The 63197-nt window shown below is 33.6% G+C and overlaps 2 protein-coding genes across 2 annotated transcripts; one reads left to right on the top strand and one right to left on the bottom strand.

Moving 5' to 3' along the window:
* Positions 1-24795: 24795 nt before the first annotated feature.
* Positions 24796-32677, bottom strand: LOC143048924 (uncharacterized). The gene is made up of 14 exons (XM_076222784.1): positions 32642-32677; positions 31624-31765; positions 31190-31381; positions 29693-29944; positions 28847-28936; positions 28200-28448; positions 27311-27346; positions 27102-27218; positions 26950-26985; positions 26632-26691; positions 26445-26501; positions 25983-26072; positions 25205-25385; positions 24796-24887 (listed from the first exon to the last, which is right to left on the bottom strand). The coding sequence occupies exons 1-14, from the start codon at positions 32675-32677 to the stop codon at positions 24839-24841; spliced, it is 1587 nt and encodes a 528-aa protein (XP_076078899.1). The 3' UTR covers positions 24796-24838.
* Positions 32678-40899: 8222 nt separating this feature from the next.
* Positions 40900-55779, top strand: LOC143048925 (uncharacterized). Its single transcript, XM_076222785.1, has 16 exons — positions 40900-41083; positions 41280-41319; positions 42150-42182; positions 42644-42679; positions 43027-43050; positions 44407-44430; positions 45268-45309; positions 46723-46752; positions 46984-47028; positions 47791-47838; positions 48176-48202; positions 48641-48664; positions 50838-50885; positions 52232-52255; positions 55143-55317; positions 55573-55779. Exons 1-16 carry the CDS (start codon positions 41048-41050, stop codon positions 55595-55597), a joined length of 681 nt encoding a protein of 226 aa, XP_076078900.1. The 5' UTR covers positions 40900-41047; the 3' UTR covers positions 55598-55779.
* Positions 55780-63197: the final 7418 nt, after the last annotated feature.

Consider the following 63197-nt stretch of genomic DNA (forward strand, 5'->3'; position numbering starts at 1 on the left):
TTGTCATGCAACTAGAAGAACGATTTGTAATGACCAGTTTTGGCCCCATATTCGTAAATAGTTGGGACAGTCATCCAAAACCAATCCCAACCTTCCTTTTGTGCTATTGAACATTTTGTTACAATTTAATAGAAATCAATACAATTAAATTGAAGTTAATGTCCGGGACGACGACGATGATGACGTCACAGAGATATGCGACCGCAATTATCTTTTGGTCGTATAAAAACTCAAACACATTAAACGAAAGAAAACAGATGTCGTATGCTTGACTTGGTACCGGCGTTTCCATGTGTAGACAACGGTGGATTCAGCCTTGTTGTACAGGTAACTAAACCTCTCACTCGTACGGCAATCAAACAGACACATTCATGCTTAGTGAACTGAAAATTCGTGGCGGAACAAAGCCGCTGATGGGCGCTTCAGAATTTGTCTGATAAAAGTGAATGACCAGAACAAAAGTGGTTATTCATTTAAAGTTATAGTGAAATGCTGCATGGATAACAGAAACTTGGCGTCAGTAGAACTTCGACATCTTGATTTTTCTTTATCTTTTAGGGCAAACCAGTAATTCATAGTTGAATAATTAAAATAAACTAGATTAGAAATGATACGTTTTAAAATTTATAGCATTCCAATTATTTGTGTCCTAGAAATCAAAGTCCTACTGAAACTGACTTTCCATGTCCTTGACATAATACAAACAAACACAATTTACTATGGTAAGGCGTAAAATAAATACCTTCTTTTTGCTGTCCTATTATCAGTTGATACACCTCTTCCATCTAAAGAAAAAAATCCGATAATGTTTATTGAATTACCTATAAAATGACACATGTATAGACAAACTTTTGAAAAGGGGTGCTAAAGAAACGACTGTTAACAATTATTTAGTTTAATGTATTTTAATGGGAATGATTTATACTGTTTTTTTCAAAGTAAAATAAGACCTGCCTATCATAACAGTATCAATGAAACCTTATCACATAGAGTAATTAATATTATAAACGGTGTTATCTTCCTTCGCTTATTGCATATCACCCTGATCAGTTACTCCGAAATTCTCATACCACTGATTTGAAACATGAGGAGAACTTATCAGCGACGTCGCTATGCCTTAAGAGAGGATATCAGTGACGTCACAATATGTGAGGTGAAATTGTCAAGCTTTACTTTCGTTGAGCGTAAATACTGCTGGGAGGGAATGATACCCTACAAATCGTGTGGTGACCAGATGATCGCATTTTCTACCTTAAATACCAGCCACTCAACAAATCATGAACTTATTAGCTCATTCACTACACGCATCTGCTTTTAAAGTTCACATTGGGGTTCATGTTATATATTTCACGATGTCAATGTGTAGAAAACATGGTAATCTATACTTTAATAGTATATATTGCAACTAACCTTGTATCCTATCATATGCACATACGAAGCCTTCCCTGGTTCTATGGTAACAAAGAAAGAAAAAAATAAATTTATAATTCTTATAAATATTATACGTTAATTATGTCAATTTATATAAAGTAAATCATCGTATATGTTTAAGTAAAGTGCGTCATTCACTTGTATCAACGATTTTAGCAAATTATTTGTCCATTATGCAAAAGTGTACCCACTGAATTAATGTTGAGCAGCTTAGTCTCATGCAACCTACTCAAATGGAAAACCTTTCACACAATTATTAATTTATTAAATAACAGTGTGAAATTATGTGGCTGAATAGGAAAATTAATCAAATGAATGGACAAGGATTAAAACAAAAACACTTGAGTAGACGAATTGGTACATATGTATTAACATTGATTTAAGAGTAACGTTTTAATCCAATGCAAACTGAAGTGATTTGTTTAGAGAAATACATACCCCACAATTTAGTTGCCTCTTCAATCAGGTCCTGCACCTCTTCTACCTACAAAAAATTATTAATCTTTGTTGTCAGATGATCAATGATTGGGAATAGTTAAGATGAATAAAGTGTTTACTTAATTTCATCTTACAGCAAATAAAACTAGCAGTATCCAATTTTCTTGAAAGATCCTAGCTTAAATTACTGCTTTTGCTTTAACATTCTAGTTCATATTGTCATAAGGACACACTTATTTCTGCAGTATCACATGATATATGCTGAGGGGATTAGGGAATGAAATATTGTCAATTGCCCAACAAATAACCGGATTTGGTAGTGGTGCCACCTGCCATTTTCATTTATATTTATGTTATAAAAAAGAAGATGTGGTACGATTGTTAATGAGACAACTGACCACAAGAGACCAAAACAGAAGGTTTTAAATTTTGCATATGCGTTCAGTGCCTTATGTCATCGAATCACTTTAACGAAACATTTCAATATTTGAAGCCGGTACAACTTTATCCTGTGCAAAAAGTGTGTTTGAAAGATAAAATGGCAAGCCATTGCTAATATAAAAATCTTAGATACATTTGATAGCCTTCCATTTGAAATTACTTTTGAAAATTAAGAAAATAATTGCTGTGTTCTGATACATTACCTTATAATATATGATATCCATTCGTTGACCAAACTTGTAGATTCTACATAAAAAAAACAACATATAGTATTATTTCAGAATATTATCAAATTGACTGCGTGATTATGTCAAATTATAATTTGGTTGGTGTCTCAGATTTTCATGAGTATTCTGTTATTTTGTTTATTTTTTTTTTGCAATTTCGACCTAATCCAAATGCTCCGCAGGGCGCATCTTTTACGACCACATAGGTCAAACCGTGAACAGTTAGGGCAAGTATGGACACAACATTCAAGCTTGATACAGCTCTCAATTTGGATTTCGATTAAATAGTTGACACAGCAATGGTTTTTGACACAGAACAAAGGTGGTCTAATGAACATTTTTTTTTCGCTTTTAAGCAATACACTATGCTGTTTACTAGTATTCCCGTTAAAAGAGTTTGCAACAAAAACTACCGGATACTAATTTTAATATATCATAAAATATTAAAATATGAAATGGCATACAGTCACGGTTAAAATTAATTTAAATTAAAAGTAACTTCTAACATGTCTAAATATAAATTTTACATCTAATCATCTCAAGACAATCATCATTTCTTAATACATTATTTTAGTGTAATGGAGTTAATCAAACATATTTATATCAGTATTCTTGACATGGAATTGGCTTACCTCCGTTACACTGCTTTTAAATTATCTAAATCGTCCCGAAGATGCGGAAGCATCAATCGTTGTCCCGAAGATGCGGATTATATCAACTTTTCGGGACGACAATTTTAGTCGGGACGACAATTATCTACCGGATTCTAAATATGTGATCTCAAGTAATGGAACAAAAATTGATGTGTTAGAAGTGTTTGCCGTACCTGATCACTTTTAATTGACTGTGTTCCCCTCAATATTTATGAACGAAAGGATTTATACAAACTATTGTTAAGACGACAATTGATCTTTGTACAACAAAAATTAAAAGTAGTTAATAAATAAGACACGCAATGTCAACTGTCCCTCTAGTGTTAGAAGAAAACATTAAATTCACTTTGTTTACCCCAATATTAATGGACGAAAGTAAATATAAAAACAGACCTTCTCACAGTGTATGCAAAGCCTCTTCCTGATATTTTTTTGAAATGTCCCTTTATATATGTGACAATTATCGTGCGGAAGCATCAATCGTCGTCCCGAAGATGCGGAAGCATCAATCGTCGTCCCGAAGATGCGGAAGCATCAATCTTCGTCCCGAAGATGCGGAAGCATCAATCGTCGTCCCGAAGATGCGGATTAGATCAATTTTTCGGGACGACAATTTTAGTCGGGACGACAATTATCTACCGGATTCTAAATATGTGATCTCAAGTAATGGAACAAAAAGTGATGTGTTAGAAGTGTTTGCCGTACCTGATCACTTTTAATTGACTGTGTTGCCCTCAATATTTATGAACGAAAGGATTTATACAAACTATTGTTAAGACGACAATTGATCTTTGTACAATAAAAATTAAAAGTAGTTAATAAATAAGACACGCAATGTCAACTGTCCCTCTAGTGACAGAAAACATTAAATTCACTTTGTTAACCCCAATATTAATGGACGAAAGTAAATATAAAAACAGACCTTCTCACAGTGTATGCAAAGCCTCTTCCTGATATTTTTTTGAAATGTTCCTTTATATATGTGACAATTTTTCGGGACGACAATTTCAGTCGGGACGACAATGTCCTCCCAGTTGCTAAATATGTGATCTCAAGTAAAGGAACAAAAACTGATGTGTTGGAAGTGTTTGCCAAATCTTAACACTTTTAATTGACTGCGTTACCCCCAATATTAATGGACGATAGGATTTATACAATCAATCGTTTAAGACGACAATTGATCTATGTACAATACAAATACAAAGAGGTTTATAAATATGACACGCAATGTCAATTGTCCCTCTCGTTGTGGAAGAAAACATTAAATTGACTTTGTTACCCCCAATATTAATGGACGAAAGAAAATATAAAAACTGACCTTCTCAGAGTGTATGAACAGCCTCTTCTTGATATTTTTTTTGAAATGTCCCTTTATATATGTGACAATTATCGTGCGGAAGCATCAATCGTCGTCCCGAAGATGCGGAAGCATCAATCGTCGTCCCGAAGATGCGGATTAGATCAATTTTTCGGGACGACAATTTTAGTCGGGACGACAATTTTCTACCGGATTCTAAATATTTGATCTCAAGTAATGGAACAAAAATTGATGTGTTAGAAGTGTTTGCCGTACCTGATCACTTTTAATTGACTGTGTTCCCCTCAATATTTATGAACGAAAGGATTTATACAAACTATTGTTAAGACGACAATTGATCTTTGTACAATAAAAAATAAAAGTAGTTAATAAATAAGACACGCAATGTCAACTGTCCCTCTAGTGTTAGAAGAAAACATTAAATTCACTTTGTTAACCCCAATATTAATGGACGAAAGTAAATATAAAAACAGACCTTCTCACAGTGTATGCAAAGCCTCTTCCTGATATTTTTTTGAAATGTCCCTTTATATATGTGACAATTATCGTGCGGAAGCATCAATCGTCGTCCCGAAGATGCGGAAGCATCAATCGTCGTCCCGAAGATGCAGAAGCATCAATCGTCGTCCCGAAGATGCGGAAGCATCAATCGTCGTCCCGAAGATGCGGAAGCATCAATCGTCGTCCCGAAGATGCGGAAGCATCAATCGTCGTCCCGAAGATGCGGATTAGATCAATTTTTCGGGACGACAATTTTAGTCGGGACGACAATTATTTATCGGATTCTAAATATGTGATCTCAAGTAATGGAACAAAAATTGATGTGTTAGAAGTGTTTGCCGTACCTGATCACTTTTAATTGACTGTGTTCCCCTCAATATTTATGAACGAAAGGATTTATACAAACTATTGGTAAGACGACAATTGATCTTTGTACAATAAAAAATAAAAGTAGTTAATAAATAAGACACGCAATGTCAACTGTCCCTCTAGTGTTAGAAGAAAACATTAAATTCAATTTGTTAACCCCAATATTAATGGACGAAAGTAAATATAAAAACAGACCTTCTCACAGTGTATGCGAAGCCTCTTCCTGATATTTTTTTGAAATGTCCCTTTATATATGTGACAATTATCGTGCGGAAGCATCAATCGTCGTCCCGAAGATGCGGAAGCATCAATCGTCGTCCCGAAGATGCGGAAGCATCAATCGTCGTCCCGAAGATGCAGAAGCATCAATCGTCGTCCCGAAGATGCGGAAGCATCAATCGTCGTCCCGAAGATGCGGAAGCATCAATCGTCGTCTCGAAGATGCGGATTAGATCAATTTTTCGGGACGACAATTTTAGTCGGGACGACAATTATTTATCGGATTCTAAATATGTGATCTCAAGTAATGGAACAAAAATTGATGTGTTCGAAGTGTTTGCCGTACCTGATCACTTTTAATTGACTGTGTTCCCCTCAATATTTATGAACGAAAGGATTTATACAAACTATTGTTAAGACGACAATTGATCTTTGTACAATAAAAATTAAAAGTAGTTAATAAATAAGACACGCAATGTCAACTGTCCCTCTAGTGACAGAAAACATTAAATTCACTTTGTTAACCCCAATATTAATGGACGAAAGTAAATATAAAAACAGACCTTCTCACAGTGTATGCAAAGCCTCTTCCTGATATTTTTTTGAAATGTTCCTTTATATATGTGACAATTTTTCGGGACGACAATTTCAGTCTGGACGACAGTGTCCTTCCAGTTGCTAAATATGTGATCTCAAGTAATGGAACAAAAACTGATGTGTTGGAAGTGTTTGCCAAACCTTAACTCTTTTAATTGACTGCCTTACCTCCCATATAAATGAACGAAAGGAATTATACAATCAATCGTTTAAGACGACAATTGGTCTATGTACAATACAAATAAAAAGTGGTTTATAAATAAGACACGCAATGTTAATTGTCCCTCTCGATGTGAAAGAAAACATTAAATTGACCTTGTTACCCCCAATATTAATGGACGAAAGAAAATATAAAAACTGACCTTCTCACAGTGTATGAACAACCTCTTCTTGATATTTTTTTTGAAATGTCCCTTTATATATATTTGACAATTATCGTGCGGAAGCATCAATCGTCGTCCCGAAGATGCGGAAGCATCAATCGTCGTCCCGAAGATGCGGATTAGATCAATTTTTCGGGACGACAATTTTAGTCGGGACGACAATTATCTACCGGATTCAAAATATGTGATCTCAAGTAATGGAACAAAAATTGATGTGTTAGAAGTGTTTGCCGTACCTGATCACTTTTAATTGACTGTGTTCCGCTCAATATTTATGAACGAAAGGATTTATACAAACTATTGTTAAGACGACAATTGATCTTTGTACAATAAAAATTAAAGTAGTTAATAAATAAGACACGCAATGTCAACTGTCCCTCTAGTGTTAGAAGAAAACATTAAATTCACTTTGTTAACCCCAATATTAATGGACGAAAGTAAATATAAAAACAGACCTTCTCAGAGTGTATGCAAAGCCTCTTCCTGATATTTTTTTGAAATGTCCCTTTATATATGTGACAATTATCGTGCGGAAGCATCAATCGTCGTCCCGAAGATGCGGAAGCATCAATCGTCGTCCCGAAGATCAAATTTTTCGGGACGACAATTTGAGTCTGGACGACAGTGTCCTTCCAGTTGCTAAATATGTGATCTCAAGTAATGGAACAAAAACTGATGTGTTGGAAGTGTTTGCCAAACCTTAACTCTTTTAATTGACTCGTTACCCCCAATATTAATGGACGATAGGATTTATACAATCAATCGTCTAAGACGACGATTGATCTATGTACAATACAAATAAAAAATAGTTAATAAATAAGACATGCAATGTCAACTGTCCTTCTAGTGTGGGAAGAAAACATTAAATTGACTTTGTTAACCCCAATATTAGTGGAAGAAAGTAAATATGAAAACAGACCTTCTCACAGTGTATGAAAAGCCTCTTCCTGATATTTTTTTGAAATGTTCCTTTATATATGTGACAACTTTTCGGGACGACAATTTCAGTCGGGACGACAATGTCCTCCCAGTTGCTAAATATGTGATCTCAAGTAATGGAACAAAAACTGATGTGTTGGAAGTGTTTGCCAAATCTTAACACTTTTAATTGACTGCGTTACCCCCAATATTAATGGACGATAGGATTTATACAATCAATCGTTTAAGACGACAATTGATCTATGTACAATACAAATACAAAGAGGTTTATAAATAAGACACGCAATGTCAATTGTCCCTCTCGTTGTGGAAGAAAACATTAAATTGACTTTGTTACCCCAAATATTAATGGTCGAAAGAAAATATAAAAACTGACCTTCTCACAGTGTATGAACAGCCTCTTCTTGATATTTTTTTGAAATGTCCCTTTATATATGTGACAATTATCGTGCGGAAGCATCAATCGTCGTCCCGAAGATGCGGAAGCATCAACCGTCGTCCCGAAGATGCGGATTAGATCAATTTTTCGGGACGACAATTTTAGTCGGGACGACAATTATCTACCGGATTCTAAATATGTGATCTCAAGTAATGGAACAAAAATTGATGTGTTAGAAGTGTTTGCCGTACCTGATCACTTTTAATTGACTGTGTTCCCCTCAATATTTATGAACGAAAGGATTTATACAAACTATTGTTAAGACGACAATTGATCTTTGTACAATAAAAATTAAAAGTAGTTAATAAATAAGACACGCAATGTCAACTGTCCCTCTAGTGTTAGAAGAAAACATTAAATTCACATTGTTAACCCCAATATTAATGGACGAAAGTAAATATAAAAACAGACCTTCTCACAGTGTATGCAAAGCCTCTTCCTGATATTTTTTTGAAATGTCCCTTTATATATGTGACAATTATCGTGCGGCAGCATCAATCGTCGTCCCGAAGATGCGGAAGCATCAATCGTCGTCCCGAAGATGCGGAAGCATCAATCGTCGTCCCGAAGATGCGGAAGCATCAATCGTCGTCCCGAAGATGCGGATTAGATCAATTTTTCGGGACGACAATTTTAGTCGGGACGACAATTATTTATCGGATTCTAAATATGTGATCTCAAGTAATGGAACAAAAATTGATGTGTTAGAAGTGTTTGCCGTACCTGATCACTTTTAATTGACTGTGTTCCCCTCAATATTTATGAACGAAAGGATTTATACAAACTATTGTTAAGACGACAATTGATCTTTGTACAATAAAAATTAAAAGTAGTTAATAAATAAGACACGCAATGTCAACTGTCCCTCTAGTGACAGAAAACATTAAATTCACTTTGTTAACCCCAATATTAATGGACGAAAGTAAATATAAAAACAGACCTTCTCACAGTGTATGCAAAGCCTCTTCCTGATATTTTTTTGAAATGTTCCTTTATATATGTGACAATTTGTCGGGACGACAATTTCAGTCTGGACGACAGTGTCCTTCCAGTTGCTAAATATGTGATCTCAAGTAATGGAACAAAAACTGATGTGTTGGAAGTGTTTGCCAAACCTTAACTCTTTTAATTGACTGCGTTACCCCCAATATTAATGGACGATAGGATTTATACAATCAATCGTTTAAGACGACGATTGATCTATGTACAATACAAATAAAAAATAGTTAATAAATAAGACATGCAATGTCAACTGTCCTTCTAGTGTGGGAAGAAAACATTAAATTGACTTTGTTAACCCCAATATTAGTGGAAGAAAGTAAATATGAAAACAGACCTTCTCACAGTGTATGAAAAGCCTCTTCCTGATATTTTTTTGAAATGTTCCTTTATATATGTGACAATTTTTCGGGACGACAATTTCAGTCTGGACGACAGTGTCCTTCCAGTTGCTAAATATGTGATCTCAAGTAATGGAACAAAAACTGATGTGTTGGAAGTGTTTGCCAAACCTTAACTCTTTTAATTGACTGCCTTACCTCCCATATTAATGAACGAAAGGAATTATACAATCAATCGTTTAAGACGACAATTGGTCTATGTACAATACAAATAAAAAGTGGTTTATAAATAAGACACGCAATGTTAATTGTCCCTCTCGATGTGAAAGAAAACATTAAATTGACCTTGTTACCCCCAATATTAATGGACGAAAGAAAATATAAAAACTGACCTTCTCACAATGTATGAACAACCTCTTCTTGATATTTTTTTTGAAATGTCCCTTTATATATATTTGACAATTATCGTGCGGAAGCATCAATCGTCGTCCCGAAGATGCGGAAGCATCAATCGTCGTCCCGAAGATGCGGATTAGATCAATTTTTCGGGACGACAATTTTAGTCGGGACGACAATTATCTACCGGATTCTAAATATGTGATCTCAAGTAATGGAACAAAAATTGATGTGTTAGAAGTGTTTGCCGTACCTGATCACTTTTAATTGACTGTGTTCCGCTCAATATTTATGAACGAAAGGATTTATACAAACTATTGTTAAGACGACAATTGATCTTTGTACAATAAAAATTAAAAGTAGTTAATAAATAAGACACGCAATGTCAACTGTCCCTCTAGTGTTAGAAGAAAACATTAAATTCACTTTGTTAACCCCAATATTAATGGACGAAAGTAAATATAAAAACAGACCTTCTCAGAGTGTATGCAAAGCCTCTTCCTGATATTTTTTTGAAATGTCCCTTTATATATGTGACAATTATCGTGCGGAAGCATCAATCGTCGTCCCGAAGATGCGGAAGCATCAATCGTCGTCCCGAAGATCAAATTTTTCGGGACGACAATTTTAGTCTGGACGACAGTGTCCTTCCAGTTGCTAAATATGTGATCTCAAGTAATGGAACAAAAACTGATGTGTTGGAAGTGTTTGCCAAACCTTAACTCTTTTAATTGACTGCGTTACCCCCAATATTAATGGACGATAGGATTTATACAATCAATCGTTTAAGACGACGATTGATCTATGTACAATACAAATAAAAAATAGTTAATAAATAAGACATGCAATGTCAACTGTCCTTCTAGTGTGGGAAGAAAACATTAAATTGACTTTGTTAACCCCAATATTAGTGGAAGAAAGTAAATATGAAAACAGACCTTCTCACAGTGTATGAAAAGCCTCTTCCTGATATTTTTTTGAAATGTTCCTTTATATATGTGACAACTTTTCGGGACGACAATTTCAGTCGGGACGACAATGTCCTCCCAGTTGCTAAATATGTGATCTCAAGTAATGGAACAAAAACTGATGTGTTGGAAGTGTTTGCCAAATCTTAACACTTTTAATTGACTGCGTTACCCCCAATATTAATGGACGATAGGATTTATACAATCAATCGTTTAAGACGACAATTGATCTATGTACAATACAAATACAAAGAGGTTTATAAATAAGACACGCAATGTCAATTGTCCCTCTCGTTGTGGAAGAAAACATCAAATTGACTTTGTTACCCAAAATATTAATGGTCGAAAGAAAATATAAAAACTGACCTTCTCACAGTGTATGAACAGCCTCTTCTTGATATTTTTTTGAAATGTCCCTTTATATATGTGACAATTATCGTGCGGAAGCATCAATCGTCGTCCCGAAGATGCGGAAGCATCAACCGTCGTCCCGAAGATGCGGATTAGATCAATTTTTCGGGACGACAATTTTAGTCGGGACGACAATTATCTACCGGATTCTAAATATGTGATCTCAAGTAATGGAACAAAAATTGATGTGTTAGAAGTGTTTGCCGTACCTGATCACTTTTAATTGACTGTGTTCCCCTCAATATTTATGAACGAAAGGATTTATACAAACTATTGTTAAGACGACAATTGATCTTTGTACAATAAAAATTAAAAGTAGTTAATAAATAAGACACGCAATGTCAACTGTCCCTCTAGTGTTAGAAGAAAACATTAAATTCACATTGTTAACCCCAATATTAATGGACGAAAGTAAATATAAAAACAGACCTTCTCACAGTGTATGCAAAGCCTCTTCCTGATATTTTTTTGAAATGTACCTTTATATATGTGACAATTATCGTGCGGCAGCATCAATCGTCGTCCCGAAGATGCGGAAGCATCAATCGTCGTCCCGAAGATGCGGAAGCATCAATCGTCGTCCCGAAGATGCGGAAGCATCAATCGTCGTCCCGAAGATGCAGAAGCATCAATCGTCGTCCCGAAGATGCGGAAGCATCAATCGTCGTCCCGAAGATGCGGAAGTATCAATCGTCGTCCCGAAGATGCGGAAGCATCAATCGTCGTCCCGAAGATGCGGAAGCATCAATCGTCGTCCCGAAGATGCGGATTAGATCAATTTTTCGGGACGACAATTTTAGTCGGGACGACAATTATTTATCGGATTCTAAATATGTGATCTCAAGTAATGGAACAAAAATTGATGTGTTAGAAGTGTTTGCCGTACCTGATCACTTTTAATTGACTGTGTTCCCCTCAATATTTATGAACGAAAGGATTTATACAAACTATTGTTAAGACGACAATTGATCTTTGTACAATAAAAATTAAAAGTAGTTAATAAATAAGACACGCAATGTCAACTGTCCCTCTAGTGACAGAAAACATTAAATTCACTTTGTTAACCCCAATATTAATGGACGAAAGTAAATATAAAAACAGACCTTCTCACAGTGTATGCAAAGCCTCTTCCTGATATTTTTTTGAAATGTTCCTTTATATATGTGACAATTTTTCGGGACGACAATTTCAGTCTGGACGACAGTGTCCTTCCAGTTGCTAAATATGTGATCTCAAGTAATGGAACAAAAACTGATGTGTTGGAAGTGTTTGCCAAACCTTAACTCTTTTAATTGACTGCCTTACCTCCCATATTAATGAACGAAAGGAATTATACAATCAATCGTTTAAGATGACAATTGGTCTATGTACAATACAAATAAAAAGTGGTTTATAAATAAGACACGCAATGTTAATTGTCCCTCTCGATGTGAAAGAAAACATTAAATTGACCTTGTTACCCCCAATATTAATGGACGAAAGAAAATATAAAAACTGACCTTCTCACAGTGTATGAACAACCTCTTCTTGATATTTTTTTTGAAATGTCCCTTTATATATATTTGACAATTATCGTGCGGAAGCATCAACCGTCCTCCCGAAGATGCAGATTGATCAACTTTTCGGGACGACAATTTTAGTCGGGACGACAATTATCTTCCAGATTCTAAATATGTGATCTCAAGTAACGGATCAAAAATTGATGTGTTGGAAGAGTTTGCCATACCTTATCACTTTTAATTAACTGTGTTCCCCTCAATATTTGTGGACGAAAGTATTTATACAAACAATCGTTAAGACGACAATTGTTCTATGTACAATAAAAATAAAAAATAGTTAATAAGCAAGACATGCAATGTCAACTGTCCCTCTAGTGTTAGAAGAAAACATTAAATTCACTTTGTTAACCCCAATATTAATGGACAAAAGTAAATATAAAAACAGACCTTCTCACAGTGTATGAAAAGCCTCTTTTTGACATTTTTTTTGAAATGTTCCTTTATATATGTGACAATTTTTCGGGACGACAATTTCAGTCGGGACGACAATGTCCTCCCAGTTGCTAAATATGTGATCTCAAGTAATGGAACAAAAACTGATGTGTTGGAAGTGTTTGCCAAACCTTAAAACTTTTAATTGACTGCGTTACCCCCAATATTAATGGACGATAGGATTTATACAATCAATCGTTTAAGACGACAATTGATCTATGTACAATACAAATACAAAGAGGTTTATAAATAAGACACGCAATGTCAATTGTCCCTCTCGTTGTGGAAGAAAACATTAAATTGACTTTGTTACCCCCAATATTAATGGACGAAAGAAAATATAAAAACTGACCTTCTCACAGTGTATGGACAGCCTCTTCTTGATATTTTTTTGAAATGTCCCTTTATATATGTGACAATTATCGTGCGGAAGCATCAATCGTCGTCCCGAAGATGCGGAAGCATCAATCGTCGTCCCGAAGATGCGGAAGCATCAATCGTCGTCCCGAAGATGCGGATTAGATCAACTTTTCGGGACGACAATTTTAGTCGGGACGACAATTATCTACCGGATTCTAAATATGTGATCTCAAGTAATGGAACAAAAATTGATGTGTTAGAAGTGTTTGCCGTACAGTACTTGCAACCTTAGGCGTTACTATTTCAGCGATCAATCAGCGGTCATCGATCAGTCACCGATCAGTCAAGTTCGCGTCAAACTCACGTCAGCAATCCGTCAGACTTATAGTTAAAGTAATTGACTGATCGGACTGATCGGACGGATAGTACCGATCGACCTTGATGACGGATTGAACTTTAATACGTCACATGATAAACTAATACAAATTACGGAATCTTAGTTTCGTTTAATTTAATTAAAATGGCGACTCGTGAAAATCGAACGTTCAATGATACATTTTGTTTATTAATTATTTAGCAAAGTTTTGTGAATTGAAATGAAAAGAATTGTACAGATAAAACCTAAATTAAAATATTATCATTAAAGAATGGTCTTTTTCGTTTTATTTAGGTTATATATTTGTTCAAACCCGGCGAGTGTCTACATCGCGAAATTGATTTTATTATTTTCCAAACATACTCGGGAAAAACAAAATGAAAGGATCAGTTATTGAAAAATGTAGTCTATTTTTTTCAATATTTTAATTTTTTTTATCCTTATCATCATAAAATTCTTTAAAAAAAAACTTATCATAATCATGGACTTTCTATATAATCTCGACACAATCGAAGCCTTTAAAATAACAAATTACATAAATAAATGCTGTTTTTTTAACAAGAAATATGAATAATTTTAAACATTGCAAACAGCATTACATTATATTTTTCTGATAGTCTTTTTTTTACCTTAATAAAAAAATAACTACTCCTAAACAATAAAAAGTACAAAAATCTAATGGTGGTAAACATAAATATATTCTTTAAAAAGAAAGAAATAATTTTAAGCAGATTTATTCTTGAATAATTCACATTTTCTACAAAATACTTACGAAAATCATTTATAATAACTGATTGCAATTGAAATTACAATATTTTCCAATATGAGAAGAAATATTTGCATTTTTGGCAACGCGTACAAAAAAATAATATCTTTTTCCTTAAAGTAAACATAATTTATGAAGAACAACCAATCCTGATGAACAAAAAGTAATGAAATCATATGGCGGTTAATAATTTATATTATAATAAAGCAAGAACTGCATTCTTATTCCACAAAAATAAAAGTTTAAGTATTTTAATTCTCATTATATCTCAATTCTGATTAGAAGACTTGTCTCAAGATGGTAAAATAACTGATTTTAAATAAAATAGTATCATTTTTGATAAAAAGAAGAATAATTTTGGTTATTTTAAACAATGCGAAGAAAATTTTAGTATGATTTTTCTGATATTCTTTTAATTTTATGAAAAAAACTATTCTAAACTATAAAAAGTACAAAAATTTAATGGTTTTCAATAATTTTCAGTAAAATGAAGAAATATTTGCATTTAAGGCAACACGTACAAAGATTTAATATCATTTTCCTTAAAGTAATCATATTTTATGAAGAACAGCCAATCTTGATGTACAAAAAGTACTGAAATCAAATGACGGTTAATAATTTGTATCAAAATAAATCAATAACTGCATTCTTATTCCACAAAAATAAAAGTTTAAGTATTTTTATTCTCATTATATCTCTATTCTGATTCGAAGACTTGTCTCAAGATGGTAAAAATAACTGATTTCAAATAAAATAGTATCATTTTTGATAAAAAGAAGAATAATTTTGTTTATTCTAAACAATGCGAACAAAATTTTAGTATGATTTTTCTGATATTCTTTTAATTTTATGAAAAAAAAAAACTATTCTAAACTATAAAAAGTACAAAAATTTCATGGCGGTCAATAATTTTCAGTAAAATGAAGAAATATTTGCATTTTAGGCAATGTGTACAAAAATTTAGTATCTTTTTCCTTAAAGTAAGCATATTTTATGAAGAACAGCCAATCTTGATGTCAAAGAGTACTCAAATCATATGACAGTTAATGATTTCTATCAAAATAAATCATTGACTGCATTCTTATTCCACAAAAATAAAAGTTTAAGTATTTTAATTCTCATATCTCAATTCTGATTAGATGACTTGTCTCAACAAGGTAAAAATAACTGATTTCAAATAAAATAGTATCATTTTTGATAAAAAGAATAATAATTTTGGTAATTCTAAACAATTCGAACAAAATTTTAATATTATTTCTTTGACATTCTATTAATTTCATGAAAAAACAACCTATTCGAAACTATAAAAAGTTCAAAAATCCAATGGCGGTCAATAATAACCATTTTCGTAGGAATAAGTTCATGTTAACAGAGTCCTATAATACAATTATGTATTATATGTCTCTGATGTTAACAGTATTTAATACAAAACTAGTAATCAACACAAACAATTTAACGCTCTAAGCATCTTATTCTGTTATACTATTTTCACTTTTTTATTGCAACTAATTTTATTACAAATTAACGTGTAAATTAAGGTGTCTTCGTAGAGGTCCGCGTTCATCGTTTGTAAACACTGTCGAGTTCAGTTTACATAAGAATTTTAAATATATACGTATCCGTCCGATCCGTGCATAAATTTAATTTACTGATCGATCGGTGACAGTTGTCAGGGTAACTCTCACATAGGTTATTTGACTTATCTGACGGATCCTATGGGTCACCAATCACCGATCACTCATCGATCAGTCAAACATCCGTCACCGATCATTCACCGATCATTCACCGATCAGTCAAGTTCACGTCAAACAGAAACGCCTAAGGTTGCAAGTACTGTACCTGATCACTTTTAATTGACTGTGTTCCCCTCAATATTTATGAACGAAAAGATTTATACAAACTATCGTTAAGACGACAATTGATCTATGTACAATAAAAATAAAAAGTAGTTACCCAGTCAGCAGACTAACAGTGGGCCAACGTTGGCAAATGGTCGGCCCGTTGGTCGACCGTTGGTGTTGGCTTCACAACATTGGCCCAACGTTGGCAAATTGTCGGTCCGTTGGTCGCAAGTTTATGTTGGCTGCATAACATTGGCCCAACGTTGGCAAATTGTCGGTCCGTTGGTCGCAAGTTTATGTTGGCTGCACAACATTGGCCCAACGTTGGCAAATTGTCGGTACATTGGTCGCACGTTGGTGTCGGCTGCACAACATTGGCCCAACGTTGGTCTGTTGTTGTAAATTCATATTATTATCTCATGTTGGTTAAAAATAATCGGGCAAATGTTTGCATTATGTTAGTAGCAACATAGGGCCGATATGAAATTTTGTTAATAGAATTGATAATATAATATTTTACGCTTTATTTCTCTTGGGAGGCGGATAATTTCGATTGCAGCAGGCTTTATGAAAAGTTAATGTTATACCGAAAGTGTTTATCAACTGAAATTACATTTACAACTCTATGTTGGGCCAATGCTGGCCCAACGTTGCGTGATTATATATTATACTCTATATATAAGTCAGATAAAATTTATACTGGAATATCATTACTGTAATAAAAAAAATGTATATCGTAAACATAGATTGCCTGGTTAAAAATTAAAATTTATTGCAATCATTATTTATAATAACTTTATTCATTAAACTTTGTGAAACATAATAATAGCAATTATATGCAGAGTGATATTTGACACAGCCAGTCTGTTAATCAAGCCCATTCTGATAGAAGGTTGACCATATGTTCGACAAATTTCAAAGATAGTTGCTATGGTAATTAAGTTTATAGGAAATCTGAATGTAATGGGATGGTCACTTTTGTGATTATTTCCTGTTGTGTATTTGTAAGAGAGCAGCGATACGAAGAAAACAAAAAGAGAAAATCATGTCATCTGAGATTCAAAGAGAAAGATAGTAACATGTAAGTTGTAACTTTAAAAAATCTGATATATATATACGATTCAGAATGACAAATACAATATGATTTTTTAATCTGAGGGATGTTGTTAAAAATCAAAACATATATTAATTTTTATCATTTATAATGCTGATCTTGAAGTTTATACGTTTCGGGCGAAATATTTTCTAGATTTTAAATCATTTCAATCCTATTAATTATCATGAAATATTTGCCATTGAACATTAGTATCTTCAAACAAATGGTAAAATATATAAATCTATAACCACAACATGTATGATCATTACTGAAGTTAATGGAATAAAATTGTCTTAAGATGTACCTTATTCCGTAATTTTTTCAAAAATGTGGTATAATGATTTCTACTTCATTAAAATATAAATGAATTTGTTAGTTTTATTGTATTTCTAAATCGCATGCAAACAGATACGATATATTTGTGAAACCTAATCATCAGTGGCGGATCCAGGGGGGGGGGGTTCCGGGGGTGCGCACCCCCCCTTTATTTTTGCCGATCAATGCATTTGTATCGGGACATATGTTTTGCACCCCCCTGCACCCCCCCCCCCCCCCTTTGCCCTGGTTTAGCACCCCCCTTTCGAAAATTCCTGCATCCGCCCCTGATCATATACACACTTGAATGTGTAACAGTGTTTTTATATATCAAATATATAACTGTTCATTAATACACATCTAAATTATTCTTTATATATCATGTATATTACGAATATATAAAGCATGATACCGAATTCTGAAATAATAGTAATAAGGGTTTGTTATACCCACAAATCCGTCTAATACTAATGAATTTCTGACCATTAGACAAATAACCAATATAAAACAAAATGGTTATTTAAGATTTTATTTTGTATTAAATAGTGTTTAAACTATTTAGAATATACATTAATTCATATTACATATCTAGAAGGGAGATTACGCACGCATGCATTAGGCAAATACGCAATTCAAGTTTACTTATAACTTTATTACAGAGTCGGTTAGAAAAAAAACATAGCTGTAAAGAGTCTTCGGATAAGGAAATAGATGATGCAGCTAAAGATTGGCGGCGCTTAAGCCTTGACAGAGAAGGTGGCAAGAAACAGAGAAGAGAAAAAAAGAATAACAATTATAAATAATAATGACACTGTTGAAGTTCAAATTGAGGAGGACACTAATAGTGGTGACGACCAATGATATTAAATTTAAAATAAATATAGTTTCATCTTCTGAATTATTTAATTTTCATTCTGGATCTGGAACCAATACAACTAAAATTACATCTCCGAAAAAACTATTTGTTTGATCGCCTAACCATAAGCCATACGTCATTTGTTCTGTTAAAGAAATAAATAAAATTGATATGAAAAAAGAAGATGTGGTATGATTGCTAATGAGACAACTCTTTACAAGACACCAAATGACACAGAGTTTATCTGTTCGATCCATCAAACATTGCCAAAGAAAATATCTTAGCGTCACACAATAAATAAAATTAAAGAGGCAAAGTTCATGAAAAAAACAAGGACAGTAACAACAATGGGTAATACAAAAATACAGAATTGCTACATTAAACTTTGGCAGTTTGGAATACAAAAAAAGATCAAATGCGCTCCGGGGTATTTATCATATACAGCTCCTCATGCAGCATCCATTGTAATTTGGTTGAAACAATAGACCAACGTATTGCCAACATAAAAATGAGAAATACCTACCTTGGACCAACATAGTGCCAACATAAGAAAAGATATTTCTACGTTGGTCCAACGTTGTGCCAACATGGATTTCGTTTTTCATACAATGGGCCAACGTTGGCTCTATGTATTGCATATAACCGTACAACGTTGGGCCAACATGAAGCCATCATGTTGGGCCAACGTAGGCCCACTTTGCACTTATACGTTGGGCCAACGTTAAAATACAACGATGGCCCAATGCAATGATATACGTTGTGCCAATGTTGGGCCAACATACTCATGTTGTCTGGGTAATAAATAAGACACGCAATGTCAACTGACCCTCTAGTGTTAGAAGAAAACATTAAATTAACTTTGTTAACCCCAATATTAATGGACGAAAGTAAATATAAAAACAGACCTTCTCACAGTGTATGCAAAGCCTCTTCCTGATATTTTTTTGAAATGTTCCTTAATATATGTGACAATTTTTCGGGACGACAATTTCAGTCGGGACGACAGTGTCCTTCCAGTTGCTAAATATGTGATCTCAAGTAATGGAACAAAAACTGATGTGTTGGAAGTGTTTGCCAAACCTTAACACTTTTAATTGACTGCGTTACCCCCAATATTAATGGACGATAGGATTTATACAATCAATCGTTTAAGACGACGATTGATCTATGTACAATACAAATAAAAAATAGTTAATAAATAAGACATGCAATGTCAACTGTCCTTCTAGTGTGGGAAGAAAACATTAAATTGACTTTGTTAACCCCAATATTAATGGAAGAAAGTAAATATGTAAACAGACCTTCTCACAGTGTATGAAAAGCCTCTTCTTGACATTTGTTTTGAAATGTTCCTTTATATATGTGACAACTTTTCGGGACGACAATTTCAGTCGGAACGACAATGTCCTCCCAGTTGCTAAATATGTGATCTCAAGTAATGGAACAAAAACTGATGTGTTGGAAGTGTTTGCCAAACCTTAACACTTTTCATTGACTGCCTTACCTCCCATATTAATGGACGAAAGGAATTATACAATCAATCGTTTAAGACGACAATTGGTCTATGTACAATACAAAAAGTGGTTTATAAATAAGGCACGCAATGTTAATTGTCCCTCTCGATGTGAAAGAAAACATTAAATTGACCTTGTTACCCCCAATATTAATGGACGAAAAAAAATATAAAAACTGACCTTCTCACAGTGTATGAAAAGCCTCTTCTTGATATTTTTTTGAAATGTTCCTTTATATATGTGACAATTTTTGTGCGAAAACATCAATCGCCGTCCCGAAGATGTGGATCGATCAACTTTTCGGGTCGACAATTTTGGTCGGGATGACAGTGTCCTCCCAGTTTTTAAATATGTAATCTACAGTAATGGAACAAAAACTGATGTGTTGGAAGTGTTTGCCAAACCTCAACACTTTTAATTGACTGCGTTACCTGCAATATTAATGGACAAAATGATTTATACAATCAATTTTTTTAAAAGACAATTGGTCTATGTACAATACAAATAAAAAGTAGTTTTTAAAAAAAGACACGCAATGTCAATTGTCCCTTTCGTGGTGGAAGAAAACATTAAATGGACTTTGTTACCCCCAATATAAATGGACGAAAGAAAATAGAAAAACTGACCTCCTCACAGTGTATAAAAGTGCCTTTGACTTCGATGTTCAAACAGGTGTAGAAAGGATTCGACAATAGATAATTTCTTAAAGTTAACTGTTCTGATAAACTGAAAAAGCGTCCTAAGGGACGGAAACGTTTTGGTATCACTGAAGTGTACGGCCGCACTTTCCGACCTCACTGAAGAAACGTTTGTGTGAGAGTGAACCCTTAATCTTGAATGGTTTTACACTAGTAATTTTGGGGCCCTTTATAGCTTGTTGGTCGGTGTGAGCCAAGGCTCCGTGTTGAAGGCCGTACTTTAACCTATAATGGTTAATTTTTAAATTGTTATTTGTATGGAGAGTTGTCTCATTGGCACTCACACCACATCTTCCTATATCTATAAACACCAACTCAAAAACTACACAAGATAAAGACATGCAGTCTTCATCATAGTCATGCTCGTCCAAACATACTGTCTCTGTTAGGCCGTTCTTTTTAAATTTCTATCCGATCGTAGCACAGGATCATGGTGAGATTTTGGCTTCTAAAAGAGTGAAGCCTAACCACGACATTAACCACAACATCGAAACTACAAAAGATAAAGACTTAAGGTCCTCATCATAGGTTTGCTCGTCAAGTATTACTGCCCCAAATAGGGCCGATTTTTTTTATTTCAAGACGACTGAATCATAGTATTATACTGAGATGATGAAAAGATCGATTTGAAAAGTACCCAAAACCCTAACCTTACCCCCACCCCTTCCAAACTGTGATTTGTGAGAAATTCGTGAAAAAAACTTAATACGAAAATCCAATCGGTTACCCCTCTAGACTAACCCGTTCCAAGATAAAGTAAGGCCTTCAAAATAACGGTCGTAACGAATTTGGGGTTTTGGTTAGGATTAAGGTTTGAGTTTGGGTTAAGGTTCGGTTTAATGTTAGGGTTTGGGTTAGGTCTATAGACAAAGTTGGGGTAAAGACATAGATGGACGGATATATTATGGTTGTAATATGGCTGGTGTATGAATATTTAGGGGTTAGGGTAGACTTAGGGTTAGGCAGAACTTTTTTTTCCCCAAAAAATTGAAAAGTACAGTGTGCCTTTGACTTCAATGTTCAAACAAGTGTAGAAAGAATTCGAATAGAGATAGTTTCTTACAGTTAACTGTTCCGCAAAGCTGAAAGGGGGATCTAGAGGACGAAACCTTAATGATATCACTGAGGTATACAGCCGCAATTTCCGACCTCAATGAAGAAGCGTTTGTGTGAGAGTGAAGCCTAACCCCGACATTAACTCCAAATCCGAAACTACAAAAGATAAAGTAATGCGGTCTTCACTATAGGCTTGCTCGTCCAATAATACTGCACCTATGAGACCGATTTTTTAATTTTATTTTGATCGGAGCAAAGGATCATGTTGAGCTTAGGAAAAGATTGACTTTGAAAACAGTGAAGCATAACCCCGACATTACCCCCAACTCCGAAAAAAAAAAAAAAAAAAGACTTAAGGTCCTCACCATTGGCTTGCTCGTCAAAAAGTACTGTTCCTAAAGGGGTCGATTTTGAAGCCGATCGAAGCATAGGATCATACTGAGATTTTGAAAAGATCGATTTTAAAAGAACCAAAAACCCTAACCTGACCCCACCCCTCCCAAACTATTATTTGTGAGAAGTTCGTGAAAAATCTTAATACGAAAATCTAATCGGTTACCCGCCTAGACTAACCCGTTCCAAGATAAAGTAAGGTCTTCAAAATAAATATTTTAACGAATTTGGGGTTTGGGTTAGGGTTAACGTTTGGGTTTGGGTTGGGTTAGGGTTAAGGTTAGTGTTTGGCTAAGGTTTATAGACAAATGTCGGGTCTAGACATAGATTGAATGATATATTATGGTTGTGGTATGGCTGGTGTATGAATATATAGAGGTTAGGGTTAGGGTTAGGCAGAACCTATTTTCCCCCACAAAATTGCTAAGTACAGTATGTCTTTGACTTCAATGTTCAAACATGCGTAGAATAGATTCGAATAGAACTAGTTTATTACAGTTAACTGTTCCAAAAAGCTAAAAAGGCGATATAGAGGACGGGACCTTATCGGTACCACTGAAGTGTACAGCTGCACTTTCCGAAAAGGATTATGCAGGGGTTGATTATTTGATTTTAAATCTGATCATTTCTACGTTTTGAATATATTGATTTTCACACTGGTCACACTGTTAATGTTTTATTGATATGAGTACTGTCTGTTTACATTATTGTGTAATAGAAGGTTTTCAGGTAGAGCAAAATAGAAAAAAAGGTTTAGAATTTATTTTAATGCATGTATCTTACAATCTTCAAACTGAGTTGAAACCGCAGATGCATTGATCTTCTAATTGACTTGTTTGCGCAGATGAATTGTATGTTACAAAATGTGATGTTTGTGCAGATGCATTGTATCTTTTAATCTTTAAAATGAGTTGGGTCCGCAGTTTCGCGACGACTAATGCTTTACACCCCACACGATCACTTTTTTCCGACTAGACTATTACAAACTGCTGTATTATGTTACTATATATGTTGTTAAAGTTTGTTATTGAATTGTCGGTTTGTTTGTTATGAAGATTAGTACTCGTATAATACTTTGTTAATACTGTATTGTTTTTTATCAGCCCGACATGTTTTGTTTATATTGGTCTGGATATTTTTATCAAAATCCAAGCAATAGATATAGGAAGATGTGGTATGAGAGCCAATGAGACAACTCTCCATTTAAATAACAATTTATAAAAGTAAACATTATATGTCAATGTACGGCCTTCACCACGTGGGTCACACCGAACAACAAGCTATAAAGGGCCCCAAAATTACAAGTGTAAAACCATTCAAACGGGAAAACCAACGGTGTAATTTATATAAAAAACGAGAAACGAGAAACACGTATAAATTGAATAAACAAACACCAACTACTGTACATCAGATTCCTGACTTCTGTCATAGAAATTCCTAATTTAACACTAGATACATATGGGGTGAATATCAACAATAAAACTATACAGTTAGAGCTAGATAAAATTTCCTGTAAAAAGCCTGTATATATCTACTGTATATATCCCTTGACAAAGAACTTACGGTTTCAAAATATTAAACCTTTACCTTTTTACCTTTTTGAGTGTTTATCATATTTGAGTGTTTAATAATTTGCTGTTAGTTGTGGTTATACATGCACCATTATTCGTATATTTGTGAATTATTGTTATGTTTTGAAAAAAAAAATAGAAATATGTCGAAGTGCATTTTTATATTAAGAAAAAGAAAGAAAAGTGTCTGTATCGAAAAAGAAAATAGTAGAATGTATAATTTATATATTCATGTCTTTTTTTGTAATGCAATATCTCTTGAGGAAGACCTTAACGGGTCGAAATATTAGGCTGTATTTATATATTTACGTTATAGTAAACACCGCCTCCTTTCTTTCTGTGATAGTAACGCATAGGCAAAAGAAGAAGCTGTGAATTGACAGGTGGATGAAGGATGATTTTACGTCAGAAAATGCAAGAGAAAGAGTGTCAAATGTCATACATTGAAGAAGGAAGGTCCGCAGTATAAAAACGATAAAAGGGACAGCGATATTGAAAACTGACCGTGCAAAACCTTCCTGGGTAGTCAAGGTTCGTTAAAAAAAACCTTGTTGGATATTAAATTGAAAGTAACTCTTACAGAACAGAAACTCATTCAGGTGTTTTTAAGAGAATGTGTGGTTCGTTCGTCAATGTATTGCATCATGTAGTAATCTACTCTTGGCAGATAAGGTAAAGTATATTTTAATGTGTTCTTGACCCGGAATTAATTGAGAACCAAAAAACCTAGTATATTTACATATAGGTTATTTATTCAAAGATATATATTGAACTATATTTTGTCATCATCTGTTTTAAGGTAACACACATTGCCCTATTTATCATTGTACAACACCAACAGTGCGGCATTGCAAAAAAAATAGTTTGTACTACAATATACTTTAACAAAACTGTTTTATTTTCACTATGGTCTTGCCAGAGAGTAAAATCTTCGCTCAACATTTTGGACTTATCACACTTCTCCTCTCTTTCTTTTCCTTTGCCCTGAAAATATATATAACTTGTGACAATTGTAGTACACAATAACACATTGCATAACATTTATCAATAATGTAGTCAAAAAAAGCAAAATAGTTTTGACAAATATATTCTACATTTTGGTATGAAACATACTGTTTCAAGTGACTTTATCTTTCAGTTGTTTTACGGAAAAGTGTTACACATGTAGTACACAATAACAATTCCATAACATGTATCAATAGCGTATTTAATTGAATTACATTTAAAAAATATAAAAAAATACAATTGAAGCAAATGTTTACTCTGACACATATACTTCTACATTTTTGCATAAAACATACTTTTTTAAGTTTTTGACTTTATCTTTCAGTTGCTGTACTGAAAATTCGTCCTCCATCCATATGTAAAAGTGCTCACCAGCCATTTTTAAGTTTTGCATTACAAAATTGGCTGACGACCAGGTTGGATTGGAATTGTTATTGTACTTTATAATGTATTTTGATTGTTCATCTGTGAAATGTCCTGAAATTAAATTGAAATGGGAGTCAAGATCATGTATGATATCAACTGTACGCAAGTCAAATTAATATATACAGAAATCACTTCCGCGACATAAAGTACCTACGCCTTATTTTCAGCCTAGTTTTTGTATTGTATTGTATTTGTATTGGCGTTTGCTCTGCTTTCAATATAAATCTATTTGAATTCACACGTCCTGATTATAACCGAAAACTTTTTGTAGATAAATTTGTTTGGTCAATGAGTACACGTAGTAGTGTCAACTCCTGTCTAATGAATAAGTACAGGTTATGACCCGTGTATATAACAAATCTCAAATACACAGTTAAGTGGACGCACACAATTAGGTGAGCGCCTGACATATTAGGTAACTGGTAATAGGTATTTTTGGTATTAGTGAAGTATAGCAAATTGTATTATCGAGACAACATAAGCGCCTTAGATGGTATTATTTGTAATCAACTCCGTTATTCTATATTAGTAATATATAAAGTTGATTTCTTTGATTCGTCTTTTTTTTACGTCATGCTCGCTATCAAATTAAAATTTGTCATTTTAGCAGTACAGATGGCTGTTTTTTTTCGTACGTAATATACATACCTTTAGGTTTAAGTTCTGACTTCGATGAACTGGGTTGAGATGGTGTTCTGCTTTGGGTAAACCATTTCTCGCCTTTAACAATCATAGTGTCTGGCAAAAAATAATGATAATTCTTTTACTTAGATTTCTTCTTACCTTGTATTGCACTATCGTAAAAATCCGCTAACGATTGTGATCATTGTGCGACATTTCCATTCATATTGGATCGTGTTTACAAACTTATATTTTTCATTGTTCATTTTTCATTTTGTGAGATGGTTCTGTATGGCAATTTCAAAGTACAGTGCAATTATTTTTAAATGTCTTCAATTAAACATGTTTTGCCACGACAAAATCATGTGTTATATGTTTAATCAAATGTTTTGTAATTCTAAAGTCATCATTTCATTAATTTCCCTTAAGTAAACTTGAATGTCTTTGGTAATATTAAAAAATTAACGGGGAAAATATGAGATTACAAACCTTCCTTTACAGATTTTTTCTTTTCTGTTTTACAAAGGTTATGTTTGGTCTGCTGAACTACAAAAATAGAAAAAAAATTGTTAAAAATTTCAATTTTAAAAACACCATAAGATATTGACAGAATGAATAAATAATAAATGAGTTGCTTACAGAATTTGTACAAAATGCTCTTGTTTGTTTAACTTACCAATGGGTTTGGATGTGTCAGACGGTTCCTTTTCTTGCAATTTCTGTAATTTGTGTGACTCTGTAAAGAAAAATTTGAAAATAGTTATCGGAAATCGTCATTTGCAAATGCAAAGATCAACTATCTGTTTTACTCAATTTATTGCAGTAGAATCTCTTAAATCAATAAATCATGAAATTGTATGCAGTACCTTTTATCCACACGATTGCACTTTATCATTTCATAATGCACGTTTCGGTTTTCTTAACTTTTACATTCTGACCATATAATCGTGTATATATTGTTTGAAAATTTATTAGCTTTTAAAAATATACGTACTTTGCAGTTCTTCAATCACCTGTGTCAAGCTTTTTCCTGAAAAAAAAAATCAGAAAATGTTGGGGTTTTTTTCTACGTTGCTACCTACCCATCACATACAATACAAAACACAAGTCATGCACGTAAAGAGTAGATTAAAAATGTATCCTTACTTTTCGGCTTCCCTTGGGCTGGAAGTATTGGCTCTGGTGGACTGTTCTGTTTTGAAGAAAAGGTATGCTTTGTAGAAGGTGTCACATTTATTGGTTCCACACACAGCATTTCAATCACTGTTGAAAGTAAAGTTTAATAGTTGAATGACATATATAACTTGAAGGTAAAGGTAAAAAGTATAATAAGGAATTACATTTAATATACACACCTTTCTCTCGAACCTGCTCTTCAAAACATACTCTGTCTGTAAAAAAAAACGAATATTGACAAACTTATGAATTCTATTCGGTCGTATATGTAACAACGTATTTGATTTTAACGAAAGAAATCTATGTATAACTGAAAAATTATTACACTAGGGTTTTCGATATAACAAACTAGTCAAAACTTTCATCATCGGATATAGCCACATTTATTCTCAAACTAGTTGTTAGCGTGGTTACGGTTTGTGTTTTTCACATATGTTTTAGGATGGTATTCTAGTAAACCCCTAAATGGGAGATGTTTTTGATTGTCATATGTTGAAGACATAACCCTAACCCGAACCCTAACTCTTATTTTTCAATCATTTTAACTGAGATCTGAAGCGGGCGTATTAGTAACTGCTAGTGTTCCTTTGTTAATTAATGTATTATTTTGCTTAGTTTCTTCTTTTACCTATTCTGACATTTGACTCGAACTTCTTTTTAACTGAGTTTTTACTGTGCGTATTGCTATTTGGATTGGCTAGAGGTTGAGGAAGAGGGTTAAAATCTCTCAAAACACGTTTACTCCGCTGCATATTTATGCATGTTTCAAGTCAGGAGCCTCTGTTTTTTGATAGTCTTGGATATTTTCTTAAAAATTTGTTAATCTTTATGTTTCGGAGTTTTATGTGATGCCCTTTTTCAATGAACTAGGACACATTTTCGTTTAATTGGCAAGCTTGTTGCCCAGTGCTGTATTTTCTCGCTTTCGAGACGTCCCATAGTTGGCCTTAGGCTATTATCTGCTCTGTGATCCAGGTTGTTGACTTTATGATACATACGCCGTTTGCTTGGACATTAAGATAGAGTTGAGCAACGAAAGGTAGATAAATATAAAACTATCTATTTCACCTGCTATATCTGTCTTTTTCTGTTCTTTTGTCATTTCTACTTCATCGTTATCAATCTTATCATCCTTAGCTTCCTCTTCATGACCATCCATATGATCACTGCTATCTACGTCATCATCATCATCCCCACTGTGTTTGTGTTTAGTGTTTCCTTGGTAATGCATGTATTGACTATCTTCATCCTCACTTGAGATTGTGTCATCCCTCGGTGTGCTATCTGTTTGCACGCTACTCTCACTTTTAGTATGTGCTGTTTGAAAACATCAGCAATATTATCAAACATGAAAACAGCTTCGATATCAACAACATAAGCAATTATTAAATTATATTATTTATTTCTATAACAACAGTGAATTTCTGAGAAATAGCCTGTTGAGTTGAAGATTCTCTATACAACTGTATATTGACATTTTTTTATTACAGGTCTTTTCCCAGCCGAACGTTCAGAAATTAATTTAATATATAGAAAACATAAGGACCTTGAATGGCATTATTTTTAATAAACGCCATTGTCCTATATTAGTAATATATAAAGTTGATGTTCGTGATTCGTCTTTTTTACGTCATGCCCGCTATCAAATTGAAACTTGTTATTTTAGTAGTATAGATGGCTGTGGCATATGTTTTTTTTTTATGTAACATACATACCCTTAGGTGTAAGCTTTGACCTCGATGAACTGGGTTGAGATGGTGTTCTGTTTTGGGTAAACCATTTTTCGCCTTTAACAATCATAGTGTCTGATCAAAAATAATGATGATTCATTTACAGATTTTTTCTTACCTTGTATTGCACTTACGTAAACATCTGCTCACGATTGTGATCCTTGTGCGACATTTCCATTCATATTGGAACGTGTTTACAAACTTATTTGTTTTATTGTTAATTTTTGGTTGTATTTTTAAAATCTTTAAGTAAGGAATAAATAAATAACGGCTAGTTAGATTAAAAACAACAATCTTGTACAGTTTTTCTTTTATTCTGTCTTGAAATTGTTCTGTATGGCAATTCGAAAGCCTTTTTTAACAGAACAATTATTTTTTAAATGTCTTAAATTAAACATGTTTTGCCATGATTCCTTCAACAAAATCAAGTGTTATATGTTTAATCAAATGTTTTGTAATTCTTAAGTCATCATTACCTTAATTTCCCTTTAGTAAACTTGAAAGTCTTTATAAACAGTAAGTATCGGTAGTTGACGGATAAAATATAAAATTACAAACCTTAATTTGCTGATTTGTTGTATATGTTTCGGAGTTGAATGTGACGCCCTCTTTCACTGAACTAGGACTTATGTTTGTTTAAAGGGCTAGGTTGCCTCTCAGTGCTGTATTTTCTCACTTTGGGAAAGTCAATAGTTTGCCTTGGGCTGTTTTTACTCTTTGGTCGGGTTGTTGAATCATGGATGCATACGCCCTTTTCATTCTCAATTTGCTTAGAAATAACGATAGAGTTTAGCAATGAAAGATAGAAAACTAAAATACAATCTATTTTACCTGCTCCACCTGTCTGTTTCTGTTCTTTTTCTGTTTCTACATCATCGTTATCAATAATATCATCCTTAGCTTCCTCATCATGAAAATCCATATGATCACTGCTATCTTCGTCATCATCATCATCATCCTCCCTATGTTCGTGCTTAGTGTTTCCTTGGTAATGCATGTATTGACTATCTTCATCCTCATCTGATGTTGTTTCATCCCTCTGTGTGCTGTCTTTTTGTCCGCTGCTTTCACTTTTAGTATTTGCTGTTTGAAAACATCAGCAATATTATCAAACATGAAAACAGCTTCGATATCAACAACATAAGCAATTAATAAATTATATTATTTATTTCTATAACAACAGTGAATATCTGAGAAATAGCCTGGTGAGTTGAAGATTCTCTATACAACTGTATATTGTCATTTTTTTATTACAGGTCTTTTCCCAGCCGAACGTTAAGAAATTAATTTATTGTATAGAAAACATAAGGACCTTGGATGACATTATTTTTAATAAACTCCATTGTCCTATATTAGTAATATATAAAGTTGATGTTTGTGATTCGTCTTTTTTACGTCATGCCCGCTATCAAATTGAAACTTGTTATTTTAGTAGTATAGATGGCTGTGGCATATGTTTTTTCTATGTAACATACATACCTTTAGGTGTAAGCTTTGACTTCGATGAACTGGGTTGAGATGGTGTTCTGCTTTGGGTAAACCATTTTTCACCTTTAACAATCATATTGTCTGACCAAAAATAAATGATGATTCATTTATAGATGTTTTCTTATCTTGTATTGCACTAACGTAAAAATCTGCTCACGATTGTGATCCTTGTGCGACATTTCCATTCATATTAGAACGTGTTTACAAACTTATTTGTTTTATTGTTAATTTTTGGTCGTATTTTTAAAATCTTTAAGTAAGGAATAAATAAATAACTGCTAGTTAGATCAAAAACAACAATCTTGTACAGTTTTTCTTTTTTTCTGTCTTGAAATTGTTCTGTATGGCAATTCGAAAGCTTTTTTTAACAGAACAATTGTTTTTTAAATGTCTTAAATTAAACATGTTTTGCCACGATTCCTTCAACAAAATCATGTGTTATATATTTAATCAACTGTTTTGTAATTCTTAAGTCATCATTACCTTAATTTCCCTTTAGTAAACTTGAAAGTCTTTATAAATAGTAAGTATCGGTAGTTGACGGAGAAAATATAAAATTACAAACCTTAATTTACTGATTTTTTCTATATGTTTCGGAGTTGAATGTGACGCCCTTTTTCACTGAAATAGGACACATGTTTGTTTAAAGGGCTAGGTTGCCTCTCAGTGTTGTATTTTCTCACTTTGGGGAAGTCCAATAGTTTGCCTTCGGCTGTTTTTTACTCTTTGGTCGGGTTGTTGACTCATGGATGCATACGCCCTTTTCATTCTCAATTTGCTTAGAAATAACGATAGAGTTAAGCAATGAAAGATAGAAAACTATAATACAATCTATTTTACCTGCTCCACCTGTCTGTTTCTGTTCTTTTTCTGTTTCTACATCATCGTTATCAATAATATCATCCTTAGCTTCCTCATCATGACCATCCATATGATCACTGCTATCTTCGTCATCATCATCATCCTCCTCTGATGTTGTTTCATCCCCCTGTGTGCTGTCTTTTTGTCCGCTGCTTTCACTTTTAGTAGTTGCTGTTTAAAAACATCAGCAATATCAAACACGAAAACAGCTTCGATATCAACAATATAAGCAATTTACAAATTATATTATTATTTTATATAACAACAGTGAACTTCTGAGCAATAGCCTGTGGAGTGGTAGATTCTCTATATATTTTTATCGACATTTTTATCACAGGTCTATTCATAGCCAAACGTTAAGAAATGAATATAGTTGTGACTGTATTAAGCGATACAAAAAGACATTTATTTACCGTTTATAAGATCTGTAATTATTGCTCTCAATTCCATGTTCCCTTTTGTTACGTCTGCTTTCAATTCACCCGCTTTAAAGTTGTTAAATAATGCTTTCAATTCCATGTTCCCATTTCGTATTTCCGCCTTCAGTTCATCTGTCTGAAAGTAATAAAACTGTGTTTTATTTTTATACTTCATTTTTTTAAATTGAATTATATGTATCTTGTACAAGTGGTAATGTGATTCATAATAACAATAAAACTGGAATTAAGGTTGCATACCTACATTTGTACATGTACATTAAAAGATTATTATTTTTTTTTAAAGAAAAACCATCAGGTGAACGGACAGAACAAAGTGTCAAGCAATACAGATAACAATTTATTGCAGATAGTAGCCGAAGTGTACACATTACTGATTCAGATTTCTGTCCAATCATTATAGATAAAATATTTCTATAATAGTTATCAAAGGTAACAGGATTATAATTCAATACGCCAGACGCGCGTTTCGTCTACATAAGACTCATCAGTGACGCCCATATCAAAACAGTTAAAAGCCAAACAAGTACAAAGTTGAAGAGCATTGAGGTCACAAAATTCAAAATAGTTGTGCCATTACGGCTAAGGTAATCTACTCCTGGGATAAAAAAAATCCTTAGTTTTTCGAAAAATGGAAAGTTTCGTAAACGGGAAATTTATAAAAATGACCATATAATTGATATTCATGTCAACACCGAAGTGCTGACTACTGGGCTGGTGATACCCTTGAATAGCATTGAGGTCCCAAAATTCCAAATAGTTTAAACACACTAAGATTGATTATTATGTTATATACTCAGTACTTATTTTTTATTTCTCACTTCAGTGTATCTGCCTGTAAATGATCCAACTGTCTTATATTTTGTCATTTTATCTTATGTTATATTGTCATGACTAAATTATAGTTTTACATTTGCGTCATGATATCATATGAGTACATACTACTGAATAATTCTTATTATTTTTTACAGATTTATTCTCTCCTTTGACTTACCATTTGATTCATTTGTATTTTCATCCAATTATCCATTTCTGAAGAAGAAAAAAACAAGGAATATAAGTGTAAAAAAATAATGTCATAGCTACGATTATTTCAACATGAAACATTTAATACATGTCATAGTTAAAATTCAACTGTAAAATTGGATTTACAGTCGTTCTAATTATTGATAAAGAAAACATATGTATACCAGTCTACGAAAACTGAAAGGCGGACAAACAGACATGTGTGATATTTGCAAATCATTTAATTGTTTTAAGGTTTTGATAATTAAACACTCTCAATCGTTTTGGCGAGAGAAAGCAATAAGAGTACAAATTCGAAATTTCTTAAAATCTTCTGCAGATGCATTGCTGAAGTGTATTTAGTAAATCGCATTCGTTGAAAATGTCTTTTAAAAAAGGCAATGAGTATTTGATTTTTGCATAGTCAACAACTATATTAATGAAAAAATATACATTCGGGGTATTCAATATAGGGTACAAAAATGTCTACATCACAATTAACACTTCTTTCATAGCATTTTGTTTCATGTTTTCCCAAAAGAAATAAAACATTAATTCAAACATTCATTATTTAAGTGTTCAATGATAACAATAGTAGGCATACAAGTAGTATAATAGTAGTAGATCATTTGATTTTATACCAATAGTTATTAAGTATAAAGTACGCGTAAAGAAAACAAATAACGACCGTACGAGGGCTTGACCCCCAGTCAGTGCCGTACACTCATCTTCAACTAACAGTTGAAGCGATAATATTCACATAAGAAGGTATGTGTAGCAACAAGAGAAAGAAGGATTTTATTTATGACGTTTTACATTATTTTTGTTTTAAATATATAAATGCATTTCCATGAAATATACCATAAAGTATTACAGTACAGTTTATATTAGATTAAAGGGAATAAAAAGGGGTATATGCAAAATATTAGATTTTTTAAAATTTAAAATCGTTATGGAACCGCTGTTAATATCTTTTATAGCAGAACTTCAGTGTTTTACCGAGAAAAAAAACATGTATTCAGATTCTTCATTTATTAGCTGTTCAATAAAATGGTAGACATACGAGTAATAAATATTAACTAACCTGATATTGTATAAGACTTCGTGCCGATTGTGTTTACCTCCTGGTGCTATAGTTTTAAACGATTGACCTTCCTCCTTCCATTTATGACGTATTACATTCTTCCTCCTTCCTTTTCTGACGTAAAGGGAAGAAAGAAGGAAGATGTGGAAGGTCAAGTGGAAGGAGAATGGTGTTTGGTAACACAAATAAGGATAAGGAAGGACCAAGGCATGCAGTAACAAGCGGAAGGAGGAATACCTAAACACACCTTCCTCCTTCCTTTTTCTTTAAAATCACACCTGCCTCCTTCCTCTTATCACAACACATCTTCCTTATTTACACATGGTAACAAGAGGAAGGATGCGGAAAGAGCAATACCTTCCCCCTTCCTTTTTTCTTTTAAAACACACCTGCTTCCTTCACTTTTCCTTCTTCCTCTTGTAACCACATACCTTTCTCCTTCCTCTTATTACAACACATCTTCCTCCTTCCTCTTATCACAACACATCTTCCTCCTTCCTCTTATCATAACACATCGTTCCGCTTCTCGCCGCAGACCTTCCGCCTTCCTCTTGGTGCCACACAACTTTATCCTTCCTCTTGATAGGATACATCCTTCCTCCTTTCCCTTTACGCCAGAAAAGGAAAGAAGGGTTTGAAACGTCATAAACGGAAGGAGGAAGGTCGATCATTGAAAACGACAGAGGAATATCAATCGGTACTAATCCTTATTGATATCAGGTCAGTGACGTTTTACTATTCTTATGACTATTATTGTTTTCATTGAACTCTTCAATTATGAATTATTTGAATGAATGTTTTATTTATTTCGGGAAACACAAATAGTTTGCAATAAAAGAGCTTTTCATTGTGATGTATACAGTTTCGTATCATTATACGTATAATTGGACTGTATTCTTTGTTTTCATAAAATGAGTTGTTGACTCTCAATAATCACATAGTCATTGCCTTTTTGTTAAAAGACTTTATCAACATAAGTAGCTAACCTAATGTACATCAGCAATGCCTATGCAAAAGAGTGTATGGAATCAGAATTTTTACTATTATTTTTCTCTCGAAAACATGATAAGAGTTTTTAAATTTTGCAAATTATGATCTGGCAAAGATTGATGATTTCTCATAAAGCATTTTTTAGATCTGATAAGTATCAACTTCCTGTGTGTCGATTTTTTAAATTTAAGACTTTTTTACACACGGTAACAAGTGGAAAGATGCGGAATGAGCTCCTTCCTTTTTCTTTTAAAACACACCTGCCTCCTTCCCTTCTCCTTCTTCCTCTTGTAACCACATACCTTTCTCCTTCCTCTTATCACAACACATCTTCCTCCTTCCGCTTCTCGCCGGAGAACTTCCGCCTTTCTCTTTGTGCCACACAACTTTATCCTTCCTTTTGATAGGAAACATTCCTCCTCCTTTCCCTTTACGCCGGGAAAAGGAAGGAGGAAGAATGTCAAACGTCATGAACGGAATGAGGAAGGTCTATCATTTAAAACGATAGAGGAAGATCAATCGGTACTAATCCTTATTGATATCAGGTCAGTAACGTTTTACTATTCTTATGAGTATTATTGTTTTCATTGAACTCTTCAATAATGAATTATTTGAATAATGTTTTATTTATTTCGGGAAACACAAATAGGTTGCAATAGACGATCATTTCATTGTGTTGTACAGTTTCTTATCATTATACGTATAATTGGACTGTATTCTTTTTTTTTATAAAACGAGTTGTTGACTATCAATAATCACATAGTCATTGCCTTTTTGTTACAAGACGTTATCAACATAAGTAATTAACCTAATGTACATCAACAATGCCTATGCAGAAGAGTGTATGGAATCAGAATTTTTACTATTATTTTTTTCTCTCGAAAACATGATTATAGTTTTTAAATTTTGCAAATTAGGATCTGTCAAAGATTTATGCTTTTTCATAAAGCATTTTTTTTAAATCTGATAAGCATCAACTTCCTGTGTGTCGATTTTTTAAATTTAAGACTTTTTTACACACGGTAACAAGTGGAAGGATGCAGAATGAGCTCCTTCCTTTTTCTTTTAAAACACACCTGCCTCCTTCCCTTCTCTTTCTTCCTATTGTAACCCCATACCTTTCTCCTTCCTCTTATCATCACACATCTTCCTCCTTCCGCTTCTCGCCGCAGACCTTCCGCCTTCCTCTTGGTGCCACACAACTTTATCCTTCCTCTTGATAGGATACATCCCTCCTCCTTACCTTTTACGCCAGAAAAGGAAAGAGGAAGAATGTCAAACGTCATAAACGGAAGGAGGAAGGTCGATCATTGAAAACGATAGAGGAAGATCAATCGGTACTTATCTTTATTGATATCAGGTCAGTAACGTTTTACTATTCTTCTGATTATTATTGTTTTCATTGAACTCTTCAATTATGAATTATTTGAATGAATGTTTTATTTATTTCGGGAAACACAAATAGTTTGCAATAAAAGAGCTTTTCATTGTGATGTATACAGTTTCGTATCATTATACGTATAATTGGACTGTATTTTTTGTTTTCATAAAATGAGTTGTTGACTCTCAATAATCACTTGTCATTGCCTTTTTGTTAAAAGACTTTATCAACATAAGTAGTTAACCTAATGTACATCAGCAATGCCTATGCAAAAGAGTGTATGGAATCAGAATTTTACTATTATTTTTCTCTCGAAAACATGTTTCGAGTTTTTAAATTTTGCAAATTAGGATCTGGCAAAGATTTATGATTTCTTATAAAGCATATTTTAGATCTGATAAGCATCAACTTCCAGTGCGTCGATTTTTTAAATTTATGACTTGTTTACACACGGTAATTAGTGGAAGGATGCGGAATGAGCTCCTTCATTTTTCTTTTCAAACACACCTGCCTCCTTCCCTTCTCCTTCTTCCTCTTGTCACCACATACCTTTCTCCTTCCTCTTATCACAACACATCTTCCTCCTTCCGCTTCTCGCCGCAGAACTTCCGCTTTCCTCTTTGTGCCACACAACTTTATCCTTCCTTTTGATAGGAAACATTCCTCCTTTACCTTTACGCAAGAAAAGGAAGGAGTAAGAATGTCAAACGTCATAAACGGAAGGAGGAAGGTCGATCATTAAAAACGATAGAGGAAGATCAATCGGTACTAATCCTTATTGATATCAGATCAGTAACGTTTTACTATTCGTATGACTATTTTTGTTTTCAATGAACTCTTCAATAATGAATTATTTGAATAATGTTTTATTTATTTCGGGAAACACAAATAGTTTACAAAAGAAGAGCTTTTCATTGTGTTGTACAGTTTCTTATCCTTATACGTATAATTGGACTGTATTCTTTTTTTTTTTTATAAAATGAGTTGTTGACTCTCAATTATCACATAGTCATTGCCTTTTTGTTAAAAGACGTTATCAACATAAGTAATTTTCGAAAACATGATAAGAGCTTTTAAATTTTGCAAATTAGGATCTGACAAAGATTTATGATTTCTCATAAAGCATTTTTTAGATCTGATAAGCATCAACTTCCTGTGTGTGGATTTTTAAACTTAAGACTTTTTTACACACGGTAACAAGTGGAAGGATGCGGAATGAGCTCCTTCCTTTTTCTTTTAAAACACACCTTTCTCCTTCCTCTTATCACAACACATCTTCCTCCTTCCGCTTCTCGCTGCAGACCTTCCGCCTTCCTCTTGGTGCCACACAACTTTATCCTTCCTCTTTATAAAATACATTCCTCCTCCTTACCTTTTACGCCAGAAAAGGAAGGAGGAAGAATTCCAAACGTCATAAACGGAAGGAGGAAGGTCGATCATTTAAAACGATAGAGGAAGATCAATTGGTACTAATACTTATTGATAGCAGGTCAGTAACATTTTACTACTCTTATGACTACCATTGTTTCCATTGAACTCTTTAATAATGAATTATTTGAATGAATGTTTTATTTATTTCGGGAAACACAAATAGTTTGCAGTATGAGAGGTTTTCATTGTGATGTATACATTTTCGTATCCTTATTCGTATAATTGGACTGTATTTTTTTTTTATAAAATGAGTTGTTGACTATTAATTATCACATAGTTATTGCCTTTTTGTTAAAAGACGTTATCAACATAAGTAATTAACCTAATGTACATCAGCAATGCATATGCAAAAGAGTATATGGAATCAGAGTTTCTACTTTTATTTTTTTCTCTCGAAAACATGATTAGAGTTTTAAAATCTTGCAAATTTGGATCTTACAAAGATTGATGATTTCATATAAAGCATTTTTTTTCTTATATGCATCAACTTCCTGTTTGCCGATATTTTCAAATTGAAAACTTTTTTACACACGGTGAAAATGATATGAAAAGGTCCTTTGGGCCAAAAGGCCCAGGTTAACTTTTGTATTGACTTTGAAAGATAGGAGTAGTCTGTCCGTTTATACCTTAGTTTGGACATAGTTTAAAAGAAACAAGTTGTTTACCCACCTTGCCCTGTTGACACAAAACGTAAGTTTAAACAGTCGAATGCCTACCCCTTTATCTTCCAGATTCTTAAAATGCCTTACGACAAGACTTTTTTAAATTTGAAAATTTTACATATTTTACATGAAGCATTTATGGAAAGATTGGAACGTGTTCTTAATCTTTCATAAGGCATCGGCCTCCCTAACAACAAGACAGGTTAGCTACTAAATTTATGTTTTAACACTGAAATATAGTTCCCTTTAGTTCTGATGTATGTATTGACTGTGAAAAAATGGATACATTTTTGGAGCAGTTCATTCAAGAATGTATGTCGTTAAAATATTTTGATGTGCAGGCTTTTTTTATTCATTTTGATTAGATTATTGAGATTTGATACAATACTAGTATGATTGACAACTGTCATTCTCAAAGGTCAATTAGAGACAAGATGGACCTCTAATTACAATGCCCCACCTTCTAAACTGCCAATTAAATTGACAACATTACTTTTCAATTTCAGTCTTACATAATTATACAGACTCTTCAATATACATCTAATTCTTAATACACAAGTATTTGACCTCATAATTGAATACACAAATGTGTATTTTAGATGTTCGATATATAAAGAGGATTTATCTATTGCCTATTACTTTTGATCTATACTATATAAAGTGATTCTATAAATTATGTCTGGAAGATAAATGATTGATTAAGGATTAAAAAGATCTTTAAAAAATATAAATACAAATATGATTATTTAGATATATTGGTCGATTGTTGGTTGTTTTACGCCGCATTAGCACAAAGCAACCAACAATCAATCTATCAATTTCAATATTCATATTTATATTTATATTTGTTAAAGATCTTGTTAATCTTTAATTATTTAAAAGGTCTTCAAGTAAGGCTTATACTTTACCTAATAAATTTCCAATAATTATCTGTAATTAATCAACAATTTAGGATAGTTCACTTATTTTTTTTTTCATCAGTAATTGGCTTGAAACAGATAGTAAAATTTTAAAACTCTTAAATATAACATACCTTTTTTTCAGTTTATTTCCCATCAAACATTTTTTTAGTCAAATATCTATTCACAAACTTAGGCATTTGAATATTTATTAGAAGTGAATATATATTTTTGCAATCAAGAAAGAATCCACATTTCAATATAACAAGTTTTTTAGTGTGTTTACATTTCCAATGCCCTGTGCTGAAAAATACCCTAAACATAGATTAAAAGGCTCTCTACAACTTTTAATCTTCACTGTCATATCACCTATGTTTCAATGCCCCCAAAAAATGAAAACTTATTTACACCATTTTTGTTGGCACTTTAAAGTTCTTAGCCTTAGCTACAAGTTTATCTGTTGGTCTTTAAAATGTCTTACAAGGATAGTTGGTAAAATTTACTGTTGAATTTTTGATTTGCATTTTTTTTTAAAACATGTTCAAAACAGGGAACCTTTTTTTTTTTAAGGTATCAACTGCAGTTTAAATAAAATTGTGCAAATTAAGAGTTGAATCGCGCTCGTTTTATCTTTATACTGGGAAAGCACTTTTCTTTTTAAAGCAATTGTCAGAAATAGTGCGTTATTAAAGTTCTTGTTTGTACATGCCATACCGATATGAAATTATTCAAACTACTCTTCCAATCTTTCCAGGAGTGATTTCCATCATTTTGATGTAGATCTGATATGCATCAACTTCCTGTTAGCCGATATTTTAAAACTCAACCACTGTATCCACAAGGACAATTTTACATAAATATCTTCTTGGTTTCCTTGAACGCGAATGATTGTTTCATATTTGGTTTGGGGTTTGGTGATTTTTGGACATGAAAGGAAATTCTTTGTCAATATTTTATTGACTTCTTTGAAAGGAAATTGCTTACAATTGCGTAAGAACAACTTATGCAGTGATGCATAACGATATATTGTCTTGGTATTGTTGTCACATGTTCTCAAAAATAAATACATTACCAGGAATTTGCATTGCGTTTACATGTATTTTTAATGCCACTAAATATACAGTACTGGTAAAAATATTATCATTCAGTACATATAGCTTTTCAGTACAAATAATCATGTGCATATGTTCAATAATCCTTGGAAATATTTTTTTCGTTACTAAGAACTTCATTCAATTTGCAGTATTGAAAGTTGCAGTCATTTTTAAGTATTAAAAATTTCAGTCATTTATCAGTACTGAAATTGTCTGTCATTTTTTAGAATTGAAAATTTCTCTCATTTTCAGTACCAACATTTTTTGTCATTTTTCAGTACTAAAAACCTTTTTTGTCATTTTTCAGTACTTCGATAAAAACTGTCAAATAGTTTTCAAGAATAAGTCAAAAGTATGTGAAACGGAAAAAAATACTTTATCGTGACACTATCCGTAAATCGTGCGTCCGGAGGTGTAGATTATGGTGACGAGAAGGACGCTGACAGAAGTTTGACAACTAAACTTTTTGTCTTTGATTCTGACAAACATATTCCTAGACATATGAATCAATGACATTTAACAGGCAAAGCAAACAAATGCTTTATTGTGGTTTTAATCTTGCTGACGACAACTTCAAAAACCCTAACATTGTGATGAAAACTACGAACTGAGAACTGTCAACAGATTAAGGAAACTGCAAATTTTAAGTAAAGAATTACGACTTAAAACAAGGAAGTTTACATTGCATGGTGATCATGAATTTGAATATGGTGTTCGAATGAAGGGCATGTTTATTTCAATACATACCGTTTCACTTAAGCAAATATAAGTTGAGTGTCTGATACAATATTTATTTTTGTAAACCTAATCGTATCCTAAATATTCAATCAAACTACACTTCCTTTTTTCAGAACATGGAATCTTGGATTAAAGCACAATTTGAAGAGTCGGTAGGTATATTTATAAAGAACTAGACCTGTTATTACTAATTACATAGACATTATCTATATGAATTGAGTAACACTGTTATTAATTAAAGTGAACATTATTTGGCTATTCACGTCAATATAATAATTAAGTGTGGAATTAGTATTCCAATATGAATTGTTGTTTTATTTGTAACTAATTCTATTTGGTTTTTTTCAGAGCCAAGATCTGAAGAATGAAATAAGAGAACAACATATAGGTAGGATTGTTTTCATTGTTGTAACATATGCTTGATCTGGAGAAAATCCCGTTTATCTGGACAAAACGATCTGAAATTGGTTTCTATAGGGACGATTTCGATGATTAATTTTAGTGTCAATATATTTTAATACTAGTAATTGAATGCAGGTTAAGTAATGTACACAAATTGGCATTTACATACTATCACAAGTTTTATTACTATTACTTCGTGACTCCCTTCACAATATAAAAACTACACCATAAGAAGGAGAGTGCACAAAATTTCAAATATTTTATGTGTCTGTCAACATTGCCATGTTTGTGCACTGAATATACAAGGTCCTTTTTATAGCCAACATATGCCAAATGAAAAAATAAAGGCCCTACAACGTAGATAGTACCACTTACGTAGTAAGATTAGTCTTTAAAATTAAAAGTTTAATAATTCAACTTTTTTCAAATCCTAATATTTCTAGAACTTCATATAACAGCTTAAACGCGACTTATGATTGATCTGTTCATCCATCCACCTTTTAACATTTCTGATCGAAGAAATCATTTCTATAGTCTTATTCAGATTTGTTGTCAAAACTTCTTGTGGCATCATACAGACCGAAACGAAAAGAGCTGATATTTCGGTATTAATATTAAGAAATACAGTTGTATGGTGTTATTGATTTTGGCGAATTTTTCAAAAAAAATAAGTTACTTATGTCATTTATCTAAATAAGTTGTGTAAAATATTGAATGTTGCATGGTCTCGTATATAATTGCCTTTTTGATTCATCTTGTTACATGGAATGGGTAAAAACCTAAGAGTACAAGTAAGACCTTCCATATTTCTTTCAGCAACAGTTACAGACCTGAAAATGTTTGTTGAAAGTAAGTTAATTAACATTTAATAATTCTAGAACCAGAGTAATATTGTATGACCTTGATGAAGTTTTAAAAATTATTTTTCTTGCCTTTTATCCAAAACAACAAATATGTAATGTATCTACCAAGAGCTTGAAGATTTAATGACAACAATATAAAGAAATCTAAATGAGAAATATCATAATACTTTCAATTTTAAATGTTTATGAATTGATCGCCACTGAGTAAAACAAATGTTAAATGAGTAAAGTGAAAAATACTATTTTACAATACTTCGGGACACTGAACTAAAACCGATCTAGTTTATACCATTATTTACAATGAGTAAACTTTTAGTATATTTCAAACGAAACCAAAACAAGCAAAATTAAGCTGATTGCATGATTTGTCAAATCCTTACAAATAGATAATTAAAGTTTTAAAAGACTAGACGGGATGTAATGCATATTTAAACTTGCTTATTCTAGGAAAACTAACCAAACAGAAGGAAGCAGAAGAAAGAGGTAACAACTAGTTTTTAATAATCTGTAGTCGTATATGTTTTCAAATCAAGACTTATATATAATTCTCGCAATTGAAAAAAATACGTAAATTAATGATGATAAAGAAAAATATTTTTAACAAGTACAATATCGATCTTACCAGAGGAATAATTCAACTCCTCTATTATAGATGAATTATCAATGCATAAATACATAAAAGAAAGGGAATATGTCAAGAACTGTTAATAGATACCAATTTATTAGATTCAGATTCATTGTCCTACAAGTTCATAGTTTCTGTGTACAAATTACCAGAAGTTTTGGAACATACTGTAGCATATTTATACACTCCTTTTTTTCTTTTTCAGAACATAAAGAGGAGGAGATTTCAGGTAGGAAATTTCAAACAAAATGTAAAATAGCTAATGTATCTTCTTTCATACAACAACTAATTTTACAGAGAAATAATATCTGCAAATAAAGGAGTATGTCGCATAACTGTTATGTGGACTTAATTTAAAAAAAAGGAATATAAGTAGGACTCTGGTGTTAAAGAAAAGGCAAAATAATTGCCTTCAATATATCCAAAAGTTAATTGACATTTTTCTGTACGTCCTGCAGTCTGTAACGTTATGAAACGCTTTAAGTATTCAAACATGCTAATTTGATATAACTTTTTGTCTTCCTAATGTATCTGATGTGTTTCTCTCTGTGTTAGTTTGTTACTCGGATTTATTTTAACTTAATGGAAATATGACTCTTGAACAGCTGTATTCTTCCGTTGCATTTAATTTGTAGTTTTACAAGGTTTTTACCTGCAACAGAGTTAAGCACACTTATGTTCATACAAAAGATTTTAAAATCTGACGTGACTAATAACATTGTAAAAAATGAATAAAATTTAACAATTTAAATAATGATCATGCATATCAAATCATTCATTTTCAAGTATTTGACATTCTAAGCGGTAACCTTTTCTTGTACTTTGAAATGGCAAATTTTTCATTTTTAATACCGTACTTTGTCTTTCATATTACTGCTATTATTTATTCTTTCGTATTGAACCGTAACCATTTGTAACAATTAATGTCGGTAACAAAGAGTATACTTACTGCATAAAATGCAAAAAAAAATTACAGTGAGCCCAACGAAACTTTCATCTTCTAAGAGTTGATATTCGAGGAGAATGACTTTTCTGGTACCTTCAAATGGCATTTTTTCCATGAGTTATTCCGTACTGTAGGCCTTATATAACTACTGTAATTAGCTATGTCATATTTAACTGTAAACGTTTCATGTCGTAAACAATTAATATAGTAAATGCAAAATTATTCATTGGAAGATGGAGAAGTGAAGACATCAGAGAATATGGATGGTAAGGACTTAAGAAGTCAAGTAGTTATTGCTTCCATTTTATCATCATTGGCATCGGTGATGTTTTGATTTTTAACTTTTACCAAGTTGAAAAGTAAAATGACAAGCACGCCAATGTGTTAAATAATGGCGAAATCAGAGAAAGAATTTAATTCATTTGTTATAGACATCTGATTCTTTTTTTGTATCAATGCCTAAAGGCAAAGAATAAGGGGAATCTGTCGTGAACTGTTGATACATTGTTTCATGTACCAATTTATTTACATCAGATAAAAGTGTACAAAGAGTGATATGGTTTCATTGTACAAATTTGTCGGAGTTTTTGAACATAATGGTTGAGCAATACTAAGTAATATAATTTTCTTTTTCTTCAGAAAATGAAGAGCCGGAACTGCAAGGTAAGAAATGTTAACCAAAATGTGAGGTAGTAAATGTATCTTCATTTACAATATTCCAATACTTAGATGAAGAATAAAATAAAGAATAATACTTGCGACTATAGGAGTATGTATGATAAGGGTGGTTTTGGACATAGCCAAAATGGATAATTATAATATTAGTCTTTTAAGTAAAAGCAAAATTATTACCTTTGATACTTCCAAAAGAAATAAGTAAACTGATTCGGTATAGATGTATATCAATTAAGATGGGAAATTAAATTGGTTGTCAAATTTCATTATTTATTGCCTCACATCTCATTGATAATTAACAGTTACATTTGAACATCAGTAGTCCACATATGGTCAAGAAAACATGAAAAACAATATGAATGAATCAACAGTCATAAAATTCAAATTTCAAATTTCCATGCACTATTCAAGGTTTTTTCATTTTTATACTTCAGATTGTAAAAATGAGGCGACCACTTTTATTGAATAACATTTAATGCTGTTTTAAATACAATATGACATTTTAAGATGAGCCACCTATAACATAAGATATACAATTGGTAACAGCTTTACATAGTTTTAATTGCTACTTTATTTCTGATTAGCATTATAATTTTCATATATTAGTGGTTAGGGTTAGTTTGATTTCCTATGTTTCTCGATATCTATATCATCTCAAAACTAACAAAAGTGGTCGTCTATGTCTTGATTGCAATTTGCATGTTTACTAGCCGACTCTTTGTATTTGATTTTCTTTGTGTTGAGGGTTCATTGGTGGCTTTGGACAGTTTTGTGCTTTTTTGTCTTTGACACATTCTCCCATTTTATTAACTGAAATACTTTCAGATGTTGCAGAAAATGAGAGTCGGCTGATGCATTACATGCTAAGTAAGTAGATTAAAACATGTAAATAAATGCAAACTATTACTTTCCTTTTTTGATCAGCAGATCGAAGCTTTGTTTTTGGGATACGATTGCTTTCAAGCAATCTGTAGACTTATACCGGTGGCTCAGAGCAATGCCCTCATGTCAATCGTTTTATTCTAAATATTAAAGAAAATCTCAGATTCTTATGATTGTCTTGCTTTAAAAGTTAAAAACAAACAAAGGGATTCAACTTAAACAATTTTCCTTTAATATTCTTTTCATAATCTTCATGTTTGATAATTCCCTTGGCTTATATGCGTGTTTTTAACAACACGGAAAATCAGAATTAAGCAGTATTTATATTTAGTGTTTTTATAAATTTAGAAACACGTCAGAGGAAATTCCCAATTTTGATAAAATGCGAGAGTTCTCTGAATTCCGATAAATCTATTTCTGTCATAAAAGAACTGAAGTGGAGTTTTTCTTATATGTTACCGTTATGAAACTGATATTTGCGATTGAACTTCCATAAAGAAATAGAGAACCATCTAGGTCGTTTAATAAATATTTTTATATACTTTCTTGCTCAAGGGTTTGTTTTTGAAATTATGCGCATTCGTATAGATTTCTTGACATCAAGGGGTTTAAGATTGAATGGTTCCACTGGATTCCCCACTCAATTAATTAATTTATAACTCATGGGATCTTTTCTATGTATGTCTGTTATTGAGGGTTATTGTTGTTGCATATCTTAAATCAAATGCATCATTTAAATTAAAATATTTGTAGTCATCATCGGAAATTGAATATTTAAAAAGTTAGGAATGGGGTTCCTCCTAGAAATAACGTAGGAAAATAGGTGATAAGATACGAAGTTGAATACGTTCTCTCACTCTGAGTCTCAGTGACTGCTGTGGAAAGTAAACTTCAACCCCGAGAATTGATAGTACAAAAATAAAACACAATAGGCCTAATTACATTGTCCTGACACTTTTATCCGGGATTGGCTATTTTGTAACTATTTTACATGTGCAGTTGAATTAGTTTTGAAAATAATATTATCCAGCTAAATGTATACATGTGTCAATGAAACAACGGCAATCGTATCCCTCAGAGCAATCTTCTCTTTGATTAACTACATTAGTATCGAACCAACACATCGGGAAATGCATGTGGGAAACCCTGCTTACTTAAGCTATCAAAAATCCTAAATAGTAGAAACAAATCCACCAAATGTAACCTATCACTTATGTTAGATAAACTTCTTTTTTATACACTTCTAAATAATGTATGTTATTCTTTTATTTTTCTGCCTAACATACACTGTTACACTTGAACTTTCTTAATTTTATCTGAATAAAAGTATACTTTACTTGTGTCCTGTATGTTGTACTCCTTCGTTACATGTAACATCCACATTTTTTTACATTTTAGGCCAATTTGCACCAGCAAGTTCTATTCCAGGTAAGTTTTATTCAGATTGTATTCAAAGCTCATGCACGTTTTCAATCTATGACTTAAGAGTGTAAAAACTGAAGCAACCACATTATTTAAATAACACTTAATGCGGCCTAAATACATTATACAATTTTAATATGAGCCACCTGTAACATATGGTATCTAATTGGAAACAACGTTACACATTGTTCGATTGCTACTTTTTCTGTATTAAACTTTCTTATATTCATATTTCAGAGTTTGAGTCAATAGCTTCCGGCTCCGGACTACAGAAAAGAAAAGGTAGTAAGTGTATCCATATATCGTAACAGATACGGAACTGCATAGTGCAGAAAATCTCTCGGTGGAAAAGAGGAATGAATAAGGAAGTTTTGAATCGTAATGCAAAATTCTTGTGTGGTAACGTTAAAAATAACAATTATGGAAAATATTTCAAAGGTCATTTTTTTCAGAACAGAATACGTTACCTGATACAAATATATCTTCCTGAAAATAACTAAAAAAAATGCGTGTCTTCGTTTGTTTTTTTTTCGTTTTATACATTACATCGGACATCTGCAATGTTCTATATTTCAAGTCACGTTAAACACCAGACATCTGGTAAGTCTTTTATTTAGATTGTTTTAAAGGATTAAATTAAAGTTTGATGTTAACAAAACAGCAAAAATCGCAAAACAGCAAAAAATTGTAAAGATGTATTAGAAGATAATTTGAATAAAGTTTACCTGTTGTCTGACTTCCATGCATGCCCATTTATGTCTAGACCTCGTGATTGATTGTTAACAGAGTGGATAATTGCACATGAATGCATCGAAAAACTGATGCCTGAACTTTTATACTTTTTACATTCTTTCTAAATTTTTGACTTCGGAATGTAAAAATGCGGCGAACATATAATATGATTACATTAAATGCTGTCTAAAATACACAATGCAATTTCATATGAACCGCCTATAACATATCGTATCAAATTGGTTATAACTTTGTAAAATTTTGATTGCTACTTTTTCTATGATAAAGCATTCTATTTTATTTAAATTATAGTGTCAGATCTCCCAACTACAGCCTCCAAAGTACCGAAAAGAAAAAGTAGTAAGTTTATCCATATCGCGTTATTAACACATATGCAACTGTAATGTACATATATTCCATTGCTAGTAAATATGAATGAACAAGGCAGTATTGAGTGTGAATGCCGATTTGCATGGCTGTATGCTTAATTCAAATTGGAATTTATGGGAAAATATTCAACCAATATATACATGTTACTAAATAACTGAGAAAAATAATAATGTTTAAGTTGAGACTATGTTAACTGATACACATATACTTTCTTAATGAACCATGTATCAATCTATATAATTTCCTAGTTTTCGGAATCCTTTGTTTCATTTATTTTATCTGACATGGAAGTTCTTGTATATTTTAGGCCAAGGTGAACGACAGCAAACAACTGGTGAGTTGGTTTTTTTCCAACGGACACGAATGCTCAAATTAAAGTGTAATTTTAAAGAAGTAGCAAAACTTGACATAACTAATCTATCAGAATCATTTGTTATGATGTTTATACACATCAGTCGATCAATTTAAGATTCATATGGAAGTATGTTTTTAATTTTAATGTAATTTGACATTGGTGTGTGCTAAGAGTAGGTATAAGATTGATTGCAGAATATTCAACGCGGAGTAAATATAAGATTGATTGCAGAATATTATACGCAAAGGCGTGTTACCAAAATACTGATAAAATATGACTTTTTGAATGACGAGGCTACATAAAGTGGTACACATAAACTTTCGGGATGTAATATGTATCAATTTAAATAATTTCCTTGTGTTCGGAATTTCAGGTTTGATTTACTATATCTGACATCCAAATTATTGTACATTACAGATAAAGATGAAATACAGCCATCTGGTAAGTTTTCCCTGATAGTATTTAAAGCTGTATTTACATAATTACATAGTAATTACAAAAAAGTACCAATCATTGACAGTACAATTCCATCAACATTATTGTTAATGATGTATATACAGATCAATAGATCAATTCAAACATGGAATATTGATTTTAATGCATTTTGAAATTGCTGTGTGCTAAATACAAGTGTAAATGCTCTTTCGTTCCGACGTTGGAAAGTTCCGGCCGAAAAGTTCTTCCTCTGGTTTAAAAGTTCCACCGGAACAGAGTGACAAGTTGCAAAGTTCCAACGGAACATATCAACAAGTTAGAAAGTTCCTTTTTTCCAAACTAGTCAAAACCGGAACTAACAAACTAACCCAAAAGTTCCAACGGAACTTATCAACCAGGCAGAAATTTCCATTTGGATAATTGATGCCAAGTAAAAGCGCAACATATCATATTTGAACCTTTCAAAGGGAAACCAAGATACTGATGACAAAAGTCAAAAGAAAATTATCAACTAGTGACAAAGTTCCACTTTGGCAAATACGTCAAAACTGGAACTAACAAACTGGCCCAAAAGTTCCAACGGAACTTATCAACCAGTCACAAAGTTCCATTTGGAGAGTTGATGCAAAGACCCACATGAGGAGGGGATATTCTTCCCTCTCTTGAGGATACTATGAATACTAAATTTGCATGATAATGCAACTTATTCCGTTTTATGTGAGCTTTGAAATACTACTTAAATTTTGCTGGGGAAGTTTGTTCTTCCCCCTCAGTACATCAAAATTTAAATACATTTTCATGCGTTGGGTATTCCTGTTAATTAATGATTTGCTCTTATATCTGCTGATACTCATTCTTCCCCCTTTTCTACAAAAAGGACGAAATATTGGTATATTTGGAACGATGAACCAGTTGTTCTGTTCCACCAGATCTTTTCAATTAGCTACATTGTTCAGGGACTTTTCAACTAGCTACTTTTTCTGGAACTTTTTGACTGCACTCGGAATAAAACAACTAGTTGGAAAGTTCCATCGGAATGAAATAACAAGTTTAAAAGTTCCGCCAGAACAAAGTAACTGACGGAACATACTGGCTGTTACTAACTGTAAAAATATGATTTACAGGAGAATATTCCACCGTTATACGCGTGTTACTAAACTACTGAAAAACTTTCCTTGTGTTCGGATTTTTTTGTGTAATCCATTGCATCTGACATCTGCATTGTTGTATATTTCAGGTAAAGTTGAACTACATGCATTAAGAATGTTATTTTTTAGATGGTATTAAAAGGTCAAATCAAAGTGTGTTAACAAAACAGCAAACAATTATAGTTCCATTCTATCAACATAAAAAAAAGTATGCTGTCTTAAATTCAACAGTCGATTTTCATATGAGCACTGGGTCGCTGCCTCTGCTGGTGGACTATTAGTCCCCGAGGGTATCACAAGCCCAGTAGCCAGTGCTTCGGTAATGGCATGAAAATACGGATTTTTTTGTGTGATTAGAATTTGCTGTTACAAAATGATAGAAATTATAATAAATTAAGGAATGTATCTCCCTCATGCAAAGCTCTGATTCCTTTCACGGATTTGGCTATACTTTTTGAACCTTTTGGATAACAGCTCTTCATCTTCTATATAAGCTTTGGATTTCAAATATTTTGGTCAGGAGCATCACTGAAGAGACATGTATTGTCGAAATGCGTATCTGGTGCAAGAAAATTGGTACCGTTAATTGTATAACTACCACTAAGTCGATCCTCTGCTGGTGGACTATTAGTCTCCGAGGGTATCACTAGCCCAGTAACCAGTACTTCGGTACTGGCATGAAAATACGGATTTGTTGTGTTATTAGAATTTGCTGTTACAAAATTATAGAAATTATTACAAAATTAAGGAATGTATCTCCCTCATGCAAAGCTCTGATTCCTTTCAGGGATTTGGCCGACTTTTTGGACCTTTTGGATTATAGCTCTTCTTCTTTTATATAAGCTTTGGATTTCAAATATTTTGGCCACGAGCATCACTGAAGAGACATGTATTGTCGAAATGCGCATCTGGTGCAAAAAAATTGGTACCGTTAATTTTATTCTAACGTATTGTATGGAATCTGTTACAACTTTATATAATTTTGATTTCTTCTTTTTCTCTGACATAGAATTCTATTTGTTATATTACAGTGTCAGATGTTCTAACTGCAGCCTCCAAAGTACTGAAAAGAAAAAGCAGTAAGTTTATTCATATGTTAATATAAACACATATGCAACTGCAAAATATATTCCCTCGCTGGTAAATGTGAATGAGAATGGCAGTATTGAATGTGAATATAAAAAAGAAGATGCGGTATGGTTGTCAATGAGACAACTAACCACAAAAGACCAAAATGACACAGACATTAACAACTATAGGTCATCGTACGGTCTTCAACAATGAGCAAAGCCCATACCGCATAGTCAGCTATAAAAGGCCGCGATAAGACAATGTAAAACAATTCAAACGAGAAAACTAACGGCCTTATTTATGTAAAAAAACTGAACGAAAAACAAATATATAACACATAAACAAACGACAACCACTGAATATACAGGCTCCTGACTTGGGACAGGCACATACATAAATAATGTGGCGGGGTTAAACAAGTTAACAGGATCCCAACCCTCTCCCTAACCTGGGACAGTGGTATCACAGTACAACATAAGAACGAACTATAAAAATCAGTTGAAAAAGGCTTAACTCATCAGATGGACAAAAATATAAGTGGACGTGGCCGGGTACTTATACATCCCGACACAAAAAGACACAATGAACAGATCTGAGAGTACTCGCAGTTATCTGACAGCTAGTTCAAAGCCACTTACAACTAATAAAAAAATCATGCATCTTAAGACTAAACTATCAATCCGTACACATCCAACATCCAATGGATTTAGTGTAAAGACATCATAAACAGCCAGAGAAAAACATGACCTTGTGCAATGCCAAGTTACAGGTATCGACAGATTGTAGATCCATGAATATGTATATATATAACATACTAGTAAAATTTTGTAAGCTTTTAATCTACTGATAACAAAATCAATATTTATTCCAATAAAAACAATATTTAATGATCTTATTACAGTGTTGAATAGGTAACCGTTTAGATTAATTTTTTTAAAGGAGCGACAAGTTTACATGGATCATTTCTAAATTTCCGAATACGGTTAACAACTTTTCGGTAAAAATGAGGATGTGCTATCCCGTTTGAAATAAGTTTTCTACAGGTACATCCAAACTTCAAAACCAAATCTTTATATCTATGAAAAAATTTAGTAAAGGTTTTCAGTAATTATGAATGCCAATTTGCATGGCTTAATGCTAACAGTAAAATTAGAATTTATGGGATTATATTCAACCGTTCTTTCGGTGTTACTTAAATACTGAGAATTTTGTTTTTTTGTTTAAGTAGAGACTACGTTAACTGATACACATATACTTTCTAAATGTACAATGTATCAATTTATATAGTTTCCTTGTTTTCGAAATGTCTTCTTTCATTCATTTTATCTGACATGCAAGTTCTTGTATATTTTAGGCCAAGGTGAACGACAGCCATCCGGTGAGTTATTTTTTCAATGGTCTTAAAAGCTCCAATTAAAGTGTGATTTCAAAGAAGTAGCGAACCTTGACAGTACTATTCTATCAGAATAATTTGTAATGATGTTTATAACCATCAGACGATCAATTTAAGTTTTAAAATGAAGTATTCAATTTTAAAGTAATTTCACATTGTTGTTTGTTAACAGTAGAAATAAGATTGATGGGAGACTATTCAACAGATTTACGCTTATGCGTGACACCAAATACTGAAAGTTTGACTTTTTTAATGAGGAGGCTACGTAAACTGACATATATAAACTCTCAGTATGTAGGATGTATAAAGGTGAATAATTTCCTTGTGTTTGGAATTGTTTGTTTGATCCATTGTATCTGACATCAAAATTCTTGTATATTTCAAGTCAAGTTGAATTAAAGCCATCTGGTAAGATTTCTCTGATTGTATTTAAAGCTGAAATTACACTTCAATTTAAAAAAAAGTAGCAGAGATTGACAGTACAATTCTATCAAAATTATTTGTAATGATGATATAAAGATCAAACGATCAATTTTAATATGGAATATTGATTTCTTACGTATGTTGACATTGTTGTGTGCTACAATCGAAACAAGATTAACAGTATAATATTCTACGATTACATGTTACATGCGTGTTATTAAATTATTGAACAAGTTTCCTTGAGGCCGTTTTAATCTTCCGTTTTATCCATTATATCTGACTTCCGCATTGTTGTATATGTTAGGTCAAGTTATACAACAGCGATCTGGTAAGTTTTGTTTTAGATTGTATTAAAAGCTCAAATTAATGTCCGATGTTAACAAAACAGCAAACATCGACGGATCTACTCTATCAAAATCCAGAAATCATTAGCTAGGATCTCGTTGAACATAAGAAGATAAATTTAATGAAGCTAACACTTTTTCTGACTTCTATTCTTACCCACTGATGGTCTGCCATTAACAAACATTTCAATTAGATAACATTTATGTTCATAATTTTTTGTTAGTTGTAAACAAAGTGGATAATGGCACATGAATACAACGATGAACTGATGCCTGCGCTCATGCGTTTTCAAAGTGCTTTCTAATTCTTTGACTTCAGAATGTAAAAATGAGGCGACATATCATTTGAATAAAAGTTCATGCTTTCTGAAATACAACATGCAATTTTCATATGAGCCACCTTCAACTTATTATATCTAATTGGTTCAACTTTACATAGTTTTGATTGCTACTTTTTTTCTGACAAAGCATTTTATTTCTTTATATTATAGTGTCAAATGTTCTAACTGTAGCCTCGAAAAAACTGAAGGATAATAGTAGTTAGTTTATCTATATCACGTTATCAATACATATGCAACTGCAAAGTGCAGAATTGTATATGTACAGGAATATGGCAGTATTGAATATAAAGCCAATTTGCCTTGCTGTGTGCAATCAGTAAATTTTAGATTTATGGGAGAATATTCCACCGTTTTAAGGGTGTTACTTAATTACTGAAAAACTTATTTTGTTTAAGTAGAGACTATGTCAACGAATACACATATATTCTTGGATGTACTATGTATCAATATATATAATTTCCTTGTGTTCGGAGTCTTTCGTTTCATTCATGTCATCCTACATGCTGGTTCTTGTTTATTTTAGGCCAAGGTGAGCAACAGCGTCATCTGGCGTTTTTTTTTCGATTGCCTTCAAAGGTTAATTTAAGATATGATGTAAAGAAGTAGCAAACCTTGACAGAACTACTCTATCAGAATAATTTGTAATGATGTTTTAAACATCCGATTTTCAACTATATGTTGCGCATGGAAGTATTTAATATTATTTTTATTTGAAATTAGTGTGTGCTAACAGAAAAAAATAAGAATTATTTGAGTATATTCAACAGCTATACGCGTACGTGTGTTACCTAAATACTAGAATGCATGACTTTCCAATGAAGAGTCTTAGTAAATTTTCGGGATGTTACTGTAAACCAACTAATTTTCGCAAACGATTTATTTCGAGAGATGTAAAAAACCGCGAATATTAATCTTCGCGAAAATTTAAAACTTTGATCTGTCCTTGTCTAATTACATTTAGTAAATTTGAAAATCGCGAAATTAAATTGCTGCGAATTCGGCTAGAAAGAGCTAAACGCGAAATTAAGTATCCGCAAAAATAAGTTGGTTTACAGTATATGTATAAACGTCAATTATTTCCTTGTGTTTAGAGTTTTTGGTTTTATTTTTTATATCATACATCACAATTCTTGTATATTTTAGTTAAAATTGAACTAACGCTATCTGGTAAAGTTTTTCTTCAAGCTTGTATTTAAAGCTCTAATTAGAGGGTTATTTGAATAATGTAGCAAATATCGACACTACTACTCTGCCATGATCATTTGAAATGATGTATATAAACTTCAAACGATCAATTTAAGATTCAAATTGAATATTGATTTTATACAAAACTTGACATTGTTTTGTTCTATCAGTACACGTGTTACCAAATTTACTGAAAAAAAGTATGACTCCTTAAATTAATACACATAACATTTTACGATGCAATATGTACATTTTTTCCTTGTGACGATATTTGGCATTTCTTCTCTTATGTCTGACATCCAAATAGGAGTTTTTCCTTAATTAACTATACAAGAAGATGTTACAAATTAGTTGTATTAATGAAATCAATTAAATGCCTTCTAATGAAGTGTGTACATAAAAAGAATTACCCTAGGGACAAAGGTGTAGTTTAACGGGCTTGAAATTTCTTACAGTAATTCTGCGGTTCCAAATTAACTAGATATGTTTTTTCCATACTGTGCAATAATCAGGTTGTAAAATAATGTCAAAAAATTATTACGGTGAATATTAAACCTTTTCATCTGCATCTTATTTCAGTTTGTTTCAATAAAGAACAGACTAAATTCGTGGGGTCCTTCGCTGCCTTGTTGAATTGGACAGTAAACGAAACTGCCTTAAAAACGATGATGTCCAAAGGGGTTCAACGAGGAGTCTTCAAGGAGGAGGAATTCACCTTGTCCCAACTAAGGGACAAGGTGAAAAACATGAGAAAGTCAGTAATATTGTAATATATTTTGAATGTAGTCTTCTTTATACTTGGTCCAAATGTTCAGTGTTCGACATCTGTGGTAGTTTATATTCTATTTCATTATTAAGCATTTGAGTTTATTACATTTCAGTTTTAAATTGGCATACACTAGTTTATGACAAAAACATTTCTAGATTTTACGATTATTTCTTAAATTATTCAATATATCACAAATTTATTCATTTTTTTTTTTATCATCAATTTATATATTTTTTTCAGGAAGCCAATGAAGCCTTCCCTGTAAGATGGTTTACAGACATTGACTTGTGAGGAATAAACGGTAGAAGAACGACCATTATGTCCTAGGATATCCAGCTGGCCATACAGATTTTAACATTGTGAAAGTCAATATTTTTGATGAATATATGTTTTTCTACTATCATGAATTAAGAAAATCATGATGCCTGTCTGTTTGACAGTGTTACATTTTCCAATTTTTTGTGTGCATTATTCATTGAACTTTGTAACAATAAGGGTATACATATTTTCCAACTTATTCCATTTCACATTTCATGTATATAGTTCCCAAAAAGCATCTTACATTAATGTAGTTATTCATGATTAAATGTAGTCTATTGATCTCTTTTTTCTTTTTTCTTTATTAGCATGCTTTAAGATTAGACACTTTTATCAATATGGAATGATTATAAGATAACAATTTGTTTGATCTAATTAAAAATAAAATAGATTGACTCTATTCTTAGTCTATTTTATATTGTAGCACCTGCTCCAAGACATATAACTTGATATGACACACTTTGTATGTTAGGGTTAGGGTTAAGGTTAGGGTTAGGTTTAGGGTTAGGGCTAGGGCTAGGGTAGTGTACTTTGGCGAGAGTTATTGAGGTGCCCTTTGTCACTTCTGCGCATGTCTGCCCTTTTTTGTGACTGCGCATGCGTCAGAAATGTCAAAAAATATTTCTAAGTACAGAGTATGAAAAGTGCCTTTGACCTCAATCTTCAAACAGGTGTAGAATGGATTTGAATAGAGATATTTTCATAAAGTTAACTGTTCCGAAAAGATGGAAAGATAATCTAGAGGATGAAAACTTATTGGTATCACTGAAGTGTACGACCGCACTTTCCGACCTCAATGAAGAAACGTTTGTGCGAGAGTAAACCCTAACCCCGAAATTTACCCCAACTCCCAAACTACAACAGATAAAGACTTGCGGTCTTCACTACGGGCTTTATTGTCCAAAAGTACTGACCCTAAGGTGGTCGATTTTTGAACGGCAAGCCGATCGAAGCATAGGATCATGTTTATATTGAAAAGATCGACTATGAAAAGTATCAAAAACCATAACCTGACCCCCCCATCCCTCCAAAACTCTAATTTTTGAGAAGTTCGTGAAAAAACTTAATACGAAAATCTAATCGGTTACCCTCCTAGACTTACCCTTTCCCAGATGGAGTAAGGCCTCCTAAACAACAGTATTTACACATTTGGGGTTTGGATTAGGGTTAGTGTTTGCGTTAGGGTCAGGATTAGGGTTACGGTTAAGGTTAGGGTCAGGATTGGGACAGGGTAGTGTACTTTGACGAGGGTTAGTGAGGTGCCCTTTGTCACTTCTGCGCATGTCTGCCCTTTTTTGTGACTGCGCATGCGTCAGAAATTTCAAAAAATATTTTAAGTACAGAGTATGAAAAGTGCCTTTGACCTCAATCTTCAAACAGATGTAGAATGGATTTGAATAGAGATATTTTCATAAAGTTAACTGTTCCGAAAAGATGGAAAGATAATCTAGAGGATGAAAACTTATTGGTATCACTGAAGTGTACGGCCGCACTTTCCGACCTCACTGAAGAAACGTTTGTGCGAGAGTAAAGCCTAACCCCGAAATTAACCCCTACTTCTAAACTACAACAGATAAAGATTTGCGGTCTTCACTACGGGCTTTATTGTCCAAAACCCTGTCCCAAAGGGGGTCGATTTTTGAACGGCAAGCCGATCGAAGCATAGAATCATGTTTAAATATTGAAAAGATCGACTATGAAAAGTATCAAAAACCATAACCCGACCCCCCATCCCTCCAAAACTCTGATTTTTGAGAAGTTCGTGAAAAAACTTAATACGAAAATCTAATCGGTTACCCTCCTAGACTTACCCTTTCCCAGATGGAGTAAGGCCTCCTAAACAACAGTTTTAACACATTTGGGGTTTGGGTTAGGGTTAGTGTTTGGGTTAGGGTCAGGGTTAGGGTTACGGTTAAGGTTAGGGTCAGGATTGGGACAGGGTAGTGTCCTTTGGCGAGGGTTAGTGAGGTGCCCTTTGTCACTTCTGCGCATGTCTGCCCTTTTTTGTGACTGCGCATGCGTCAGAAATTTCAAAAAATATTTCTAAGTACAGAGTATGAAAAGTGCCTTTGACCTCAATCTTCAAACAGATGTAGAATGAATTTGTATAGTGATATTTTCATAAAGTTAACTGTTCCGAAAAGATGGAAAGATAATCTAGAGGATGAAAACTTATTGGTATCACTGAAGTGTACGGCCGCACTTTCCGACCTCACTGAAGAAACGTTTGTGCGAGAGTAAAGCCTAACCCCGACATTAACCCCAACTCCCTAACTACAACAGATAAAGACTTGCGGTCTTCACCACGGGCTGAATTGTCCAAAAGTACTGCACCTAATGTGGTCGATTTTTGAACGGCAAGCCGATCGAAGCATAGGATCATGTTTAAATATTGAAAAGATCGACTATAAAAAGTATCAAAAACCATAACCCGACCCCCCATCCTTCCAAAACTCTGATTTTTAAGAAGTTCTTGAAAAAACTTAATACGAAAATCTAATCGGTTACTCTCCTAGACTTACCCTTTCCCAGATGGAGTAAGGCCTCCAAAACAACAGTTTTAACACATTTGGGGTTTGGGTTAGTGTTTGGGTTAGGGTCAGGGTTAGTGTTACGGTTAAGGTTAGGGTCAGGATTGGGACAGGGTAGAGTACTTTGGCGAGGGTAAGTGAGGTGCCCTTTGTCACTTCTGCGCATGTCTGCCCTTTTTTTGTGAATGCGCATGCGTCAGAAATTTCAAAAAATATTTCTAAGTACAGAGTATGAAAAGTGCCTTTGACCTCAATCTTCAAACAGATGTAGAATGGATTTGAATAGAGATATTTTCATAAAGTTAACTGTTCCGAAAAGATGGAAAGATAATCTAGAGGATGAAAACTTATTGGTATCACTGAAGTGTACGGCCGCACTTTCCGACCTCACTGAAGAAACGTTTGTGCGAGAGTAAAGCCTAACCCCGAAATTAACCCCAACTCCCAAACTACAACAGATAAAGACTTGCGGTCTTCACTACGGGCTTCATTGTCCAAAAGTACTGACCCTAACGGGGTCGATTTTTGAACGGCAAGCCGATCGAAGCATAGAATCATGTTTAAATATTGAAAAGATCGACTATGAAAAGTATCAAAAACCATAACCTGACCCCCCATCCCTCCAAAACTCTGATTTTTGAGAAGTTCGTGAAAATACTTAATACGAAAATCTAATCGGTTACCCTCCTAGACTTACCCTTTCCCAGATGGAGTAAGGCCTCCAAAACAACAGTTTTAACACATTTGGGGTTTGGGTTAGGGTTAGTATTTGGGTTAGGGTCAGGGTTAGGGTTACGGTTAAGGTTAGGGTCAGGATTTGGACAGGGTAGTGTACTTTGGCGAGCGTTTGTGAGGTGCCCTTTGTCACTTCTGCGCATGTCTGCCCTTTTTTGTGACTGCGCATGCGTCAGAAATTTCAAAAAATATGTCTAAGTACAGAGTATGAAAAGTGCCTTTGACCTCAATCTTCAAACAGATGTAGAATGGATTTGAATAGAGATATTTTCATAGAGTTAACTGTTCCGAAAAGATAGAAAGATAAACTAGAGGATGAAAACTTATTGGTATCACTGAAGTGTACGGCCGCACTTTCCGACCTCACTGAAGAAACGTTTGTGCGAGAGTAAAGCCTAACCCCGAAATTAACCCCAACTCCCAAACTACAACAGATAAAGACTTACGGTCTTCACCACGGGCTGAATTGTCCAAAAGTACTGCACCTAATGTGGTCGATTTTTGAACGGCAAGCCGATCGAAGCATAGGATCATGTTTAAATATTGAAAAGATCGACTATGAAAAGTATCAAAAACCATAACCCGACCCCCCATCCCTCCAAAACTCTGATTTTTGAGAAGTTCGTGAAAAAACTTAATACGAAAATCTAATCGGTTACCCTCCTAGACTTACCCTTTCCCAGATGGAGTAAGGCCTCCAAAACAACAGTTTTAACACATTTGGGGTTTGGGTTAGGGTTAGTGTTTGGGTTAGGGTCAGGATTAGGGTTACGGTTAAGGTTAGGGTCAGGATTGGGACAGGGTAGTGTACTTTGGCGAGGGTTAGTGAGGTGCCCTTTGTCACTTCTGTGCATGTCTGCCCTTTTTTGTGACTGCGCATGCGTCAGAAATTTCAAAAAATATTTCTAAGTACAGAGTATGAAAAGTGCCTTTGACCTCAATCTTCAAACAGATGTAGAATGGATTTGAATAGAGATATTTTCATAAAGTTAACTGTTCCGAAAAGATGGAAAGATAATCTAGAGGATGAAAACTTATTGGTATCACTGAAGTGTACGGCCGCACTTTCCGACCTCACTGAAGAAACGTTTGTGCGAGAGTAAAGCCTAACCCCGAAATTAACCCCAACTCCCAAACTACAACAGATAAAGACTTGCGGTCTTCACCACGGGCTGAATTGTCCAAAAGTACTGCACCTAATGTGGTCGATTTTTGAACGGCAAGCCGATCGAAGCATAGGATCATGTTTAAATATTGAAAAGATCGACTATAAAAAGTATCAAAAACCATAACCCGACCCCCCATCCTTCCAAAACTCTGATTTTTGAGAAGTTCTTGAAAAAACTTAATACGAAAATCTAATCGGTTACTCTCCTAGACTTACCCTTTCCCAGATGGAGTAAGGCCTCCAAAACAACAGTTTTAACACATTTGGGGTTTGGGTTAGTGTTTGGGTTAGGGTCAGGGTTAGTGTTACGGTTAAGGTTAGGGTCAGGATTGGGACAGGGTAGAGTACTTTGGCGAGGGTAAGTGAGGTGCCCTTTGTCTTTTCTGCGCATGTCTGCCCTTTTTTTGTGAATGCGCATGCGTCAGAAATTTCAAAAAATATTTCTAAGTACAGAGTATGAAAAGTGCCTTTGACCTCAATCTTCAAACAGATGTAGAATGGATTTGAATAGAGATATTTTCATAAAGTTAACTGTTCCGAAAAGATGGAAAGATAATCTAGAGGATGAAAACTTATTGGTATCACTGAAGTGTACGGCCGCACTTTCCGACCTCACTGAAGAAACGTTTGTGCGAGAGTAAAGCCTAACCCCGAAATTAACCCCAACTCCCAAACTACAACAGATAAAGACTTGCGGTCTTCACTACGGGCTTCATTGTCCAAAAGTACTGACCCTAACGGGGTCGATTTTTGAACGGCAAGCCGATCGAAGCATAGAATCATGTTTAAATATTGAAAAGATCGACTATGAAAAGTATCAAAAACCATAACCTGACCCCCCATCCCTCCAAAACTCTGATTTTTGAGAAGTTCGTGAAAATGCTTAATACGAAAATCTAATCGGTTACCCTCCTAGACTTACCCTTTCCCAGATGGAGTAAGGCCTCCAAAACAACAGTTTTAACACATTTGGGGTTTGGGTTAGGGTTAGTATTTGGGTTAGGGTCAGGGTTAGGGTTACGGTTAAGGTTAGGGTCAGGATTTGGACAGGGTAGTGTACTTTGGCGAGCGTTTGTGAGGTGCCCTTTGTCACTTCTGCGCATGTCTGCCCTTTTTTGTGACTGCGCATGCGTCAGAAATTTCAAAAAATATGTCTAAGTACAGAGTATGAAAAGTGCCTTTGACCTCAATCTTCAAACAGATGTAGAATGGATTTGAATAGAGATATTTTCATAGAGTTAACTGTTCCGAAAAGATAGAAAGATAAACTAGAGGATGAAAACTTATTGGTATCACTGAAGTGTACGGCCGCACTTTCCGACCTCACTGAAGAAACGTTTGTGCGAGAGTAAAGCCTAACCCCGAAATTAACCCCAACTCCCAAACTACAACAGATAAAGACTTACGGTCTTCACCACGGGCTGAATTGTCCAAAAGTACTGCACCTAATGTGGTCGATTTTTGAACGGCAAGCCGATCGAAGCATAGGATCATGTTTAAATATTGAAAAGATCGACTATGAAAAGTATCAAAAACCATAACCCGACCCCCCATCCCTCCAAAACTCTGATTTTTGAGAAGTTCGTGAAAAAACTTAATACGAAAATCTAATCGGTTACCCTCCTAGACTTACCCTTTCCCAGATGGAGTAAGGCCTCCAAAACAACAGTTTTAACACATTTGGGGTTTGGGTTAGGGTTAGTGTTTGGGTTAGGGTCAGGATTAGGGTTACGGTTAAGGTTAGGGTCAGGATTGGGACAGGGTAGTGTACTTTGGCGAGGGTTAGTGAGGTGCCCTTTGTCACTTCTGTGCATGTCTGCCCTTTTTTGTGACTGCGCATGCGTCAGAAATTTCAAAAAATATTTCTAAGTACAGAGTATGAAAAGTGCCTTTGACCTCAATCTTCAAACAGATGTAGAATGGATTTGAATAGAGATATTTTCATAAAGTTAACTGTTCCGAAAAGATGGAAAGATAATCTAGAGGATGAAAACTTATTGGTATCACTGAAGTGTACGGCCGCACTTTCCGACCTCACTGAAGAAACGTTTGTGCGAGAGTAAAGCCTAACCCCGAAATTAACCCCAACTCCCAAACTACAACAGATAAAGACTTGCGGTCTTCACCACGGGCTGAATTGTCCAAAAGTACTGCACCTAATGTGGTCGATTTTTGAACGGCAAGCCGATCGAAGCATAGGATCATGTTTAAATATTGAAAAGATCGACTATAAAAAGTATCAAAAACCATAACCCGACCCCCCATCCTTCCAAAACTCTGATTTTTGAGAAGTTCTTGAAAAAACTTAATACGAAAATCTAATCGGTTACTCTCCTAGACTTACCCTTTCCCAGATGGAGTAAGGCCTCCAAAACAACAGTTTTAACACATTTGGGGTTTGGGTTAGTGTTTGGGTTAGGGTCAGGGTTAGTGTTACGGTTAAGGTTAGGGTCAGGATTGGGACAGGGTAGAGTACTTTGGCGAGGGTAAGTGAGGTGCCCTTTGTCACTTCTGCGCATGTCTGCCCTTTTTTGTGACTGCGCATGCGTCAGAAATTTCAAAAAATATTTCTAAGTACAGAGTATGAAAAGTGCCTTTGACCTCAATCTTCAAACAGATGTAGAATGGATTTGAATAGAGATATTTTCATAAAGTTAACTGTTCCGAAAAGATGGAAAGATAATCTAGAGGATGAAAACTTATTGGTATCACTGAAGTGTACGGCCGCACTTTCCGACCTCACTGAAGAAACGTTTGTGCGAGAGTAAAGCCTAACCCCGAAATTAACCCAAACTCCCAAACTACAACAGATAAAGACTTGCGGTCTTCACTACGGGCTTCATTGTCCAAAAGTACTGACCCTAACGGGGTCGATTTTTGAACGGCAAGCCGATCGAAGCATAGAATCATGTTTAAATATTGAAAAGATCGACTATGAAAAGTATCAAAAACCATAACCTGACCCCCCATCCCTCCAAAACTCTGATTTTTGAGAAGTTCGTGAAAATACTTAATACGAAAATCTAATCGGTTACCCTCCTAGACTTACCCTTTCCCAGATGGAGTAAGGCCTCCAAAACAACAGTTTTAATACATTTGGGGTTTGGGTTAGG

Source organism: Mytilus galloprovincialis, chromosome 10, assembly GCF_965363235.1.
Source record: "Mytilus galloprovincialis chromosome 10, xbMytGall1.hap1.1, whole genome shotgun sequence".
Taxonomy (NCBI): Eukaryota; Metazoa; Mollusca; class Bivalvia; order Mytilida; family Mytilidae; genus Mytilus; species Mytilus galloprovincialis.

What these genes read in the sequence shown, in the direction of transcription:
- LOC143048924 (XM_076222784.1), bottom strand. Translation starts at nt 32,677, where the DNA reads ATGGATAATTGGATGAAAATACAAATGAATCAAATG. An exon ending in GAAACAGACAGGTGGAGCAG is followed by an intron (nt 28,937 to 29,692) that starts GTAAAATAGATT and finishes ATTTTTGATCAG; the next exon opens with ACACTATGATTGTTAAAGGC. An exon ending in GGTGATTGAAGAACTGCAAA is followed by an intron (nt 26,692 to 26,949) that starts GTACGTATATTT and finishes TTTTCTTTACAG; the next exon opens with AGTCACACAAATTACAGAAA.
- LOC143048925 (XM_076222785.1), top strand. Translation starts at nt 41,048, where the DNA reads ATGGAATCTTGGATTAAAGCACAATTTGAAGAGTCG. An exon ending in AAGCACAATTTGAAGAGTCG is followed by an intron (nt 41,084 to 41,279) that starts GTAGGTATATTT and finishes GGTTTTTTTCAG; the next exon opens with AGCCAAGATCTGAAGAATGA. An exon ending in AAGGTGAAAAACATGAGAAA is followed by an intron (nt 55,318 to 55,572) that starts GTCAGTAATATT and finishes TATTTTTTTCAG; the next exon opens with GAAGCCAATGAAGCCTTCCC.